Below are 72,089 nucleotides of genomic sequence, written 5' to 3'. Positions count from 1 at the left end.
CAAGTAGGAAACCAAACTTACATGATGCATTCTTCACTTTCTTTATTGCTCCAAGGTTCTCTGAAAATTGTTGTATTTGCACCTCGACAAGATCATAACTATAATCCATCTTCACAATTTTATATCTAAGGTCTACTATAATGCAAGACACACTATTTAGTTAGCTTGACTGATAGAATATGTGTACAATGATACACATTGAAAACTTGACAACTACATCTTTGATCTGATCAACTAACATTCAATGATGGTTCCACTTTACCTTCATTTGTCTCTTGAAAACATCCCTTATGGAAATTGTCATTGTCTTAGGTCTATCCAAAGTAGGATAACTAGTAACTTGACATATGATAGCCTTATTAATCTTGATTCATCCTCCTTCTAACCATATTTTCATGTCATGCATAATCTTTATCTACTAGACCTTGAAAACCTTCAAAAAAGTTAGAGCATGGGTCAGCCCTTTCTCAACAACAATCTTGTACTCATCCTTCAATACTCCATTATGACACAATTTCTTAAATGCTACATGAAGTTCACAATCTTCAATTTCTCCCATTTTAAACATATAACATGATCACACATCATGAATCATAAATACCTTTGGTGCAATTGATGATAGAGTGTCGAATTCATCACCAGTCAATGCAACATTTGGATATTCATTGAAGTTTGGTGGACACTAATCATTCCTCACAATTCATGCATTTCTCTCCCTCAACATTTCCTTTGAAGCCATAGATGCTAAAGAAGTCATCTTTTAACTATGGTTTTGAACAAATTTACTTCAATGAATTTTGAAAATAGCTTACTCGGCACTCAAGACTTAACTTATTGTGATTTTCCAATTTTCCAATGGCACACTATGATTTGCTTTCTATATTGCTAGAATTACCTTTGAATCAATTGTGCACTAAAAATTACTTGGTGAAATGAAAATGAATATCAAAATTTGATATATATCTTTAATCGATTCATTTAGGTCTATAATAAATGCATTTTTTCTTTAGTAGGTAGACAAGAGTTGTCTCAAGCCCCACAAGTTGTGTTCACACTTCTTTTCCTTCAAATACTGAGTTATTATTACCTGATCATTCAATACCAATTTGTTCGGCCAATAAATCAGCTTGGTTAATGTAAGTGTTTGATCTATAGTGTAATGCTTGGTCAATACAAGTTGTATTGCTAATGTTCGACACTTAATAGTTTAACCTATTCCATTTTCCAATACTTCTCTCATATTTGTCCTAATGTATCTTGAATCATGCTGATATGGACTTTTAATTAATTTTCTTGTTAGGAACTTATGTATGATATAATATTTAAGTATAGAGTCCCTCGGATATATCTTTTCTTAGTTGGATGTGTTGTGATCACCTGGTCCATTCGATTGGGCGATCTCAACTTTTCTTTCTCTAATACTTCCATCTTCTACTATCTTTTTTCATGTTTTTTTCATCTCAACTTTTTGTTTTCCTTTTTTTCTCTCACTATTTGGTGTTGGTGGTTGGGTCCTACAGTTCCTACTAACATGTCCAACCAAGAGACAACTAAAACATACTAGCTTTCTATTCAACCATCTTAAAGTTACCTAAGTTGAAATGTATTTTAATGAAATTATCTTGAATGTGCAAATGCTCTCCACAATAATGACAATTATACCATGTGTTGTAATCCCAATTGTAAGAGTTACCTTTCTTAGATGCATGTGTTTGTCATTCATATTTCTAGTTGGACTTTTCTTTGGATCTACATTCATGAGCTCCATGTCTATTTCTCTAGCACTTGTAACAAATTCCTTCAAATTTAGGTGTGTGAGGTGCATCACTTATCTTTGAATTGCATTCATATGCTTGGTGTCCTTATTTCTCATAATTATAAAAGTTACTAGTAAACTTAGGTTTAGGGTTTTGTTGGCTATTTTAGTTTTTACAAATTTTAGTAGTATGTCCAAGTCTACCATAATATGTCAAGTAGCTTTATCTGATTGAGATAGTGGTTGTTGCACAAATTGCATAATACTGTTATATTGAAATATTTTATTTTATTATGTAATATTGCACCTAGGAACTCCTAGATGGACATGCAACATGTAAAGATTCTCATGGGATATACATGATGAGTTGTATTGTAACATTGTGATAATATTTGATGTAATTATTTAAAATTGGGAAAAATAATTAACTACCTAATATTAAATGTGGGGTCAATGGGTTAGGTAGCACATAGTTTTATCATATGGTTTTTTTAATACCACTTGGCGATTTTGTGAGAATTTCTACTATATAAGCAACCACAAAGGTAGTTGTTGTATGAGAAAGGGAAAAGGGAAAAATGCAAGAGTTGAGTGGGACAAGGCTTGATAGGTTAGCCAAGGAAGCATTTGTGAAGGTTGGAAGCATGGCATGGGATGTGTAGATTCATGCTTGTTCACATGGATTTCTTGGTTGTGACTATGAATTTAAAGGCTTCCAATATTATATTGCAATGGTATTTTTGCTAAATAATATTTGGCAATGGATGCTTTTGGAGGTTGGGTTTTTTTCCCTCATGAGGATTTCCCATGGTATATCTTGTGTCACATTTTTTGTGGATATGTTAGCTATTCTCTTGCATGTGGATTTTAATTGCATATTTGTTTCAAATCTATTATGGTTTATGTAGAAATAATTATATTATTTGTTGAAAGTTTCCTTACAAATGGTATTAGAGCCATATTTTATTGTTGTAACCCTAGATTGAATCCATGTGAATGCTTGAGAGGATAAAAGATAGGGAAAGATAAATGAGTTGTTTATTATAGATCTAAGAGTTTTAGGTTTTCTATTATGCTGAGATCTTGGTAGTTTTTGGGCATGTAAAATTGTTGGAGAAAAGGATTTTTTTGGATATTTCATTTAAATGAGGGTTTTAGAGGTAGATTACAAAAATGATCTCCTAGGAAAAAATAGAACTCACTTTTGGATCTGAGTTGGTTTTTCCATAAATTTTGATATATAATGTGCAGGTATGTTTGGGATCATGGTGTGCCAAAAAGTGACAATCTAAAAAATATGTAGTTCTGAAATGCCTCAAAGCATTTCAAAATATATTCCAACTTTTTTTCCCACCCATCTTGATACCAAACAAAAAAAAATAGCTTTATAAGGCCTAGTATATCTTTGGATACCAACCCTACATGGTCAACTTTTAAAACATCCTGAAAATGTGTTTTTGGCCTATTCTTATATATTTTTAACTTCAAACATGTACCTAATAATTCTCTTTTAACCCAATTTTGATGAAAGGAAAAGGATTTCTTGAGAATGTTCTTAGCTTTCCATAAATGTAATTTAGGTCAAATTACAAGTTGACTAAGTAATTATTACTTATTTTCTAATCTTGTTATGCATAATGTGCTAATTGACACACTGATTAAAAATATCTACAACTTCCAAAGAGTACAACATTTTTGAAATCCAAAAGTTGCATCACATTCTATGACTCTCCTACTATAAGGAAAAAATAAGAAAAACAAAATTTTGCAGAGATTTGAATTAGTTAAGGTGATCAGACATGAGATTTTTTTTACTATGAAAATAGTATGATAAATAATTCATAATTTATTAACTATTTAGAATAAAAAAACTCAAAAATATATTTTCTATCTAGGCATGAGTCTACTTATTATATCTATAATATTATTAAAAAACATTATCATTTGATTTTGATTAAGGTGATCAGACATAAGTCCACTTTTTTTTTTTTTCTATTGCATTAAAATTGAAAATTTTGACCAATCAATTTTATTTCTTATATAAGGCCTAGTATTTTAGAAACAGAATTGCATTTCCTATATACTCTTTTCTCTCAATATTTCTATAAAAATTTCATTGAAAGTTAAAAATTGCACGTCAAGTTGACATAAGCCTGATTTGTTGATTTTTGATTACCACTTAAGGGCACAATTTGGTTGAGCATGATCCTACATATACCGATGCCCTACTTTGGCCATGTTAATAGAAAAATGAAAAAGGTTTTTAGTTTCATCTTGTGATGGCCATCAAATTTAATCCCATCAAAATTTTAGTCACAAAATAAAAATCGCACTGAAAATGGTAAAATGCTTGTCTTGGTAAAATGACCATAACTTTCTCTTAGGATATCAGATTTTAGAGTTCTTATAGTCATTGGAAAGCTAATTTAGAGCACTATAACTTAGTGCAAGTTTGATTTTATGATTTTGACATTTTGTTATGTTTTTGGAGCTCAAAAGTTAGATATATTTTTTATTTTAAGGACATATTAGGGCATAACTTGGGAAGATAGAGTTTGATTTGGGATTTTGAGTATTAAATGGAAAGTTGTTTGAGAGCTCTACACATTGGTTCATATTTGGTTCAAGTTTGGCATGGTTTATTATGTGACATATTGATCTAAATGGTTTATGATATATGTTGACTATGGTGACATTATGAGTTTATGGCATGGTATATTTTGGAGATTTAGATTTGATGTCATTGTATACTCAGATTATATTGTAGATTTGTCCCATGATTATATAGTTATCAATTTTTGGTTTGGATATGTATGGTGACTTGTTGGGTCTACAAGTTGTGTAATGTTGTAAGTGGTCTATACTTATAGGTTGCATTTATAGCTTGGTTATGAGTTATATTTTTCCATTGAACTTTCATTATTGATGTATATTTAGATCAGTGTCTTGTATTTGGGTTGTATATGCCCTAAGTCATATGATTTTCTGATTTTTCTTCATGTAAAAGAGATAAGATGTTCTTACCAGGTACAATAGTGGTGGAGGATTGTTGTGACTATTTTATTCTAACTTGTTGGACACATTGAGAGTTACTTGCTTAGTTCGTGGATGTGACCATGATGTCATAGATTTTGGCATGGCATGATTAGATATGCAGGTACTTTGTTGGTGCTCATTGGTTAGGATTCCCAATTTTTGTATGGTAGGATATCTTTTTATTCATGATCATGCTTATTCAATTTCTTTTGAGGAGCTCATGATGTGCACTTTGAGTTGTCTGATGATTTGATGGCTTTATTTATTCTCATAGTTAGAGGATAGTTTTTCATCATGATATCATTGATATCTTGAATGCACAATTTAGTGGGAGCTTGTGATAGTGATGAGGTGATAGTGGAGGGTTAGTTCCTAGTTTGGTTTATATCTTCTTGGTTTGGAGATCTTAGTTTCACTCAGTATTGACACTTTGGTATTGTGTTTAGACCTAGAGGATCTTCATGTAGGAGATGGATGTTATGATGCCATCGATGACTTGGTACCATGGTTGATTGGGAGTTGTTTTGTCATTGATATATTTATTGAGTATTTGTAGATGTTGGATGTTCGTCTTAGATCCTATTGTTGTAGAAGCATCTTTCACATTTGCATGGTACACTTTGTAATACTCATGTTGTGTGGAGATGGTTCTTCATGGTATGTAGAGATAGTTTTTTCTTCACAGGTGTGTAGAGATGGTTGCATCTTGAAGACTCATGGGGTTCTTGTTAAAGATGTGGTTCATGCTTTCATTTGACATGTTATCCTTGGTGTAAGTATGGTTTCATTATTATGTCATGGTATACTCTTGATGCACATTTAGAGTTTTGACATTTTATGCTATGTTCATATGGATCATGATGTTTCTTTGGTTGAGATGCTTTAGATCATGTTGTCTTGTTTATGTTCCTAAGGCCATGGTTGGAACTTTGACATTGATCTTGACTCATTTTCTTGGTATTGAGTATATTTATCATTTTTTGGACACTTCATGATATTTCTATGTTGCATTTGGAGTTGGCATGGATTGGTTAGATATAGGTTCTCATGGATACTTAGAGAAGATGGTGATGTAGATTTATCTTGGATTAGAAAAGCATTTCTTGTGATAGTTAATGACTTCAACAAAAGGTCTCAGGGGCATTCACTTGATATGGACTTGAGAAGAGATTTTTCTTTGATGAGTCTTGGTTGGAGACCTGGATATCTTGTTGACCATTCTCGTTCCCCACTCTTGTTCTACTCGAAGTTTTACTGCTTGAGAGGTATAGCCCATTGTTTCTCATAGGTGCATTATGTTTTTTCTTGTCTTTCATGGATATGGATCTTGAGCTATGGTACATGAGTTAGTTTTGTGGATCTCATTCGAAAGGTGGGTTAGCATTGATTATCTCCATGTGCATATGTTGTTTCTATGCTTGTTGAGTTTGGGAGATGGTTTTATATTGGGCATGTTCCTTAGATTAGGAATGGTTATTCCTTAGTTTAGGAATGGTTTATGAGTTTGATTTTCTTATGAGAGGCTTACATCCATGACAAGTTATATGGTATTTTTTGGGTGTTGTTTGGGATTCTTGGTTGGGTTTTTTTATGAAGGGGATCATACTTGCACAACTTACATCTAGAGGTATGTGTAGAAGGACATGATGCAGGTTATTATATTTGCATAGCTTTTTTCTAGTCTTGGATATCTTCCAAAATCTTCCAAAATGTTCAGTTTCACTTACATTGGTTTTAATATTGTTTGGAGATTAGAATCATTGGTTTGTGTTAATGTATGTCATTTGAGAGATGGAATGGGTATTCCTTTATCTCTTTCCTTTTTGGGTTGTGGAGAACTTGGGAGACTACTGGAGACTTGTTATAAGAGTTTTTATTATAGGTTATTGGTTTATGTGTTGTGGACTACTACATGGATTCACGTCTTTGAGATGTTGTGAGTGGATTGGTTACAAATTTGACATTATCTTTTGTAGTGGAAGATTCTTGGTGTATATGTGGTAGGAATTTATTTTAAGGCTTGTGATTATAGGTTATAGATTGGATATGTTGATTCTGTAAGATTCATTTGGTATACCTTTGAATGTATGGATAGTTGGATGGGTTTGGCACTTGTTGTGGGTTTTATTTTAGCAATGGATATTTGACAACTATAGGTACAGATGATTACCTTTGGATTAGGTTTTTGTGGTTAGTATTTTAGTTGGTACAATACTTTATGATCTTCTTATGTGACAAGTTGTGTGACTTTCTCTTTGGATGACTTCTATGTATGTCTAGTAGTAGTGACATAATAGGATGTGACATAATTCATATTAGAGATGATGGATACTTTGATTTTTTTGTAAGTACCAAGATGGAGCACTTGGTGTACTTTGATCCATAATGGTGGATGCGCTAGGAGGGATTATTTCCTTGTTCATTTATGTGGCTATAGATTGATCGTATGTAATGTATACAACAAGTGGGAGATTTTGGAGATAATGGGTGTTACACACATTGCATATTATTGTTATATTTTATTTTATTTTATTTTATTTTTTAATGTTATACCTAGGAGTACCTAGATTGACGTACACTATGTAAAGATTCTGATGGGATATACTTTATGAGTTTTATTGTAACATTTTGATAATATTTGATTTAATTATTTAATATTTGGGAAAAGAATTAAATGTCCAATATTAAATTTGGGGTCAATGGATTAGGTATCACATGGTTTATGTAATACCATTTGGTGGTTTTGTGGGACTTGCTACTATATAAGCATCCACAAGGGTATTTGTTGTATGAGAAAGACAAAAGGGATAAAGAGAAGAGTTGAGTGGGACAAGGCTTGACAGGTTAGCCAAGGGAGCATTTGTGAAGTCTGGAAGCATAGCTTGGATGTGTGGATTCATGCTTTTCCATGTGGATTGCTTGGTTGTGGCTATGGCTTTGAAGGCTTCCATGGTTGTATTGCTCTAGTATTTTTGATGAATAATACCTAGTGATGGATGCTTTTGGAGGCTGGGTTTTTTTCCCTCAACGAAGGTTTCCCATGGTATATCTTGTGTCATATGTTTTGTAAGTATGTTGTATACTATTTTCCATGTGGATTTCAATTGCATATTTCTTTTAGATCTATCATGGGTTATGTGGAAATGGTTATATTATTTGTTATAAGCTTCCGTACATGACTTTGTATTTCACATTTTTTTGTTCTCCACTCTTTGATGACTATCATTCCTCAATAGATATGAAGAATGCTTGACATGTCCTAGACCAAAAGTGTCACCAAATGAACATGGTGATCTCATTAGTTCTTCAAAGTATTATTTTGCTTCACTTCATTTGTTCTTTCTTAAATCTCAACTCATTTCTTAGTTGGCCACTCTATGATTTCATATTTGCGATCTCCATATCTTTTATGTTCAACTCCTAATTTGAAAGTAAAAATTTGTTCATCATGTCCAACTAATTATTAGTAAGCTTTTGCACATCAAATGATCTTTCTTCAAGTCTAGTAGCAATTTTTTTTTCATCTTCTTCTGCCATGATTCTATCTTCTTCAACTTTCTTCTTTTGTTTGATCACCTCACATAGTCTTACTAATTGAATTACTTGTTCTCTCTTGAGTTGTCTCACTTCTTTACTTAGAATGTTGTTCTTCTCTAGTAGATATTCTATTGTTGCATCACTATCAATCGTATTCTCATTGTTAAGCAATCCTTTGACATCAAGTTCCTTTTATAGTGTGTCATTCTATTGAATGGTCATATCTTTCCTTTTCTTTAAGGACTTGCTTATCTCGTATTTTTCTCCTTCAAGTTGCTACAGTATAATCAAGATTTCAATGATTTGGTTATCAATGTTTTTTCACATAATTTATTCCTCGATTTTAATATCTTTTCCTCTCAAGCTTTTCAACTTCATTAAGTATACCTATGCATTGATACCAATTGTTAGAAATATCAATGGGAAACAAGATACTGAGAGGGGAGAGGGGGTTGAATAAGAGTCTATTAAAAATTTCTTTGACAAAACAATTAACTATATTCATACCTAATCCATATGATATCTTAGTTCTCATACCTTGTAAACATAAACTTGTAATGTTGAAATGAAATCCATGTAAGCATAACATCCACAAAAATATCAACACATAACACAATGATTTTGGATATCTAGAAACACTTCATGTTGAAGGTAAAACTGGGGTGGTAATAAAACTCACAAATATTTACTATTGGAATACCAAAGTTTTCTTGTTAGGGCTAAAATTTGATCATATATGATGATCCAACTTGTGAGTTATTTTCTCTAGTAATTAGTTTAAAATTTTTAGGTCTTACCTTGTTAAAGTATTTTACACTTACAATAAAGTAAGAATTTTGTTAGGAGATTTAAATAAGGTCTATTAGAAACACTCTATTAAGGGATTTTCCCTTACTCACTCTATCAAAATGAATTCAGTTGTTGATCCTTAAGTTTTCTCTTAAAGTTGTTTATGGATCTCCTCTCTTCAACATCTAAATTTAATCTCCTTATTTGATATGCTTTATTATGTCCTTCATTGCTAGGTTGTTGTGTCTGATCTCCTATCTAACTTAGCCTCCTTGCTCTATTCTTAGCTTGTTCACTCCTTAACACTCACTTCCACACACTATTTTAATCTTTAAGGGTTGGAACCCTTCTTAAATATATAATCGTAGAAAGTTCAAATCTTCATCAATGATCAATATTTCATCGTTTTGCAATTTTACCCTTCTAATTTTTTGATTGATTAATCTTATTTTCTTATGATTAATTTCTTCTAACAAAATTTGTAATCCCCTCCTTCATTGTCTCTACAATTTTTAAATGTCATGTAGAAATTTGCTAAAATAATTTATACACTTTTGTTTATGAAATTAGAAACTCATATTTCAAAATTGGTTTATTTAGCACTTGAATGTTATGATTCTTGATTATAATGACATTCATGTTGTCACCTAGCTTATAGATGCTCGACATATACTAGCTTTCTCAAATACTTAGTCACTTATGTGGTACTCGGCATGTATGTTGACTTAGTCTCTAATAGGGTGCTCAAAAACCTTTGACTTTATAGACATATGATAAAATATAAAAATGTCCTTTATAGCTTGACCTTCTTTGGCTGGCTTGATCAGAGTGATGACCACCCAACAATGCCTTGGAAATGACTAAGTGTTAGAAACTAATAGTAAAGTTAGGCTTAGAGATCAAAAATTGTATCCTTATAGAGATTCATTAACCTCATTATTGTCCAAAAATTATTAGGAGGGTGAGTCCTCAAGAATAATAAATTAAGAGGTTCAAATTGGTTCTCCTAAGTGTGTTTATGGGCACATTGATTAAAGATAATGCTATCAAGTTTCTCCATAGTTGTATACTTAGTGAGATTGTTCAAAATGGATCTCAAAATCTTAGAAAAAGAAATTAATTTAATAGGAATAAAAGACATATGTCTCTTATTATAAGTTTTTTAAAGTACCATTGGCTAACTTTCTATCAAAAATGTCAATAAAAGAGAAGGAAGAAATTGCAAACTTGTTCTTCATGCATTTTATGATAACTTCCTTGGATTTAATACTAATATTCTTAGGTTGTAAAATATTTAGGTTCATCATAGGAATTTCTTTTGTTTGAAGTAGCCTTAAGTTTACTATTAATAATCATGGTAGGACTATTAATGCCCATACTAGGTTTTAGTTTCTTGCAAGAATAAAATAGGACTTTAAAAAGTGAAAAGTTAGGGGAGATGATAGATCAGGAGGGTTTTGACCATGATTATTATGGGATAATGTGGTAGAATAAAATTTACTACACATTTTTTTAAAATATTATAAATTGAACAAATTTAATTTTTATGTACTAAACAATAAAACCTCTTGGACAGATATATCATTTAAAGATAAAAGTGACAACATTGTAACTGATTTTTTTTGGGAACCTTAGATAATGAGCTTAATGAAATAAACCATGATCTTCTTCTCTAAAGATAATTAGAGTCTCATTATTCACATAAAGAGAAGATGTCCCTAGAAAGAGCCTCTTTATTCATTATACGCAAGAGTATTGTCTATGATTATTAGCTCTAGTTTTCAATTAATTTTTTAATGCATGTGTTATAGGAAATTTAAATATCTTATACCATTTACATAATGAAGATCTACTTCTTCAGTGTGGCAAAAGATTGTTGTGTTGCAAAAGAGGCTTTGGGCATCTGTGAAATAACAACAATGTCACATACTATCATGAGAGAATATAAATGGCTCATAAAGTAATGATGCCATTACTTCACTAGATGAGAGTGAGAAGGGCTATAGAGTAGAGACATGCCACCATTTCACCCAAGTGACACACATATAGTTACAAGATGGAAACATATCATTATTTTGTGAGCAAAGAAAATTTAAATTTTATAAAATTATTGTAAAAAATCCTCAAGATGTAATTCACTAGTTTGATTTGGATAGCAATTCAAATATTGTATTGAATTTCTAAATGTGTATATTAACAATGTCATGTTAGACTTCAAATAAGGATGCATGAATTAGGAAGAAAGATTGTATGCATGATGTATGATACTGAATAAAGGATTTCAAACATGCTTGATTTTTTGTTGGAGATCATAAAATGTAAAATTTTGAGGTGATATTTATAAGCTCAAATGTGCCAAAATTTTTTGTGAGCATGAAATTCATTTATATAAGTCTAGTTGTTATGAGAAAAATTCTAGCATGAATGTTGATGGTACTCTTTTGGGGGATTACCCTATCATTTCTAGACCATTAGGGAGATTGATAGTATTATCATATATTGCATTCATGTTAGGGCTTGTCATTGATGTTGACATATTGAAGATTAATAGAGAAACACATAGTGTTTAAGGTTGTAATGATCAAGGATTAAAGCTGAGGTCAAGTGTAGTTGAGGAAATGTTCTACTATGTGTCCCAATGTCATGAGTAAGAGAACACATAGAAAGAAAAAGACTAGTTTTAGTTATCCAAGATTTATAGAAGATAGTATATAGATAGAGTTCCTAGGAAATAGTTTCTAGTAATAAGATTATATCTCCTAAAATGGATAGAATCTAGTTGAGCATAGGTGGACAAAGATAGAAGACTTCACGATGATGACACCAATGAGCATGTAAAGTATGAGGTGGCATGTATGAATATCTGTAAAGATTCTGAGCTAATAGTGTTACATAGTTATGAAAAGATGTTATGTAGTATGTATTGTTTCATCTTAATGAGCTCCTATTGTAATTGTAAATTGTGAAAGCCTCAAGGATGACTCAATGTTTGAGGACTTAATATAAAGGAATTTTTTCCCCCTTGTGCTTAAGTATGGATGCATTAAATGAATTAAAACTAATGAAACAAATTGTAAGTTCAAAGTATATACAACTAAATGATCGAAGGAATTTGAGTGATGTAAGTTTATGATTTTCTATGGAGATTTGAGAAGTATTTTATGTAGCAGAGGCACAATGAATGAGTGTAGTGATTATATTTAGTAGAGTTTATTGGTGGATAGTTGATCTTTTAGTATGTTTTTAAAGGAATAATATAGAGGCCAGTTGGAAAGTTAGTTTGGTGGTCTTTCTATTGAAGCTATTTTTACAGTGGGTCATTATGTCTTGCACAACTTCTAACAGGGTTAAAATATCCTCACATGAATTCTAAGTCTCCTAATAGGGACTGATATGTACTAAATGTACTTCATTGGCTCCTATTAGATTCCATCCTCTTGCAAAAAAATTATATATTAGTACATATTTTTGGGCTATTATCCCCATTGTGGTTTTCCCTCTAATGAAGGGTTTCCCTAGTTAACAAGTTTGGTGTTATTGTGTATGATTATCTTGGTGTGGTTATTGCACTTGTTGATTACATGTTTCATATTTACTAAGGATGAGAAACTTGTTTTTATTACATAGCCAATTCAACCAGCCACCTCCCCCCACCCCAAAACCCCCACCCCACCCCTTTCTATTAGTTATCTTGGTAAACTTCACTTTTTACAAAAAATTTCATGCATGTAAAATTTATTATTAAATAAGGAACCAATTTTTTGGTCACAACAAAATAAAAAATAAGTCAATTGCAATAAACAAATTCTATAATGGGAGCCCCCACAAAAACTTATTCATGGAACAAGAATCTTGAACTCATTATGTAGCCTAAAATGAATGAATGATAAGAAGAATAGTTAGATACCATCACTAGCCTCTTGTCTATTGGATGGGTTCTGAAAACCAACTATGTTTCATACCAAAATGATATGCTAAAATTAGAGGCAAAGTAAGATAGAGTCAATTGTACCATCTTCAATTGGAAGCACTTCAATTTACTAATTGTTTAGCACCTATTTAATGAAAGATCGTCACTTGCTTCCATTTCTCTTCCTTTCTTCCTTTTTTTTTTCATTTCTCCTAGGTGGATTTGGGGTAAGACCTAATTGATCATCTTTAAAGATCCTATTTTTGTGGTGTTATGATCAAGAAAGGATCTAACCATTTAGGTCTTCTCTTTGTCTCATCCAATCACCTATAATATATTTTCTACATTACAACATCTATATCTAGAGTTCTACACTAGATTTCTAGGATTCGAGACCTATTTTAGGATTATAAATGAATCGTATAGGCTATGGTCCCTAGTTGACAAAGACATAGTGTGTGTCTACCCAATAAAGGATAAAGTTTTCCCCTTCTAGGCCAATTACCAACACAATGTGTCCCTTCTTGGGTTGTATTTTGGGTTTTCTTCATATGTCTTGTATCCAGATTGTTCTTAGGTGTTAACTTCTTGGTGGGTTGACCTATGAGAAAAATTTAGGTTTGATCCCTTTATAAAACCATCCATTTTTCATATCACACATACAAAATCTCCTAGTATATTCTTAATCACTATCGAGCATTCAAGTCTCGAAGCATCCTTCAAGAAATTTCTCCACTGAAGATCACAGATTTAAGAATTCAAAAAATTGGAGGAGTTCATCCTCAAGATCTCCCTCAATCTATGCAAGGTCCCTTTTTATATCCTCTACATCCATTTATCCACATTCATGATTGAATAAAATTGGTAAAGAGAGCTCATTGTATTTGATTTCAAAGATCCTACTATTGTAAGGTGAATTTGTAAATTTACTCTATATTTCTGTAATTTAATTGTTTCAATTCTAGGTTAATTGATAAATGGATATTTAACTAAGGAAAACCCCTAATCAACAACCTATTCTATTTTATTTTACAAATTTTAAATCTTAGATTGGCAAATAGATCACAAATTTAGATACCCTTTTCATCATTATGTAGAACACCCAAATTAGAATCAAGGTTGGACATAGTTGAGAAGGGTCTCATAGGTCAACCCTATGTCAATGAGGGTTGTAGTGGTTAATGCCAGAAAAAAGTTATGCCCTTTCCAGATCCGTGAAACATTTTTGGGTTTTGTGGACTTTAGTATTTGAGGCCTAAATTTGGCATCATTTATTAGTTTGGAATAGCTCAACAAGCATAGAATCAGATCCAAAAGGTGAGTCTTATATCCTCTTTTTTTCAACATATCTACTTATTACATTTACATATTTTATCCTATCTCTCATTATAACTAAGCATTTCCAAGGACTTTTGCATCTTTTCCTTTATTCTATTCATTAAGATCTAACTTTTATTGGTGCCCTTTTCTCACTTGGATAGAAGTAATATTTGTAGATTTAGTTTTTTAGAATTGGATAGAAACTATCAATTTTCTTGATTCCCTCTTTTAGTTGTATAATAGTGGTTATGTGATGAAATTAAGTTTTATTTACTTGCTTTATATTTTTCCCTTAACATCTTTGGTGAATTTGACTTTGAATACTTCCCCTTTTAATTTTGGAGTTATATTATTGTAGTTTATTGCATTATCTTGGGATCTATCTTTGCAATCTCATTAGATTATATTCTATGCTTTATGATTTACTTCATATCATAAGGTTACATTTCTTGTTTTTCTTCTTTCCTTGTTTAATTTATAAGATTTATAACCTTAATTCTTACTTATAGTATTCTTGTTAGGAGAATTCATAGACTGATGGCTTAGTTTGATCCAGATTTATCTTCTCCTATCTATAGGAACATTAGTGGTCATATGGTTTCCAATGATCTTAATCCCTATATTGAGTATGAATCTTCTCACCCATCTCATGATAGGGATGAGGCTTTAAGGGTTCCTCTTGAATAGGTTCATAAGCTCACAATTGAAATTGATAAAGTGAATGATTCTCTTAGTCAAGAGAATCATAATAGTGATACTTTTGCTACTTTCAATGCCCTTAAGAAAGTGATCTATAATAATGATCATGGAGTTAATCTTTTCCATTGTCTCATTCACCTTGTCCATTCGCATGTTAGGCCTTTAGCTCAAGTTGCATCTAAAATAGGAATGGCTCTACTTGTTACTACTCTTGAATCTATCTTACCTATTTTTGCACCTATCCCTAGAGATCCTACTTATGTTGCTCCTATCGTGACTACTTATGTTTAACTATCTAATCCTTCTATTAATATTCTTCCCATCCCTTCTTTTCTAGTGAGTTTTTTTTCTTGCCTGACTGCCTACTTTACAACCCTTATTCAATATTATTCCTTACACATATCCTAATCCTCCTACTATGCTTCCTAGTGTCTCATTTATAGCACCTTCTCCTCTATCTAACTCATACATTATTCCCAGTGTGTCAAATGTGTCAATGCTACCTATTTCCTCTAATGATTCCACTATTATAGTCTTTCCCAAATTATTTATTCTTTGAAGAAATAAAAAATCTTTTCTTACTCAATCTAAATTTGGTGTGCCTATATATAATATGGGTAGTTTATTTTCTCCACAAAAACCTAATATTCCTCTCCTTGGTACTTATAATGGTAAATGTGAACATGTTACACATATTAAAAAATTCCAAGTTCTATGTAGTTATTAATATTATGGCCATAGGATTTTAGCTAAGTTATATACTCGTATCTTTTGTGATAAATATTTGCAATGGCATTATTGTTTTTCACCATATTCTATTGTTTTCTTAAAAGAAAACAATATCATAAATGTTTTAATGCCTTTATACAACAATTTTAGAACAATATCAAATGCTTTAGTGTGTTTTCTAATTTCATGCATTGTAAACAAGGTCATACATAAAAAGTGATTGATTTTATTGTTAGATTTGAGAATTATTATGCTCAGATTACTTAAGCATATGTTTATTGTGAATTTTTAGGAAAAAAATAAAATAGAGATAAGATTCTACTTACTCAATTTACTTCCATTTCACAACTTTTTGCAATGCTTCATCATTATCAATTACAAGATAGACACTTTGAGAGCACCACTTAAAAGGATCCTTTACCTATCAATAAGAGTGGTGTTGCACCTACTCATAAAAACTTCAAAATATATTTAAAGGTTAAGAATGAAAAAATATAGTAGATGAATAAGTAGTTGTTGTATCCTTAGGTGGCATTACTTCTTCCTTATTTTTTGGATGAGTCTAATGTCTCTTCCTCTTTTTGAGTCCTTATAATATATTATGGGAAGGTTGAGTAGTGCTAATATTATTATACTCCCTCATATTAAACCACTTCTTCCTTCTATGACATCAAGTCTTCACTTTGATCTTAAAGCCTTTTTTCAATATCGTCATCACCTTGGACATGATAATGAGGTGGGTTATGCTTTGAAATATAAGATTCGAGATTTTATTAAACTTAATGCTTTATTTTTTCATAGTCATGATAATATAAATAAATTTTTGGAACCTCCTAATGAAAATTTTAAATCTATACTAATCATTTACCTCAACATGCTACTAATATACCATTGTTCAACCTTTTTCTTCTTCTTCTCACACTATGAATGTCACTAATGATACCTTGTCGGAAGAGAATGATCACACTATTACCATTATCTAGATCATGTACCTCAACATCCACTTTCACCTAAGAATAAAGTTCCATCTATATCTCCTAATCTACATAAGCCTAAACCTAAATGTAAGTGTACTAGAGCAGTTGCTATTTCATTTAATGAATCTATTATTTTCAAGGCTCTTAATTGTCTTCTTTATATTATTAGTTGAATTTATAAGTATCCTTCTTACAAATGTCATTTTTATCCTAATTATGTGGTTAATGTTATGACTGAGAAACATTTTTATGCTAAGAAAGTACCTCAGGAATCCTACGATTCAACTAATACGTGGATTATAACTTGTAATGATTCTTTGTATTCCTCTCAAGGTTCCATTTCCTTTCCCTTTTGGCTCTATAGTAAAGTAGTGAATAGTACCTTTTTTCATTCCTACTTCTGATTATTTCTAAGTTAAGTTCAACTTACTATAGTTGACTTCCATGCAAGCCATTTTTTCTCCTGTTCATCAGTGCATTTAGTTTCCTTATGATGGTGAGATTAAGATGATCAATCATAGTGTTTATCATCCTTCTAGGCTTTGAAATTGTGATACCCTTAATTTATTTTGGACTTATATTCCTGCTACACCTCCTATTCGTCTTAATTATCTTATTCAATCTTATCAATCTCATAAATCTCAAAAGATTTATGAACTAAGTATGTTTAGGGATGTCTAAAATAGGTCTTTTTTATAAACCTTCTACTCCTATTTCTTTTAATACTTCTATTTCTAATGGTTAATCACCTCTTTCATCTAGTATGATCCCTCTATCTAGTTTGTTTACCCCTTCTAGTGTAATCCATGCTTCTAGTGTGGTTCCTCTCACTAGCATGGTTCGTACTTCTAGCATGGTTCCTCCTTATATCTCTCAATCTACTTTTGTTCCTACTTTTATCCCATCTAAGAATGTTAAGGAACCTATTATTATTGACTCTTATTCTTCTCAAAATTTGTTTGGTAAGGTTAAGTGTAACCAACATGCATATGAATGTCAAAAGAATGACAAGGGTTGTTCTAATTCTTGTTTTCATGATTTTAATAAGTCCATGTCTATAGAAGAAGTTAATTATACTAGAGAGATAGATAAATGCGATATTCATATTTTAGATTCTATTTATATTAATATTGATGAAGATAATAAATTATATGATAATAAGCATGATATTATTGATGTTGATGTTGATGTTGATGTTGAATTGCCTAACATGATTCCTATATAGCTTATGCTTAATCCTAGTGTTGAGAATAGTAAGTGTCAAGTGAGTGCTTCTTTTGACTTAGCTATTATTCTTGCTATGTTGGATGTTGCTATTAGAAAGTAAAGTCCACAAAGATAGCTAAGAGGAAGGAGGTGGAGTGATGTAGTTATCAGATCAATAGAACTTTTTTCAACCTTATTAATTCTTAAATATGTGATCTATATAAACAACAACCATAAGAATATACACATACACAATAATGCAAGGTATGCTAACTAGGGAAACCCTTGATCAGAGGGTAAACCCCAATAGGGATGGTATCCACAAAAGGATGTACTAACATAAAAGTTCCTTTTAAGAGGGTGGAAATTGTGTAGAGAAAATGAAATGGGTAAAAACAAAAACCTATGTCACCCTTTTACAAAGCAAAAGGCTAACAAAACTATAATTGTTCACATTCAATGCCATAAAAATGGTATTATTATTTAGAATTTTAAAATGAATTAAACTAACGAAATGTGTAGAAATGGATGAAGTTAATGATTATAATTTTTAATAATTATTTGGAATAAGAAATGATATAATTTCCTATTTTTTAAAGATAACTTTTTGGTTGCTAAAAAACATTGGAAATTAGGGGTCTAGTTCCCACCACAAAAGTACATGGAAATAAATTTATTTCCCTTTGATCTCAAATTATGTTATAGATAACATATGTATCTAGTACAATCAAAAATAAAAAAATCCTTTAGACCTATATTTTCTCTTCTATAATGATTCAAATTTCAACTCACCTCAAATTGAGTTTTTTCACCTCCCACCACATTTTTCAAAATAAATATATTCCAACCAAAAGAAAAATTATACATTCTAGAAAAGGACTCTCTCCTCTAGAATGCCATATAATTTTTAATTTTTTTTATATGATTTAATAAATTTTCCTTTCTCAAAATTGACATCTTCTCGAGTGTTTAAATATGTACTTACAATTTTTTTTAATTACAATATACTATATCTAATTAAAACTCTATGAAATATATATGCGAATATTCTTGACTTTGAGCTCTATAATATGGGGTTTATATGTTACTTAAAAAATATCATAAAAAATAGTAACAGTTATTGAAATGTTAGTTTTCTAAAATAATTTTGTTTCTTTAGTAATTGGATACTAACTAGTATAAAACATGCATTTAATAGACATTTCCAATTGGAAAAGTGTGCGACCATATATAACTTGGCTAGAATAATTTTATCAAGATCATATGTTTGAAGAAAATATATTTTTAGATAGAAATATTGAAATTCACTCATTTTGATAAGTCAACTTGAAAAGTGACATAGCTTTGTACTTTCACCCAAATACATTTAGTACATATCAATCCATGTTAGGAGAGTTGAATACTTATTTCAAGATTCCAGCCTTGTCAGGAGTTGTGCCAACATTGTTATGAATTGTAAAATTAAGGATAGACTATACAAATAGCTTCATGGAAAAGACCATTGAACTCACTATCCAACTTGCCTCTATATTATTCCTTTAAGAATAATAGAAATGCAATTGGTCTAAGTAACAGAAACTCTTTCTACCCTATTACTCATCCAATATTGCACTAGATACTTCTTAGATCTCAATATCAAGTCTCCAACTTTGCATCACAATCATATTTACAATTCTTCTTATCTTATCACATACACAATCACATACCATAATGAAATCTCATAACAAGGAAAATGAATTTCCTTTACAACATGTTCTTAAAATAACTCATTGAGTTAGCCTTGAGGCTTTCCCAATTAATTACAATAAAGCCTCATTAAGATAATATAATTTATTACATCTTTTTATAATTGCAAAATTCTGGCATATCATAGTGTACACAACTTTTCACACTATTCATCTCATATTGGTTTTGACAAGTGAGTGGAAACACACTTAAACCATTTACTTAGTTCATATCAAACCAGTAATACATGCCATAACAACATGTAAATATTAGACCATGTCAAGTTGTAATGAGTGTCAAGCCATTCATGTGTCGAGTCACTCAAGTACCAAATAGATAGACTATGCCAAGTGATTCAAGAGGGTAGTAAATAGTGGATGTCCAGTAATGTAGGTGTCGAGTCACAATATAAAGAATAGTGCATGCTGAGCATTAGATACTTCATATGCTAAGTGACATAATTTTGACATATTTTTTTGTAATGGAACAAACAACTATGTAAACCATTCTAAAGCCAACTTAAGATTGTATTTCAATATTTTGGAGATAAGGATGAATCTCTATTTTGATTCCCTATGCAATTATATGCAGCCAATAAAAAAATGTGAAGGATTAAGTGGGAAAATGGATGAATCTCAACTATAGATTCATACCTAACCCTAAGCCACCAAAGTCTTCTTAAGAAGGATGAAACCCTAAACTCTTCAAGAGTGTAATGAATTGAATGAGCAAAGAAGATAGTTCAGATGTAGAAAATTCATGGTGACTTAGAATTGAGAGTGAATTGTAGAATTAGTTAGAGAAGAATAGAGGATAGAGAAAAGGATACAACATTCAAACATTTGATTGAGAAGGATCAAGAAAACATTCTTTAGAGGTGATCTGTTATCAGGCATGCAAGTGCCAACTATAAGATCTATACTAAGACAATTTGATAGCTTATTTTATTTTAAATCTCTTAGGAAAGTAGTCCGAATGGACTGTATGAAATGCTTTAACAAGGTTCTTACTTAGTTGTAAGTTAAAGTCCTCTAGCAAGGGACACTTCTAACAATTTGAGACCTAACAGTCTTTGTAAGCCTTTAATGACATAGACCTTTCATAGAGTACATCATGTTTCATGGTTAAAACATTGTAACCTTCATTGGATACACTTTATTACTATAGTAGTGAAGATTTTTGGGTGTCATCACCACCCCAATTTTACCATCTCACTTGGAGGGTTTCTAGGTAATCATATCCAGTGTTATGTGTGTGAATGTTTACATGTTTAAATAATTTAGATGTATGTGCTTTACATGTTATTTCAATTTACTTATTGAATGCATGAGGTGGATGTACAATGAAATTTTTTTGGGTCCAAGTTTAAACTACTGATTCACCCCCCCTCTAGAAGTTTACCTTTCTTATTGTAATTTCAGCAATTGATATTAGAGCCTTTCTCTCTAAAAGAGAAGCTTTGAAGCTTTGAGGAAAGATCTTGAAATAGAAGTCTACAAGTTGGGAAAGACTATTGAGAACTAAGAGATTGAAATACATCTCATACTACATCAATTGAGTGAAACAAGAGAGGAACTAAAGAAATCCTTGAAGAGAAGGAAAGAGATTGCTATTGTAGAGAATGCCACACAATACAAAGAGATAGACACTACTAAGCTATTTGAAAATGGAAACTCTAATGAATTTGATGTAGTAGCTGTAGATCTAATGGAAAAGAATAGAGTTCAAGCTAAGGAAATTAGAAATCTCAAGTTAGAGCAACAATTAGAAGCTATACTAGTATGTGAGGTAACTAAACAAAATAAGAAAGCTATAGAAGACAAAGCCATGATTGAAGAAAAAATAATAATTTTGGCCAACAAACTAGAAGAGAAGTCAATAGAGCTAACCAAGATCTCCAACATGAAATTGGATGCTCTAAGTCAAATGATGAATGCCAACTATGAACTAAATGTCAAGGACATTGAGATAACTAAATTGAAGTTGCAGAATGAATAATTGCAGAGTGACCTAAAGAGAGAAAAATAATTTGCTGAAAGTTTCAACAAACCAAATGAAGCCATCAAAGACTTTGAGCAATTATTGAGATCCCCTAAATCCAAGAATGATACATCAGGACTGGGTTACACAAGCAATGAAGAAGGAGAATCATCCAAAAGTGTAGAAGAAATAAATAACAAAGGTAAGAACTCCAAACCTACTTATCATAATTGTGGTAAGCAAGGACATACTGCTAATATGTGCAGGAGTAAAACTATAAATCAGAATGTCAAGCCTAAGAACATGATTCATTTTCATAAGTGCAATAAGAAAAGTCATTAGGCACAAGAATGAAGAACCATGATCATGCATACACAAAGATTTGAAGGATATTGCTACAATTTTTAGAAGTATGGACGTAGATATTTTGACTATGGATCCAAATCCATGTGGTAATCAAACAGAGAAACAAAGGTAAGGAACAATAATAACTCTTATAATTGGGATTATAATACAAGATATAGCTATCATTATTCTTAAGAACATGGACATGTTCTTGAGAATTGTATTAGGACACACTTCAGAGGTAACTACCAAAGATGGTTAAGTCAAACTACATCTTTTAGCTATTTAAAGATAGGTCATATTAGTAGGTATTGTCCAACTAGGTCAAAGGCACCAAGTTGAAAATTTGATAAAGGTAAAGGCAAGGCGAATGTTGAACACATTAGAGATGAGATGAATAAGACATGAAAACAGAAAGATGTTTGTAGCACATCAAATGGAGAAGGGATCACTCCACCCAATGGGTTAGGTGATCATATCTCATCAAACTAGGAAAACAAGAGGTATCTAGGGCTGATATTTAAAGGTTATATCATAAATCAATTCCAAAGGGAGATAGTACTAAAAAGACTACATTGGCATGAATAAATATGCAATATATTGTTATAAATTCATGACAAATCTTTAAGCTTTTCATGTTGTTGCCGAGCATGCAAAGTTTCCTATATGTACCGAGTGGAATGCTAGAAGATTTTGAGCTATCATACTAGGTAATTAATGTCAAAATCATAGTAGCTATCGAGTGATGGAAATGAAAAAGGATGCCTAGTGAACCTAAAATTGGTTAATGTCAAGCTTATAGCTAGGTAAGCACTTAGCATTAAATGCAAGCTTTTCAAAGGGTATATGATCGATTTTAGCTCATTATTCATCATTTCAGATTTGAGAAAGAGAGAGAAGAGTAGAAGAAAATTTGGAAATTTTTTCAAGGTAGTTTCAATAGATTTTAGGAGTGAGCTCATGCTAGTTCATTAGATCTCTAAGGTATTTATCAAGAGCCTAGCTACATAGTTTGAATTTTCATAAACCCTAGTTTGACATAATGGCATCGAGTTCAAAAATGTTAAAGCAAAGGAAGCTTTAAATGTTTAGTTAGTGAGTAATGAAGTTAAGAAGCCAACATTTAAAGCCATTTTGACATTTCTTATAAATAAGACCCTTTTGGCACATTATCAACAATATTGACAAATGTGATAATGGTACAAGATGTGAGGAAATGCTACAATTACGAGATAGGAAGCATTGGTGACATGGAAATAAGAGGTGCATATAATAGGTTGTGTGAAAATGGTGTTTTAAAAGAAGAATCCAAGATTGTTGAGAAAAAGGGTTTAACACAAGTGCTAGATTTTCCAAATGTATTTAAGAGAGTGGATACGAATAGTGCTCAGTCATATTCATGATGGTTCCTTATGGATGGAGAGTGGACCTATGATAATTACTAAGGGAATAATTCATAGGATTACTAGCTGTAGACACCTAAATTTGATTACACTATTTTAGTAATCCTATTTTAGTTATCTAAAAAGGCATTATTAATTAAATTTCTATTTAATTAATCCTTTGTCATCCCCTAGTTGATTAATTTAATTAATCATCTATAGTCCTAATTGATAAATCAAATAATCTATTATTTATCAATTAAATCCTATTCTTCTATCTAATTCCAAAAATCCCCATTTATTAAATAAATCTATTTGATAAATGAAATCCTCAAATTCAAAAAACCCTAACCTATCTCTAATCCTCCATTTAGCCTAATCCACCCCATCCACCCATACTAACCAAGCTTAGCCACTAACTCACCCACCCTCATTAATGCCATCCACTTGCACATCTCTAACATCCCTAATCTAATCCTAAACCCAAGCCTAATCCACCCCCTAATGTTGTCACATTCCTTAAACAAGTTTAAGACTTTCCTAATCCAAACCAAAGTCTCCCCTCAAAAAAAACCCAACCACTAAGTCATGAGTGCTCTTACAAAACATAAAGACTCTTACAAGCCCACTCATGACTCTTACACCCATCTTCCACACTCTTCCCTCTTCCACACTCATTCCTCTTACATCCCTCTTACATACTCAACCCCACTCATCAAGCCTTTAACCAACACCTTACCCTATCCTCTCACACTCATCCTCCTTGTGACAAGTGTCACCTTCCCATTGGTGCTAAACAAGCACAATCCATGTGCTCTCCTTTGAGTGCATCCTAGCCCTCCTTAAGCCTTCATCCATCCTTGCATCTAAGCCCTCCATCCCTCTACCCCTTAGCCTATAAATTGAATCTCATCCCAAGCCATTTAATCAACAATCTTTGAGCTAAAGTTACCATGCTATTTTGAGAACCAAAGCCATCAACCATACCCTTATAATGCCAAATTGAGAGCTCAAAAAGCTACCAGTTTGCCATTACCCATCTCCATTGAAGCAGCTTTTGAGCATCTTGAGCATACATCCACAGCAAAAGGACACTTCTACAGAATCAAGAAAGCATGGAGTGTTTTCTCTCATGAGGTTTGCACTTCTTATTTTCTTTCTTAGTCTAAGCATATATGTGAATTTAGTTTTTGGTTTGTGAATGTTTATTTTATTTGTTAATGTTCTTTGCATACTGATTCTGGTTCTACACTAGCTACCCAACCCTAGATCAGCCTAAGACACTAAGAAGTGACTTAAAATCAATGATTAAGATGAAAACTGGAGCATTCTAGAATAAGAGATGTATGACTATAGACACAATCACTGATCCTCTTATTAACTTTGTTATAAGGATAATAGCACATAAATTCTATCAATCTAGTAGATGCAATAGTCTACCCTGTATAGTTGTGGATGTTGGTTACAAGATTGTTAATATCATATGATCTAGCTAAACTTCAATTACAAGAACTGATGGAGAACCTTGGAGAAATTAGGAAAACCAAGAGTGCACAATGAAATTTTGGTTCAATATTGATTTGTATTTTCTTTTATGTACAAAACACATTCCCCTCATTTGTTACTATGGGATGGAAGACTAATAGATTAGATGTAGTACAGATTGGTGAGTACATTTAACAACTAGGAGAAAACTTTGAATCCTTAATGACTAGTTACATTGAAGTTTTTAAAAAGTCAATGAAGGAAAGATTCAGACTACTAGTTTCTTTAGTTGAGAAACATTATAATGATGTATGTTTTCTTGTTGATGTTGACTACACATTTGTACAAGTTGCCACACTAAGGGTAAGATGGTTGAGACCCGTAGGATATGAGGTAAATGTAGATGAAGCCTCAACAATCATAACAACTCTACTAGTAGAAGAAGTAGACAAAACTGATTTTTTTTTTGGAAATTATGAGATGGTAAAGTCCAAGATTACCATGGAATTGTAAACTACATCAGCTATTAAGAAGGACAAGCTTGTAAAGAAGCTGAAAGAAAAATTTGGAAAGGATATTGAGGAGGAAGAGGAAGAAGAAGAAGAGGATGAAGAGGAAGAAGAAATTCAAGCTCAATAACTTATAGCACTACCACAGGGCATGGGAGATGATAAAGAATAGGAAGAGACTAAAGATGTTAATGGAGAAGAAGTTGAGGAAGCACCTACTATTATATAGAAAAAGAAAAGGAAGACAAAGACATAGCCAATTGAAAGGACAAATAAACTTGTCAAACCAAGTCAGCCAAAGCCCACTGCACCTACAACTAGAGCTAGCATACATGCTACAACACAAAAATCTAAGGAAAAGACAAAGAAAACAAAGCAAGAAGGTTAGGAGTAGAAAATATAGAGAAGGATGTATATTGTACAGTGAAATTCTAATGAAGAGAAGATAGAATCAAATGACAACAACCAATTGAAGGTCATGAGTCACAATCCTCTCTTATATCTTGATAATTTATGTAAAAATGTTAAGAATTTATGCAGATTTATCAAGTTTTAGTAATGTTGATTTTGAAAAATTGGGTAATGTGAAGAAAAACCAAGTGGAAGTGGCACTATATGCCATAATGTCAAAGTTTAAGACAACACCACTAGAATTTTCCAATAAAGCACCTTAAAGTCTATATGACATAATTGAGAAAAAATGGCATTATTTTCTAAATTTGAAAAGACAAATTAGAGAGACAACACTAGCCCAAGTGATGCTTGAATTGACTAAGGGGCAAATTTCTAAGGTTGTAAAAAAATATGCAATTAGGTTCACACCTAAATACAAAGCCTTTAGCATTCTCCAGAATAATATTGAGGATGTTGTTAAGAAATCAACACAAATATGGAAATTCATTTATGGGTTAACCATAGTGAGGAAGGGAGAAACTAACCCTTCAGAGAATAAAGATGATGATAAGGAAGATGTTGACAAAGATAATATAGTTGGAGGAAAGACATAAGTGAAAGAAGATGACAAGGCAACAACTGATCCTAAGTAGGAAGAAGAATAGAGTGTGCATGACACACAATTTTCGAGTGTTAATCCTCCCCATGACACAACCAAGACAACTAAAACAATATAACTGTAAAGGATGTCTCTAATCCATTAGCTTAAAACATCAATCCTCTTACTATAGAAGACTTGAAGAAAATCCTAGATCAATCTACATTGCAAGCCAAACTAAGTGGCAATCCGAGTTTGGTAAGTGTAGATGAACTATAGAAGGTAATAATTGATATTACAAGGGAAAAGGTGAATCCAAAAGAACCACCTTCTATCATCCATTCAATTACTAATGTATAACCTTTGGTCCAAGTACTTGAAACTACATCTACCAAGGTTGATAGAATTGTTAAAGATGATACAATTGTGAAGAAAATAGTAGAAGACAAAGACACCATTTTAGAACATAAGGAAATAGGTCAGATACACTCATCTACACCTAGAACACAAGGACAAGTTGCAATTCAAGTCATATTAGTATACTAGAGAAAGCCTAAAGAGAGTGAGCTAACACCAAAGGTGAAGGAACAAGTTGCCATCCAAGCACTGGTAGCTTTACCAACATCTAGCACTCCTACACAAATTCTTTAAAATCCAAGCATAGATGCTACTCCATTACAAATCTTAGTGCCAAGCCCATGTTCATCAAAAGCTAAAAAAGTATTTCACTATGGGGATATCACTCTTGATGAAGATATTGTTATTCTAAAGTATGATTATGATAATATGAAACTAGAACAAATAGGCCTATTGCAGCAAGCCTTAGAGAGGAAAAAGCATCAAGAATTTTTTAGGAGAGATCATAGTAAGAAGCAAGTATTTCAAGATATTAAAAAAATCTTTCTAGATGCATTTAGTCTGCCAACTCCCAAAGAGACCAAGTCATTAATAAAACAACTGACAGACATAGTGGAGAAGGTCACTAATGAAGACCTTGATACAAATGCTAAACTATTAAAATGGTTAGAAAAGAAGTTTTAAAATAAGGTGAATGAAGAAATATCTGGTGACATAGCACTTACACAAGTTGCATTGGCAAGTAAGGTTGACAATGTGAAGAAGGTACTTGAGAATATATTCTCATTGTAATCAAAACTATGCAATCCTCCACTCTTCACCCAATAGACTAGAAGTCACATTTCAAGTTTGGAAAGTCAAATATGTATATTAGGTGCGAGATTACCTACAGATCTAGCTCAAAGTGAGAAGCACTTTAGGACATTTCTTCAATCATAGAGTTAGTTAGCTATATTAATAGCAGAAGAGGCTAACATAAGAGACAAATTGACAAGCATACAAGCAACCCTCTCCCACACATGGAGATATTGCACAAGGAGCTAGGCTATGCTGAAACTATATTAAAGAAAGACCCCAATCTTTCTAGTTTAGATGTTCTAGTCCACCTTGCTACTAAGCTTGCAATTGAAATTAAGTCATTGGATGTTGCATGTGATTTCTAGGATGCAACCCTCAAGATCATAATGGATGTCCATAAATAATTTTTGGGCAAACATATAATAATTGTATAGCCCATTTGACATAAGTGTTAGAAAGGGGGAGAATAAAATAGAGGAGAATAAAAGTAAGGGGAAGAATAAGACAGGAGAAAAATAATATGGGGGAGTATAAGCAAAGAGAGAATAAGAAAGGGGGAGCATGAGCATAGTAGTAGAGATATATCAAAGGGAGAGATATCAACTAAGGCAGAGCTTGTATACAAGAAGTATAAGAAAACAAAGCATTGAAGTCAAAGTGTATTAATAGAGACATGTTTACTTAGAAAGAAGCACAAAATTTTGGATACAAAACAAACATATCAACACAAGGGGGGGTTATCAAATTTTGAGGTATACAAGCTATTGCAAAATTTTGAAATTTTGAAGTTTTGTATATAAGTTGAGTCACGGATATGTTATGCTCAAGAGATTAAGGATAACATTATATATTCAATTTTTTTTGACACTCATGCCAAAGGAGGAGATTGTTGATCACAGATTGGTTTTGACAAGTGATGTTTACAAACTTAAGCCATTTACTTAGTTCATGTCAAACTAGTAATACATGTTGATTACAACATGTAAATATTAGACCATGTAGAGTTGCAATGAGTGCCAAGCCACTGATGTACTACATCACTTAAGTACCAAGCAGATAGATCATGTTAGGTGATTCAGGAGCCATGTAAATAGTGGATACCAAGTAATGCAGGTGTCGAGTCACAATATAAAGAATAGTGCATACTAAGCATTAGAGACTTCATATTCCAAGTGACATAGTTTGGACATATCTATTTTTGATGGCACAAACAACTATGTAAACCATTTTAAAGCCAACTTAAGGTTGTATTTTGATATTTTGGAGATACAGACAAATCTCTATTTTGATTCATTATGTAATTATATGCAACCAATCATAGAATAGGAAGGATTAAGCAAAAAAGTGGATGAATTTCAACCATAGATTCAAACCTAACCCTAAGCCACCAAAGTCTTCTTAAGGAGGATGAAGCCCTAAACTCTTTAAGAGTATAATGAATTGAATGAGCGAAGAAGATAGTTCACATGCATAGCATTCATGGTGACTTAGAATTGAGAGTGAATTGTAGAATTAGTTAGAGAATTATAGAGGATAGTGAAAAGCATATAGCATTGAGACATCTGATCAAGAAGGATCAAGAAAACATTCTTTAGAGGTGATATGTTATTAGGCAAAAAAGTACCAATTGCAAGATCTATACTAAGACATTTTAACAGGTGATTTTATTTCAAATCTCTTAACAAAGTAGTCCTAATAGACTATATGAAATCTGTTAATAAGGTGCTTACTTAGTTGTAAGCTAAATTCCTTTAATAGGAACACTTCTAATAGGGTGTTGAAATTCTATAACAAGGTGAGACCTAACAGCACTTGTAAGCCTTTAACAGGGCAGACCTTTCACAAGGTATGTCATGTTCCATGGTAAAAACATTGTAACCTTCATTGGATACACTATTACTATAGTAGTGAAGATTTGTGGGTGCTATTCCCACCCTACTTTTATCTTCTCACTTGGAGGGTTTCTTGGTAATCATACCTGACATTATTTGTGTGAATTCTTACATGTTTAAATGATTTAGATGTATATTCTTCACATGTTATTTTAGTTTACTCATTGAATGCATGCGATGGATGTATGGTGAAAGTTTAATGGGTCCAAGTTTAAACTACTGATTCACCCCTCCCTCCCCCCAACAAGAAGTTTACCTTTCCTATTGTAATTCCAACACACACGTGTAACCTATTGAAAAGAGATTATTTTTATGTGTATAAACTATAATGGAGCAATCATTATTTTATCAATGATGTCAAACCTTCTACCTATTGGTGAGACAATTCCTTTTTGATTTGAATTCTATGATTTGGTTGATTGATGAAGAGGATTTGAAAAGGGGAGGTAAAAAGAGGACCTAAAGAAATGTTGAGTTATTTGGTGTATAAATGGAGCACTAAGACCAAGTGAGACATTGATACTATAGTGTATTTTTTTATCTACTTAATGTCTAAAATGAAAGATTACTCAAGCAAATACTAGAATAAGATCAAGTAAGAAAATTGTCTTCCAAGCCTTGTCTAGCAATTAGTGCAAGCTGAGCAAAAAATAATACAAGTTGAGTGAATGTTAGTATGTGCCAAGAAAATTTTGGTTGGTGTCAATCATCATTAAACTTTAGTGTTTTTTGAGTGTTATAATAGTATAGATTTTGAGTGACAACAAACAATGTTAAATTAAAGATTTGATGAATTAGAGATGACTAATTTGATTTCTTGAATTATCTGAAGTTTATTGAAGATGATTATGATGAGTTGGTGGCACAAAATTCAAGATAAACTATTTTGAGGCAAATTCAAAGAATATTGTAGAGGAAGTTTCTAGAGGGACTAAAATGGAAAAGCGGGTAGAGTTGTTAAATCTTACCTAATCCTAAAATGGATGATTGTGGCTAGGTGACAAAAGATCTAAATTTCTATTTATAGAGATAGCTAGCGAGAAGAAAATCTTTTCATGTGTGAAAACCTAAGGAAGAAAAAGAGTCTAGAGTATTGCTTCATCTAGTGGCTGAACATAAGAGACTATAGTTGGCATACAAAGAAAGAGGGCTTAAGGGGATGAATGCTTGAAGGGTGAACAAGCTATGAGATCTAAAGAGTATGAATGTCAAGTAGAATGGAGGGCTAAACTAAAAATCTATAATCTACAAGTGAGTTGTAATTTTTAATCAAATCAAGTCCCTCTATTTCTTTCTAACAACTATGCTAGTGTGGATAAAAACCTTTGGATTAAGATTGACTCAAAATTCATTTATATTCCCTTTAACCAGGTAACATTCTAATGGAATGTTCTAAATTCCTCTAACAAGACTCACTCCTAGAATGATTTCTACATAGCATATGGTTAATCCTAGTCTTGAGAATAGTAAGTCTCAAGTGAGTCCTTTAGATGTAGCTATTATTCATGTTGTTTTTCATGTTGTTGTTACAAAGTAAAGTCCACAGAGATAGCTTTGGGGGGGGGGGAGGGGAGAATCAGTTATCAAATCAATACAACTTTTATCAACTTTATGAAACATTAGGTATGTGGTCAATATAAACAACAGCCATAAGAAGATACACATTCACGATAACACTAGTTATGTTAACTAGGGAAACCCTTGATTAGAGGGTAAACTTTGGTGGGGATGGAACCCAAAAAATATGTACTAACATAAAATTTCCTTGTAAGAGGATGGACTCTATTAGGAGCCAATGACATACATTTAGTGCATATCAGTCCATTATAGGAGACTTGAATGCCTATTTCAAGATTCCAACCCCATTAGGAGTCATGCCAACCTTGTTAGGAATTTTAAAATGAAGAAGGACCCACTACACAAATAGCTTCATGGGAAAGACCACCGAACTCACTATCCAACTTGCCTCTATATTATTCCTTTTAGAATAATATAAATGCAATTTATTTGAGTAACTCAAACTCTTTCTTTGTCCTCTTACTCTACCAATATTGCACAAAATACTTCTTAGATCTTAATACTAGATCTTCAACTTCACATCACAATGATCTAGTTTACTCACATTTATCTATCTTCTCTCTTATCACGTACACAATTATGTACCATAATGACAAATCATAACAAGGAAAAAAACTTTCCTTTACACCATGTCCTCAAAATAATTCATTGAGTCAAGCTTAAGGATTTCCCAATTAATTAGAATAGGACCTCATTAAGATAATATAATTCATTACATCCTTTTAGAATTACAAAATACAATCTTCTCATAGTCTTAACAAATTTTCACATGTGTAACTTTGGACTTTGTGCTATCACTAACATCATTATCAAGTTGTCTACTATCACTTTCTAACTTTAAACATCAAGATTCTCTTTGTGTTAGAAGATATAATCCAAATACCAAAATATACTTTTTAGGTACTATGTCTACACACTATCTTTTGTAAATCATAAAAAATTTACATGTATTTGACTTCCTCCACGTGCACTAGATATCGATCCATATGACCTCATTCTTCATTTTCTTCTCTAACAATCTTCATAATATGTTGACATCAATGACACACATAGTCATGAATGCAACACACAATCATTAGATAACTATCTCCTAACCACTTCAAGAATGCAAGAACAATCTCCCATGGGAATATCATTTTCATTCATGCTAACAATCTCCCCCTTTGTTACTAATTGCAACATAGATGAAAAACATCTAATCTCCAAGAATACCAAATTCAACTCTATTTTTGTTGTTTCTATCATCCTTTCAAATACTCTTCATCAATCAAAATCTAAAAATCTCAAGAACAATTGTTTCTTCCCCATTGATAAACTTATCTTCTCCTTATTGATCATATCAAATCTATCTTTTCTTGATAACTCTCCCCTAATCACAAAGTTTTCTCTCAAATGTGTTCACTTTTCCCCTATTCATAGGAGATGTTTTTCATGCTATACTTCTTACCATTAATACCAATATCAATGGTAACATTATGTCAATTAGATACTTCAATAATAGCTACCAAGAGTTCTTCATGACCCTGCTCAATATAGATACTCCCCTGTAAAGGAAGCATCAACATTTACTCCAGATAAATAATAGCACTACGCACCACTAGAACGATGCAATTCTACATTATCTATTTTGAAGTAGCTAGGGGCATAACCCCAAGCATACCTCTAAAATACTTAAATGTATAATTAGGAAATGGCTTTGTTAAAATATTTACAATCTGGTCCTTTGCATTAGCATACTCTAATACAATCTCTTTCTCAACAACTTTCTCTCTCAAAACATTATAGTTAATTGACATATACTTTGTATTATATTATAACACATGATTCTTACACATACTCACTATACTTGTGTTATCACAATATATGATAATAGGTTGTGAAAACTCTATCCCAATATCCTTTAGCATTTATTTCATCCACATGATTTGATTACAATTTTTTGTTACTGCTACATACTTTGCTTTAGCTATCCTATAAAAATACAATCTTATTTCTTTGATAGCCAAGAAACCAATCTTTCTCCAAGGAAAAATGTTCCACCACTTGTACTCTTTCTATCACCCATATTGCCTTCCCAGTTTATATCAGTATATCTACATAGAGTAAGGGCATTTGATCTATCATACAATAACCCAAAATTAGGTCTACCATTCAAATATCTAAATATCCTCTTCATTGCTACATAGTGTGATTCTTTAGGGTCTTCTTGAAATCTTGCTACTATTCCAATTGCATTTTCTATATTTGGTCTTATGTGAGTCAAATATTGCAAATGTCCAATAATGGATTTGTACTTCTTCTACTCAAGTGTAGGTGTCTCACCTTTGCTAGATTTCTTGTGACTAGCTATTATAGGTGTAAAAATATTCTTACAACTTTCCATGTCAAATCTCTTAAAGAAGTTTTTCAAATACCTAGTCTGTGATAGGAAAATAACATCACTATTTTGCACAATCTATAAATTGAAGAAATATTTTATCTCACCAGCCATGCTCATTTCAAATTTATTCTTTGTTTCTTAGTGAATTTGTCATCTTCTTCATCATTATCTTCAAATATTATGTCATCTACAAATATCACAATAATTGAAAAATATTTCTCAATTTCTTTCAAATATAAGTTACTATCTTTAGTACCTTTAAAAAATATAATTTTTTCCAAATACTTTTCCAACCTTGCATACTAGATTCTAGGTGCTTGCTTTAGTCCATACAAAGATTTCTTCAATTTTCATACCATATCTCCTTTTATCAATAGAAATACTTGAGGATTCTCAATGCATACTTCTTCTTCAAGTTCTCCATTCAAAAATAAATACTTCATATCCATTTGAAACACTTTGAACTTCTTATTTTCTACATAAGCCAAGAACGTCCTTACTACTTCAATTTTGGCAATAGGTGAAAATATCTTGTCATAGTCTATACCTTCTTACTATGAATATCCTTTACATAACAATGTTATTTGTTTATCACAACTTCACCTTGCTCATTCTTACTTCTTCTCTTGGTTCAAAGCTTGATTCCTCTCTTTGTTCCACAACTTTAATGTCATTCTACAAATCATTTTTAGTCTTGTAGAAAGTCTCCATATTTTCTTAGATAGGAGTAGGATTGGCTTCTTCATCATCATAAATTGTAGTCAAACATTCTTTCTTTAACTCCAAACTTTTCCTCCACTTTTACATTTATGCTATCAACAATAGTCTTAGTCCTTTAATTAAAACATATATAAGATTTTCCTTTTAATTAATAACAAAGGAACATTCTATTAGAGTGGTGTTTTTATTTCATGAAAAAACACATATTTGAATGCCCTATACAAGAACTCAACTTATAGTACATACGAGGTGGATAATACCTTATCATGAATCTCGAGGGGAACACTAAATAAATTTCCAACAATCTCCCCATTAGTCTTACTTGAGAATCTGAGCATTTAAACCTATGACCAAGCTCTAATACCACTTGTTAGAGTGGGGTTGTCATTGCACCAAAATAATAATCTATCAATTCTCAATACAATCACTCAAATTGTAGTACACAAGAAGTGGTTAATCCCTTGTCATGAATCTTGAGAGGAGTGCTATATAAATTTCCAACTTATACCTTCATCTCTTCTTACATCAACTTAACAATGTCAACATCTCTCTTGATATAACATTTTCTTCTTAAAATTTTGAAATACTTCACTAATGGTGCATGTCCCAACCATAGTTTATAAGGTGCCTTGTTTGTACCTTTTCAAATCTACAGTCCTTTCATTATATATACTACTGAATCAAATTCTTCTCTCCAAATTGTTAGGATTAAACCATAGACAGAAATAAAAATTACATGCAAATATAAACAATATCAAAAACTAATAGATCACATAGAAAACAACACAAGACACAAAGACTTAACATGGTTCACCCAATCCCTAGGCTATGTCCACCAAATGGAAAGTTTGATATTATTATGATCTAGTGATTACAACGTGATTACAATCTGTAATCCCTTACAACTCAATACTGCCACAAGAACCAATTTTTGCATCAGAAGTTAATGAAAAATACCAAACCCTAAGCCCTTTTATACAAGTAATTTTATGCCATTTTAGGGTTAAAACATGTCAACCATATGTTGGCCATATGTCAGTCATAATGTTGAATATGGCCCAAACATTTGTGAAGTATGTATAGTACTTTCCTAATTAGTCACCACAAACTAACAATCTCCCACTTAGGGGCTCATCAAACTCCACACTAGACAACAATCTCCCACTTGGAGACTAATTATATAGCGATACTGCTACCACATGGGGCTTCCATTGGACCAAACAACCCTAGATCCTACTATTCTTTTATGCATGTTCAATCTGGAAGACCAACCCAAGCTGAAGAAAAGTTTAGCTTCTCCCTTGTTGCTACCTTTGTAAACATATCTACTAGATTGTCATCTATATGTATCTTGTCTAGCTTGAATAGTCCATCCTCCAAAACTTATCAAATGAAATGGTATTGCAACTATATGTGCTTAGTCTTTGAATTCAAAGCTAAATTCTTCACAAGATGAATGGCACTTTGACTATTTGTAAAAAAATAATTAACTTTCTGAGGATGTCCCAATTCTTTCAAGAAGAAATAAATCCATATCATCTCCTTCTTTGCCACTATAGGAGAAACATACTCTACCTCAATAGTGGATAAAACATTAACTGTCTGTAACCTAGAAACTTAGCTTACAGCTACCCCACCAACAATAAAGACATAACCTATAGTACTCTCTGTGCTATCAATATCCGCTACCAAATCTAAATTGAAATAGCCTTGTAAATTAGTGGTAGAGCCTGCAATGTGTAAACACTTATTGGATGTTCCTCCAAATATCTGAGAATCCACTTGACATCATTCCAATGCTCAATTCCTAGATGACTCATATACTTGCTAATGACTCCCACTACATGTGCAATATCTGGCCTTGTACATACCATAGCATATATGTAGCTTCCTACAGCTAAAGCATAGAATACCTTGGACATTTTATCCTCCTCTTCTTGTGTATTGGGACAAATCTCCTTAGTCAACTTCAAATGACTAGGTAAAGGTGTGTTGATAGCATTAGCATTCTCCGTAGAGAAATATTGCAACACCTTCTCAACATAATCAACCTAAGATAGCATCAATTTTTTGTTCTTTCTATCTCTATAAATCTTCATACCAAGGATTTATTTTTCTACATCCAAATCCTTCATAGAAAATGCATGTGGTAACTGGCATTTCAACCCCTTAATGTGATCCATGTTAGAGCCAACTACAAGCATATCATCAACATATAAACATAAAATAATGTAGCTATCATCATACAACCTCTTAAAGTAGACACAATGATTTGAAGGACACCTACTATAACCATGCTCATGCATAAAATTATTAAATTTTAGATACCATTGGCAAGGTGCTTGCTTTAAGCCATATAACTTTTCTTCAATTTGCACACTAAGTTCTCCTTATCTTTGACCTCAATCCCTGTGGCTATGCCATATATATCTCTTCATCCAAAGAACCATGAAGGAAGACTATTTTAACATTGAGCTCTCCAAATGCAAATATTCAGTAGCCACAAGACTTAAACCAATATAGATAGAAGTCTTTTTAACAATAGGATAAAATATCTCATCAAAATTGATTCCTTTTTTCTAGGCAAATCCTTTTACAACTAACCTAGCTTTAAATCTTTTCTTACCTCCTTCCTCTTCTTTTAACCTATAAATGCACTTATTTTTTAAAGCTCTTTTACCTCTAAGAAACTTGCATAAATTTCATGTCTTATTCTTTAGCAAAGAGTCCATTTCATCTTTCATTGCTAACTCCCACTGAATCTTAGTATCCACCTGCACAACTTCATCACAACATTCAAGTTCACCAGTATTAGTAAGTAAAATAGAATACAAAGATAGAGAAAATATTCTTAGAAGCATAATTTTCCTTGTTGAGTGTCTAACATTCACTGATGTGCATGGTATTTTTTGTTGTGGTTGTTGCACATCATGAGGAATGACTAGAACATCATCATTTGGAGTATCATCCAGCACTACATAATCATCTTCTTTCTTCTCATGTTACTGAAATAGATCTTTGTACAACACTTTCACATTGAATATGACATACCTACTTCTTATAATTTTATGATTTTTTTAAATCCCAAAGCCTATAACCAAATTCATTAATGCCATATCCAACAAATAAACATTTCTTTGACTTAGCTTCTAGCTTGGTTCTATTTTTAGAATATATGTGAGGAAATGCTTCACAACCAAAGATTTTGAGAAAGGAATAATGGGTAAAAGCACAAACCTGTGTCACCTTTTATAAAGAAACGTGATATCAGAATGTGATAGTTCAACATTAATGACAAAAAAAATGGTATTTGTGTTTAAAATATGAAGATGATGTAAACTGATGAAAAGTGTAGAATTGTATGAATTTTATGCCTATAATTTTTATTATTTTTTTGACTAAGAATTTATTCATTTTATTTTATTTTGAAGTCCCTTTTTTAACTGTAAAAAATATAGGATGTAGTTCTCGTCAAACAATTATGTGCAAATCATCTTTTTTTGTTCTAATTTGAAAATATTTTATAGATGACATGTATAGCTAGTGAACAAAAAAAGAAATAATTATTTTTGATGTATATTTTCTTTGTTATAAGTACTCAAGTTTCACCTTGTCAGAATCCAACAATTTTTTTCTCCCGTCAAAACTTCCCTATCAAATCTATACCTTCTTGAAAAAAAATTACATATTCGTGAAGAGGATTCTCTCCTCTAGTGATAAATATAATTTTTTAATTTTTTTTATATGATTTACTATTTTTTTTCATTTTTTGAGAGAGCATCTTCTGAAATGTTGAAATATCAACTTATAATATTTTGAGATTATAACATATTATAACTAATCAAAACACTCAAAAATTTATATAATGATTATATTGAATCTGATATCTATAAAAGGGTATTTTTAGTTTTTGAAAAAAATTGAGTTTTGATAGAGAAATGAGATTTGACCAAAATAGGTTTTTGTATCACAAATGGTGACATAGATCTATGCTTTTACCCTAACTCACCTTCTTACTAGTCCATGCTTTCTCTAGAATACCACAATCAAAAGGACTAGAGGGACCTCTTTTAATCATATATATAGTAGTATTAATAGCCTCCACCGACATGTGTAAGGGAAACCCAACATGCAACCTCATGCTCCTTGCATGTTCCATTATAGTCATGTTCATGCATTCAGCCAATCCATTTTCCTGTGGAGTCCTTGGAATAGTTTTATGTCTATGAAAACCATTAGTGGAGAAATAATCTTCAAATTCATGACTACAATACTCACTATCATTATTAGATCCTAGACATTTTAATTTCATAACAATCTCATTTTCAACCAAGCATTTCCGTTTCTTAAAAGTTTGAAATACATAAGATTTCTGTCTAAGGAAATAAATTCATACCTTTTTATTTGCATCATCAATAAAGGTAACATAATAATGAGAGCCACCAAGAGAAGATACCTGAGCTAGTCTCCATACATCAATATGCACAAGCTCTAATTTCTCCTTTTTTCTTTCCTTCCCAATCCTTAAAAAATTAACTCTCTTTTGTTTTCCATACACACAACTTTCACAAAATTCCATATTAACACATTTTAGACTTGGTAGAAATTTCATTAAATGAAGTACTTTCATAAATTTCTCACTCATGTGCCCAAATATATTGTGCCATAGTACTATACTAGAATTTATAGTATCTATTTGTTCTCCCTACTCAACTGCGACAACTATTCCTAAACATTCATTTTTCTCTAAAACAATTAAAGTAGTAGAAACGATGTGACCTATACAAAGATATAGGGTGCCTACTTTCACAAATTTTTCTACTGGAAGGGAACATGTCTTACCTCATGTAGTAGCCAATGATTCCCATTCTGCAACTTAATCTTAACTTTTCCCTTTCCAACAATCTGATAGGGTTCATTATCCCCCAAATAAACAAGCCCAAAATCCTCTTGGACATAATCAATGAAATAACCTCTATGAGGTGTAGCATGAAATGAAGCACCATAATCTAAAATCCATGAATCATCAACACTTTCTAAAGACAGAAGTAAAGCATCTTCTTTGGATTTGTTACTTACCACATTTTCCTCCTTGTCTCCATCTAATTTATCTCCTTCATTTTTCTTTTGATTCCAATAATATTTCTTTTTATGCCATGGTTTCCCATAGTACCAATAATTATTTAGTCCTCTCCATTCATACCTTCTCCCTTTTGACTTTCCTCTAGATTTAGGTCCTCTCTTAGTCATTCTACCTCAACTTTGTGTGTTGAAAGCATGTCCTGATGTAGATCCACCTGAGGATTTCCTATGAGTTTCTTCACTCAAAATAACACCAATCACATCATCATATTTTAGGGTACTAGATCTAGGAACAAAATTACTCACAGCCATTACCAAGCCATTCCAACTTTTACGTAAAGAATACAAAATCAAGAGAGAAATAATTTTTTCATCAAAATTGATACTCACAGAAATTAACTAACTAGTAATAGTATTAAACTCATTTAAATGATCTGGAATATATCCACCTTCTACCATTTTCATATTAAATAAACACTTCATGAGAAATACCGTATTTGAAGTGGAGGGCTTTTCATACAATGTCGCTATGGTTTTCATCAACTCTTATGTTGTCTTCACTTTTGTAATATTAAATACCACCCATGGTGCCAAGTGTAATTGAATGCTTCCAAGTGCCTTTTTTTCCAAATGATCACACTTGTCATTGGACATAGATCCTTGATTCTTGGTTTTTCCTTCCAATGGCTTCCATAAATCTTTTTGATAAAGATAGTCTTCCATTTGCATCTTCCATAACTAAAAGTTCTACCCATTAAACCTATCAACCCTCAGATTACCTTCATCTACCATCACTCCCACTTGACTATGAGGCTCCCACTCAACTGTGAGACTTTTCTATAGAGGATAACTAAAAAACAACCTCACTCTAATACCACTTGTTAGGATTAAACCATAGACATAAATAACAATTACATTCAAATATACCAATATCAAAAAATAATCGATCACATAGAAAATAACACAAGACACTAAGATTTAATGTGGTTCACCCAATGCTTGGGCTACATCCACCAAACAACAAGTCTAATATTATTACGATCTAGTGATTACAACTTGATTACAATTTGTAATCCCTTACAGCTCAATACCACTGCAAGCACAAATTTGTGCTTCACAACTTAATGAAAAACACCTAATCCTAAGCCCTTTTATATAAGTAATTTTATGTTGCTTTAGGGTTACAGTACTTTCCATATCAATCACCACAAACTAACACAAATTATTTTTGATACATCATAGCTCTTGCTTCTTCTATTACATAGACCTATTTCTTCTCTCAAAAATTACATTTTTCTCAGGGGTCTTAAGGGTTGATAGTTGCCTCTTAATGTAATTTATTCTACAAAAGGTTTTACACTTATTAGATGTAAATTCTCCACCTTTATTAGATCTTAAATGTTTAATCTTCAATCCAGACTCATTCTTAACTCTATTATTATACAACTTAAATTTGTCAAATGCTTTAGACTATTCTTTAAGGAAAGATATGTTGTGATGTTGAGCTTAATCAAACTTGGAGATATATTTGGCATGATTTTCCCCTGGATTATTTCTATAGGGATCTTGGGGTAGTGCCCCCAAGACAAGGTCAAAGGGGAGCATCCTTGAGGGGTCCTTGGTTAGCCAAAAAATGACTCTACTATGGTAAAAGGCATCAGTTGTTATTATTTATATTCAATGACATATTTGTTGTGGTTTCATAATGCATGCCCCATTTCACCTAGAAATGGGGAACCCCTAATTTATTTTTTAGCTTCTCAAAGACCTAGTCTAGGCTTTGAGTCTTTTTTAGGGTTTCACCTAGTGGTTTTGCCTAATTTGGGTCATTTTCTGAAAACCTTATTTCCAAAAACCATGTTGCTAAAGGAGAAAACCAAATTTGCATATAAAAGGAACACTATGTAGCACACCTCACCAGGTACACTAGTGTGCTAGTCATAAGGTAAAGTACATTCCTCTTTGAAATGTACAGTTGCAGACATTGAAGAGAAATGTGCTTTACCTTATGACTAGTGCACCTAACCAAGTCCACTAGTGCACTAGTCATAAGGTAAAAAACATTCCTCTTGAAAATGCACAACTGCACACCTATGCAGCTGCGCACCTCCAAGAGGTGTGCTAAATCTCGAGACCCCCACCCCTCTTGTCATCATTCTTTCCTCCTTGCTCCACTTTCTTGCACCTCCATAGCTCCTGAGGTGTGCGACTCTACTCTCCCTCACCTACACACAACACCACCAAGACAAAGGTAAAGGTGCACACCTTACTCACCTCCCGAGGTGCACAAGGTATGCACCTTATTCATTAATTAAAATTAAAAGTAATAAAACCTAAAAACTAAGCCTTCACCTAGTGAAACATGCATAGGTGCACACCTATCCAAGGTGCACCACTGTGCACCTTCCAAATAGGCTAAATATCTCCTCAATGTTAAAGGATCCACACCTAACACACCTCATAAGGCGCGCTAGTTGTGCACCCTTAATGGAGTTTTTGTTTAGGTAAAATGCACCTAGAACACCTTTGAGGTGTGCAAGTTGCACCAAAGTTTTGTCTTATAGAGTGTAAAATAAGGGTTTTCGCCAGTTTTGACATAGTTTTGCATTTTTGGTTTATTTGTTAGCAATTACTTGGTTTTTTTTGGGTTATATTTTTAGCCCTTTGGCCTAATGTTTGATTGTTTGTGTAAGTAGAAAAAAGCATCTTTAACTTTTCAGGTTCATAACATTTGACCTAGAGCTTCAAAATCAAAACTATTTACACCATTGGAAAGAACTAAAAATCTAATTTCAATCCCTAAAATAGTGAGCCTTTGGTTGTCTAGTTTTAGAGACCAATGAAAGTTTTAACTTGAATTTTTGAGCCAAAGACCTCCAAAAAAGCCAGTTAAAAAGACTTATTAAATCTTATTAAAAAAGATATGGAAAATTTTCAAATATTTGATCATTCTAGATAATCTAGATCACCTGATCTTTGACCTGAAAGGATTGGACATTTGGAGAGAAGAAAAGATCAAAGATATAGAGGTTAGACACATGAACCAGAATAGGTTCCTCATCTTATGCAACTATTAATGACAAGATTCAACATAGGTGCCTTGAGATTTTAGATAGAAGAAGCAAAATTAGTTCAAATGTTTGAAAATGTTTGGCTATAAAGAGGGTATAAATCATTTTAAAAGGGAACAATAAGTATAGTAGAGTGCTCCCAGACCTTGTTTGAGAAAAACCCAGAAACCATTTCAAAAAAGGGAAATTTGATTTTTTCGTGAATTGAGCTTTCAAGATGTGCTTCTTATGAAAGTGTTTGGCTCTAAAGAAGGTATAAATCATCAAAAATGGGCAAAGTAAGTACACCAAAAGTTATCCTAGACCTCATTTGAGAAAAACCCAAAAACTATTTTCAAAATTGAGAACTTTGATTTTTTGGCAAATTAAGCTTATGAGATTCTGAGGTGCACAAATGCACCAAGTGCCCTAGGTGCACTTCTTATGAGATGCACTTCTTTTGAGGTGTGCTGAAAGTATTTAAAGAATTTAGATGTACACCAATAGTTAATTTCCAATTCCAAATTTAGAGCTTTTTATGCATCAAAAATGCATTCTAACAATAGTTTAACTCCTATAAACATCCAAAAAAAGTTGAGCTTTTATTTTTTGCATCTCTAGAGACTCCTACATCGTCTGATATATTTCTTCTTCTTATTTTCTCATGCTTTATTTTTCTTAGGACATGTAAAGACTCAAGCAACTAGCAAATGATATAAAGAAGGGTGGAGTCCTACTTAGCACTTGTCAGAGAGTTAGTTTGTACATAAATATATTTATTTTATTAGTTTAGAAGCATATATTTGCATAAAGAGATCTCTCACTCTCACCACAAATTGAGGAGATCATTTCCTATAAATTCAAGAATGTAATATGTATTCTAGGTGGCCATTATTTTGATGCAATAATATATGCTATTGGTGCTCACATTTGGAGTGTAGTGATTCTTTCCTAAGTGTGTTATATTTTGTGAATGCATGTTCATGAAGTGTAATTGAGCCAATAGTTTTATTGCATTTTTTTTGGTTGTGTGATCTTTTATTTCTAGTGTTTTCTATGGGTCTAAAAATTCTAGTGACATACTTGGTTCAAGAAGAAATCATTTATATTATTACTGCATAGCTTTTTGTCCTGCATGAGCATACTTTCTATGGCCTTGTGATCTAATAAAAAGTGAAACATCTTATGGTTATTGAATTCCCATTGATGATTGCATCAGTGGAATTAAGGAAGCGTTGCTCTTATCTTCATTGGTTACCTAGTAATCTTTTCAAAGGCTTAATTCATAGACGTGTTGTTTTTGTAGCTTATGTCTATTAGGAATTTCCCTTTCACATTATTTTCTTAAACTTCTTGTTACCTTATCTTTGTTATTTTCTTTGCTAACCACTGGTTAAATTAGGAATTCATATTGTTGCATTGTTAGATTGCATTCATTAAAATAAAATAGAAAATACAAGAAAACATATCTCTTTTGTGGTTAATTTTGAAACACAACAAGCAAATTGATCATTTGAACCAAAATTGGTTTGAACCAGCAAAGGCCTCCTCATGAAATTTTTTTTTTATCTTCAACTAAGTGGATTCCAATGGGTCCTCTAGAACCTTGGAGGTGATCCCAAATTATATTTTCAAGAGAGGAGTTTGAAATAATTTATTTCATTAAGCATTGTGCAAAACGAGAGCTCAACATTATTCTAGCCCTAATTTTGTAAGTGACAAAATCTTATATAAAATGGCTTAGGATTAGGAATTTCTTAATGTATGATGAGATTGTAGCTTCTTATGGTGGTATTCAGTTGTAAGGAATTGTAGATTACAATCACTAGATAATGATAATATGGACTTTTTGTTGGAAGATATAGCTTAGAGAATGGGTGAACCAAATTAAATCATTTTGTCTTATGTTATTTTCTATGTAATCTATTATTTTATGATATTGGTTATATTTTTGTTTAATTACTACTTATGTCAATGGTTAATTCATATAAGTGGTATCAGAGCCAGACTATCATCTTTTTTTTAAGCCTAGACTTTTTTCATTCTTTTTGAACTATCCTCTATAGGAAGGCCTCATGGTTGAGTAGGAGTCTAATCATTTAGTTGGAGTGATTAAACATGAGAGTAAGATGAGGTTTATAAGTTTAATGGAAAAAGTTGTTTTGTATGAAAAATACAAATGGAGAATTTGTTGGAAGTATGAATGATGATGCTTCCTATATGGGGGAGTATTTATGATGGACAAAGTAATCTAGGACTTTTATTGGATGTTATTTTGAATAGTATCTTTGGACACTTTAGTAATTCAGACATTGATTGCAGAGATTGATGGTTGCTAAAACCTTTGACATTGATGTCAATGGGGGAGAAATTATAGCATGAAAAATGGTTTAATATAGAGTATATTTAAGAGAGATAGTACAATTTGATACAAATTACATTGAGGCATATAAATGGGGAGGATGATTGATGAAGAGGATTTAAAAAGAAAGGGTAACATTCTTTTAGAGTTGGTATTTTTGGAACTAGATGTTTTTCATCTATGTTTCCATCAATGCTAAAGGGGGAGATTATTGAAAACATGAATGTTGATGATACTTCTATTGGGGAGTATTGTAGAAACATGATTAGATAATTATCATGATGATATGTTACATTCATGATTATGTTTGTCATTGATGTCAGCATAGTAATTTTCTATGGTATCTGACAGAAGAACAATGGTAAAGATCAAGTTGGTTCAAATAAATCATTGAGAATTTTCACTAAGAAAGGTTAAAGGTAGATACTCCTAAGTGTTTAGTATATGAAACTAACCTTAGAATCATAAGATATTAAGTCTGGAAGAAGTTAGGCCAGTCTTGGCAAAGACTATTCTGAGATAGATTTTATAGAACCATCTTTTGATAAATTTATTAGATCTCATAGTAGAATTGATATTCTAAGAAGTCGAAGTTAAAGATGTCTAGAGGACATTTTGGAACGAACATGGCTAAGCTTGCTCATCATGATGTCACACATATGGAAAGTTATTTAAGCTATAAGATGACTAATTGATGCTCTTTCTAAGTGTAACATGTTGATTAATGAGATCCTCTAATAATTAATTGAGAATGTGTAATAGCTAACTCAAGGAATTGTTTTATGGATTTGGTATAAAGGAAGGACATTTTCCTTAATCTTATATGGAATGTATAAATTATTTCAAGGAGAATGAAAATTGGAATGCAAAGATAAGAAGAGTAGAGTGAAGTTGGAGAGAACTTCATTGCCAAGGTTTTATTGTGAGATCTACGATTTTATATTTGGATCTGAGGTTAGTGACCTAGTCTACAAGGTCAAATAGTGATTGGTTCAATTGATGGGATAGAGGAAAGTGGTTAAAGTATAGTATAGACAATTATTCTATAATTAATAGTTGTGAGATTAGTTAGACAATGAGTTTAGTGATCTTTCCCTAGAAGTTGTTTGGATAGTAGGTCCTTTTGCCTTCTACAACTTCTAATAGCATTGGCACAACTCCTAATGGGGTTCAAATCTCCTAATAAGGATTCAAATTCTTAATAGGGACTCATATGTACTAAATGTTGTAATAGACTCCTAAAAGGGTCTATCCTCTAACATGGAATATTTATATTAGTACATCATCTTGTGGGCATCATTCCCACCTAGGTTTTCCCTCTAATGAAGGGTTTTCTTTATCAGAAAATCTAATGTAATTGTGTATGTGCATCTTGGTATTTTTTTTTTACTTTGATTAAATGGTTAAGATTAATTAAGTTTCATACTTGTTTTAATTGGATAAATGATTCATTCCCCCTTCTCAGTTATCTTGGTGGACTATTTTTTGTAACAATTGGTATATGACAATTATGACAATAAAAATTTGTAACATGATTAAATGACTTATTTGTACAACTTATTTTCATATGACCTATTTCGTTACATGAAAAATACTTACCTCTAAATTCATACCTAGTTTCCTTAGAAGATTCTACTTGCTTAGGTTCATACAATTTCTTTGTTTCCTTCTTCGGTCCAACTTCTTTAGATTTATCAAAAGATTGACTAGATTCAATCTTATCATTAGATTTATCTTTTTCCTTTAGATCTGATCAAATTTAAGGCTTCTTTCTATACATATCAAATAGGTAACCAAGACTAATCTTATCATGTGTAGATCTTTGTATCGACATAGATTCATCAAGCTTTTCTATTATCGAAGCCTCCATTCATGAGCCAAAGATGAATCCCATCTGTCTGGCTAAAGACCAATAGGCCCCTGCTTTCATTCATTAGTGTCGGTAACCCATCTATCTGTATCCACCTAGAATACTTTTTTTCCAAGTTGTACCTTAATTTAAGTTAGTTCAACTTTGACAATAGTGTTTTACTTATGAAGTTCTTCATGATCTACTCTTAATACTTCAAGCTTAGATGTCAACTTTTCTAGATTGGCTCTAAGATCTAAATTTTCAGTCTTCAATTTAAATTCAACTTTGTTAGGATCACTCTTCAAACTTAACTTCAGATTAGTAATCTTCAACTCATGCTTTAGGATCTTGTACTCTATTTCTAGCTATGAATATTCACGATCACCATTTTTAGATCAGTTAGATTCAGGCTTGGATTTGAGATGTTTAATATTGTCCTTCAATTGTCTGAAGTATACTTTGGAATCTCCATATATATCCTTCAACTTACCTCTTTCTTTTATAATGAGATTAGTTTTTTTCATTGCCTCTTCAAGGTTCTTCATCAACTATTCCATATCCATAGGGATCTTACTCAAGTTGTTAAATCTCTTTGGAGTAACTGTGCTCTAGTACCAATTGTTAGAAATAGGGAATACTAAGAGGGGGGTGTGGGGGGTGAATCAGTATTCTACAAACTTTCACCAATTGGATATTATTAATTACTTTGAACCATGCATAAGAATGTAAGAAAAAATGTTGAATAGTAAAAGTAACCATACACAAAGAGAACTCATAACACCATATTTTGTTAACTAAAGAAACCCTAGCTAGGGGAAAGCCCCTATGGGAATGATGCCTACAAAGATATACTAATATATATGCTCCTTTTTAGAGGATGGACCCTATTAGGATTCACTAAGAAAATTTATTATATAAAGTCCCTATTAGGAGATTCCTACCCTGTTAGGAGTTGTAGTATAATGTATGCAAGAAGAGCTCACTCCCCAAACATGCACTTTCAATTACAAGAATAGATCACTACCCAAATAGCTAATAGAACTTTAAGTTCTTGAAACATAGAAGTATAGATGCTCTAACTTCTTAGCTAATCTTTGACCTCATCTTGATCTTGGATCCCAAAATTAGGTTCTCAAAAACTTTGCATGTATTGCTTCATGGAAAACTTACATATCACTTTCACATCAAAAATAAACACTTAACCTCACATTATATCCTTTCCATAAATACCATTTCAAAAATTATTTTTAGGTTAGTTAAGACCTCAATATACTTTTCCAACTTAGAGTAAACATCTAGTATGTCGGCCCTAATTGGTCAAGTAATTATTTTGTAAATAAAATAATTTCATTACTTTTCACTCCAATCAATTATATATCTTAATTATCATTCTTTTGTACTATCTATATTGATGTCTGAGGTTATACACATCATCACTAACATGTACATTATCTCCATCTAACTTTTCTAGTCATAATATGATGTTAGAAACATTTTACATATAAAACAATGCACTATTGTAAACCATTTTCATACTTAGACAATTTTTAGAGTACCAAAAATCTAAGTACCTTTAATTCCAAGGTTTACTACAAGTATGCACATCATGTATTTCCATTAATGAAAACATTTGCATATCTGTATATAGCCAATTGTCAATAATCTCCCCCTTTGTCATTGATGGCAACAAAGTGAGAAGAATTGGCTAAGTAACAAAACTTTACTGAAATCTACATTACTTATCATCTATTACAAGTACTTCATATTAAAAATACTCCATATTACAAATGCTTCCCCTTTCAATACAATTACTCACTATCATTTTCTTCTACAACTTCTCCCCCTTTGACATCAATGAAAAAGGTTGAAAAGTCCAAAAACTACCAAAAAAGTTATGTCTACTATCCAAAACTGTCAAAACTTTATGTCTTGCTATTTTCAAGCTGATATTATCTTCATGCAATCATCAAAATTTATTTCAAACTATTCATACCTTTCTCTGATGTGTCCTTGTATCTGACTAGTTAGAACTTTCAACTCACTTAACTTCTCTTGAATCTTGTTATCCAACTCCATTGTCAACTTACTAGATAAAGTACATTTGATGTATAGTACCTTGTCAACTTGTTGACATTTTCAGAGTTCCTTGATACAAGTATCATGAATCATCAAATCATTCTAAATATTTTAACAAATGGTACTATAAAGATTAGCATCATGTGAAATTTGAGCGTTAGACTTAGAAACATTCAACAAATATGTAAACTTGTCATCAAATGATTTTACAACTACTTGAGCTCTTTGTTCAGGGTTTTCTTTTGTATGTTTGGCTAAGAGGGTGTTGTGCAACCTGTCAGTCACCCCGATTAATGCTATTTGTAAACTATTTACTTTTTTGTTCTTCTCAATTATTTTTGTCAAAGATGAGATCAAGTTAGTTTGGTCATCCTCATCACCTATAAAGTTAGTGAGAGATATAGGAGTGGATGATCTAGATTCTTTCACCACATCGTCCACTTATTTCTTCTCTACTTCCTTCTTTTATTTTCTCACTCCTTCTTTTTCATCTCTTTCTTTTTTTCTTTTTCTTTCTTTTCTTTTTAATTTTCTCTCTTGTTTTTTTCTTCTTTTTCCTTCTTCTCCTCCTCAAGCAATTCCAAGTTGGCATCTTCAACACTTTTCTTTTCTTCTTCAAGTTCTCTTTTATCTTGTTCAAATAGTCTCAACTGATCCTAAATATCTTCTGAATAAGGTTCAAGCTAATTGAAGAAATCTTCATCAATGTTAATAGTAGCATTTTTCTAATCAATCTACGTAGTACCACTACTTACTAACACTTCCAAATTTTTCATTGTAGTTGTAGGTTTTTCCTTTACCCCACTCATAATTTGATTGATGGTTTCTATGGTTGCTAAAGGTCCACTTCTTATAACATTATATTCTCCTCACATGAACGAAAATGGCCTCATCTTACTAGCAAGTTTCTTTATTTCATCTTCATCATCTATCTTACCCATAGTTCTTAGCATTGACTTCCAAAGTTCCATGTCTTCTTCATGAAGTGGTGCCTTCTTATCTATAAGTCTATTATAGACTTTTTGATTCATGATGCCTTTAATACTCTCAAGTTTCAAGTTATTAAGAATCATATATCTCACAGTAGAGATGTTTATTTGTTCCTTCTTGATGTCATTGTATGAATCATAGAACTTATTCATCTGCACAAAGTTTCCTTCATTATCAATGGCTGTGTTGATTTTCTCCACCTTTGGCTTCTATGGTTGCCTTGTCTTACCTACTAGCTTCTTGCAAACAACAACCTTTTCTAGCTATTTGACTTCTTCTTCTACTTCTTATTCACTAGAATCTTCAATTGTCAACAATTCCTTCTTCCTTTTACTAGGTCTAGTAGCTTGTTACTTGACTCTCTTTTCCTTATGAGTCTCTACTTCTACTAAACTCATATACTTCCTCTTAGGTTCACTAGGTTGCTCTACTATTACAATAATAGATGGAATGTCGTGTTCTATAGGAGTTTCTGCAATAGATACACCTAATGTTTCACCAATTGATAGGGGTGTCACATACATCACTCCTTGTTTTCCAATTTTTTTTATTCTAGAGATCATTTGTCTTACTATCTATATCTCACTTTCTATCATATTGGCCTTACTTAGTTCTTTCTTCACCATAGTCTGAACATTCTTATGAGATGATTTCTCTAATGATGCTTGGTAGGCTGACTGAGTTACCTCCTCATAAGTTCCAAATCTATATGAAGATGGATATATTTTGGATTTCAACATTAAATAAATGTAACCAATAGCTACATCATTAATCAACTCATAACCTAAGCAATCAAGAAATTTTTCCCTTGGTTCTACTGCATCAATATAGGTTAGACCTATATCCACCATAAAAAATATATCATACTTATATCTATCAAAAATTGAAAGTAAAATTTTGAATCTCTATTTCATCTCATTTTGAAATGTCCTCATAATCAAGTCTTTGTTTTCCAAGATTTTCTTTATGGGATGCCTTCTATACACATCTATTATCTTGTCCATAGTGCATCTTCCACTACTCATAATATTAGTAATTGATAGAAATGGAAATCTCTTAAGTACATGAAAGGAAAATTAATTAATCAAAGACTAAAATGTAAATACACCATTCCTTAGTCCTCTTAATCCTTTCCAAATTCTCAAGGAGTTATACTCTTATAATCTCACTCAAATTTAGTTGTTCTTTCTCAACACAAATCTTATATGATGCATAAATGAAACTTGCTAACAACTCATCACTTTTGGAACTTGCACAAATAGAATATACAATGATTCTATTCAAGAATCTCACATTATGTTGTCTAATGTGTTAATCACCATTTCCTTACCATTATAAACTACTTAGTTGTTAAGTTCCATCTTCTTCTTAACTAGTTTCTCTCCAATGGGTAGACTACCTTGCTTACTAAAACTAGTAACCTCATGTATAAGATTGGAAAAAATATCAACTACATCTTCTCCTATCTAATTCTTTCCACTATGAATTGTACTTAATATAATTTTAGTCCACTCTTTGGTATCTAGTTCATGCTAAAAGTAATATCTAACTAAGTCTAAATCCTTCAAATGCTCATATTTAGATTTTACAGTCATATCATAATTGAAAAAAAATTCCATATCCGTGTTCATGAATTCACTTCCAATAGTCTAAAATTTTATAGACAAGTAGCTTCTTACATCTTTCCAATATACTAAATTGTTTAGAGTAATAGATAAAGTTGAATTAGGGTTTTCCTCTAAGGTTTTCACAAGAACAACCTTTACTTTAGTTCTATCAACATTCTCAACATTTTGAACTACTAATTACTCCAAATAGAAATTTATCCAATAAATTATGTGTGAGGAATAAAAATACCTTTTTTTGAAGTAGGGTTTTTCTTGAAATCACCTTAAAAAATTTCTTATATATGATCTAATCTTCTAAAATTATTTGTAATGTGGAAATAATTACGTTTTGTATTCCTTTGTTCCAACTTGAACTTGTATTAATTGTGTACTTCACTAACTCAAAAAGTTGTTAATTACACTCCAAAATCAAATATCTTTGCAAGATCACTTGTCTGATCTTCAAATGCTACCTGAGGATAACTATAGCTTCCATCCATCATTAAAATGCTTCAAAAAACTTTTCTTCACAAATTCCACTATAAAAACATAGATTCCATCTACTATTATAGAATCAACCTTCTTTGCTTACAATAGTAACTTTTATTTCCTTCATAACTTGTTACTAAAAGCTCCAAATTCAAAGAGAGCTTAAGCAAAGTATAGACTCATCTAGATACACCTTTCCTAACCTTACTACTCAGAGTTCTATCTCTATGTAGAGTTCTAAGTTTTAGTGCAAGCTTAATTCAACTTAGTTGAATCAAACTCAATTCCTGACTTCAATCTTTTTTTCTCTGCATCATCTAACTTTTTCTCAAAAATATTTAATAATTTTACAAATGCCTCATCAAGTTCTTCTCCAAGTTCACTAACTACATTTGTTTGGTCTTCATTGTCTGTTTTAGTTATAGAGTTTCTTTTATGATTCCTTCTATTATTTTTGAAGTTTCTTCCATTGCTGCTTATGTTCCTAGAGTTTCTTTCATTAGTCCTTCTATCATTTCTTGATTTTCTTCCAGTGTTTCTTTTTTCCATTATACACTACTTTTCTATATGTTTGAAGTTGTTGCATAACTGACATATTGGGGTTTTTTCTTTCGGGTTTTTGTTGATCAATAGGTCCTTGACAATTTTGACCTACATCCAAAGTTGTTACACTTATAACACATGATTCTCTTTCTTTCATCAAAGGTCTTCTTTCTCTTGATGTCTTCACATTGGATCTTCCTCTATCTACAAGGTTAGTATTTCTAGACATTCTGCTATTCATTTTATCATTATCATATTTAGGCGTCTTATAATCAATTTCTGTATGACCCATACCATGAAAATTATGACAATAAAAATTCATAACATGATTAAATCGCTTATTTGTGCAATTTCTTTTCATATGACCTTTTTCGTTACATGAAAAACACTTACCTCTAAATTTATGCCTAGCTTCCTTAGGAGATTCTACTTTCTTAGGTTTTCTCTATTTCCTTCTCTGGTCCAACTTCTTTAGATTTATCATAAGATTGATTGGATTGAATATTATAATTAGATTTATCCATTTCTTTTAGATCTAATCCACTCTTAGGTTTCTTTGTGGACATATTAAATAGATAACCAAGACAAATCTTATCATAGGTAGATCTTTGTATCAACATAGATTCATCAAGCTTTTCCCTACTAGAATAAAGCTTCTCAAGTTGTACCTTACTTTGATTTAGTTCACCTTTCACAATAGTGTTGTACTTATGAAGTTCTTCATGATCTACTCTTAATACTTCAAGTTTAGATGTCAACTTTGCTAGATTGGCTCTAATATCCACATTTTTAGTCTTCAATTCCGATTCAGCTTTGTTAGGATCACTCTTTAAACTTAACTTCATATTAGTAATCTTTAATACATGCTTCAAGATATTGTACTTTAGTTTTAGCTTTGAATATTCACTATCACCATTTTTAGATCCCATAGATTCAAGCTTGGATTTGAGATGTTCAATCTTGTCCTTTAGTTGTCCAATGTAGACTTGAGAATCTCAATTTCTATGCTTCTACTAATCTCTTTGTTCATTAAGAAGATCAATTTGCTCAAGTGCCTCTTCAAGGTTCTTCACCAACTATTCCATATCCATAGGGATTTTACTCAAGATGTTATGCCTCTTCTAAGTAACTGTGCTTTGGTACCAATTATCAGAAATATGGAATATTAAGAGTGGGCGAGGAGAGAGGGGTGAATCAGTATTCCACAAACATTTGTTGCCAATTGGCTATTATTAATTACTTTTAACCATGCATAAGAAAGTAAAAAAACAATGTTGAATAGTAAAAGTAACCATACACAAAGAAAACTCATAACACCATATTTTGTTAACTAGGGAAACCCTGGCCAAGGGAAAACCCTAGTGGGAATGATGCCCACAAAAATACAATTATATATATGTTCCTTGTTAGAGGATGGACCCTATTAGGAGTCTGTGAGAAAATTTAGTATATAGAGTACTTGTTAGGAGACTTTGAATTCCTATTAGGAGATTCCAACCTTGTTAGAAGTTGTAGTATAATATATGAAAGAACAACTCATTTCCTAAACATGCACTTTGAATTACAAGAAGAGCTCATTGTCCAAACAGGTAATTTAACTTTAATTTCCTCAAATAAAAAACTATAAATGTTGTAACTTCTTCTTAGTTGATCTCAGACCTCAGATTGATCTTGGAGCACAAAATCAAGTTCTCAAAAACTTCACATATATTCATTCACGAAAATTTTGCATATCACTTTCAAATAAAAAATGCACACTTAACCTTGCAAGATGTCCTTTATGTAAATACCATTCCTTTTCAAAAAATCCTACTAGGGTGGCTAAGACCAAAATATAGTTTTCCAACTTAGAGTAAACATCTAGGATGTTGTCCCTAATTGGTCAAGTAATTATTTTGTAAACAAAATAATTTCTTTACCTTTCATTCCAATCTCTTGTACATCTTAATTATCATTCTTCTATATTATTCATATTGATGTTTGAGGTTATATAGGTCATCACGAACATGTATACAATCTCTATCTATCCTTGCTAGTCATGATATGATGTTCGAAACATTTTACATATAAAACAATGCACTGCTATAAACTATTTTCATACTTAGACAATCTTTTGAGTACCAAAAAGATAAGTCCCTTAATTTTTGAGGTTTACTAGAAGTATGTACATCATTTGTTGCCATTAATGACATTATTTACATATATTTATATCGCCAATTGTCAAAAAAAATATCTTTATTAGAAGGATTTATGGCAACCATAGGAAGGAAAAGCCATGAAACAGGGAAGTTTGATAGTTGAGGAGTGGAAATTTTGGATAGAAAGGAACTTGAAAGTATTCAATTATGCTAGGGGAAATCAATAACATTTAATATTACAAAACTAAAGAAGATAGAAGAGTTGATGCAAACCCAAGTGAAATTATATGAAAAACCCTCTGCTTCAAACAAGATATTTCTCAAGAAGCATTTATTGAAGATGAAGATGGAAGAAGGTAGAACTATTGCAGATCATTTAAACAAGTTTAATATAGTTACTAATCAATTTTCTTCTATATATGTTAATTATGATGATGAAATTAGGGCTCTCTTGATTTTGTGTTCATTGCTTGAAAGTTGGAATGGCTTGGTAATGGTTGCAAGTAATTCTATTTCTAGATCTAATACCGTAAAATTTGATGATGTGGTTGGTGTTATTCTTAGTGAGGAAACTTGTAGAAAAACATTTGGTGAATCTACATCAAGAATTGCTTTGAATGTTAAAATAAGAGGAAAATTGAATGATAGATGAAATAATTGTGGATATCATGTGAAATCAAGAGGAAAATAAAAAGCGGAGAGCTCTCAATCTAGAGGACCAAGAGATTGTTGCTACTACGGGAAACTAGGCTGTAAGAAGAAATATTGTTGGACTAGAAAGAACAATGAAGGAGATAAATTAGAAGGAAACTAAGAGGAAAATATGGTAAGAAAAAAATACAAAGAGGGTGATTTTCCTCTTTCTTTAGAAAGTGTTGATGATTCTTAGGTTTTAGATTTAGGGGTTTCCTTTCATGCTACACCCCATAGAGGTTATTTTATTGATTTTGGGATTGTTTGTTTGGGGTATAATGAACCCTATCATATTTTTGGAAAGGGAAAAATTTAAGATTTAGTTGTAGAATGGGAATCATTGGATACTACATGAGGTAAGACATGTTCTAGTGCTAAGTAGGAATTTAACTTTAGTAGAGCAATTGGGTGATGAGGGTTATGTAGATACTTTTAATGATCAAAATTGGAAGGTTTCAAAAGGTTCCCTTGTAGTAGAAAAATGTGTGAAAGTAGGGACCTTATATCTTTGTAAATTTCATAGTGTTCCTTCTACTTTGATTGTTTCAAAAAAATACGAATGTTTGGGAACAATTATTGCATTTGAGCAAGGAGAACAAACAATTTGTATAGATTTTGATACACCACTATGGCACAACAGACTTGGGAATGTGATTGAAAAAAGTATGGAATTAATTTATTCAAAAAAAAAATTTATGAGGTCCGAAATGTATCAATATAGATTTCAATGAAAGTTATGTGTATGAAAAACAAAAGAGAGATAGTTTTGTGAAGAGTGGGAAGGAAATGAAAAGTGAGAAATTGGAGCTTGTGCATACAGATATATGGCAACAAGCTCAAGTTGTTGGAAATATACGATAGGCTAAGTTACTAAGAGGGGAGGGGTGAATAAGTAACCAATAAACCTTAATCTTAACTAACCAATTAATCCTTCATATGTATTATGATCTAGTTGCACGCATGAAAAATTAAAACATTCATAACACTTTGACCCACAATATCATAACTTAGAAACCTTCCAAATAAAAATTAAAATAGGGGTGGGGATGATACCCACAAGCTTTACTACAAAAGTATAAAGTTAGCATGTTAAGGCTTACAATGATCACTTATGATGACCTGTCCTGTTAGGAGCAATAAGGACTAATATGTCCAAATTACAAAAGCTTTTACAAATATACAACAAAGTATGCACTTAGTAAAGAGATTTACAAAAGACTATTAAGTCTACCTTATGAAAGGATTTAACTATTCCACCTGTTAGGATGAACCAGTGGTTGATCTCTAATCTAACTTTGATTTTCTAAATGAGATTCCTTTTGAGTGTAATGATCACCTTGTGATAGATGAATCTTTGCTACTCCTTATATTACTAGTAGCCTTCTTACTTCACACTACTGCTCTTACTATGTCTTATTAATATTCCATTATTCATGCTTTAGATGTGGTATTTAATTCATTACATATATATCAATCCAATATATATTTCATCTACGTTGCCTGAAATATAAGATTTACCAAACTTGGCCCAATTGTAGGTACTCAAGTTCTAAAGACAAACTCGATGAGGTTCTGACACTCAAAAACCATTGTCAATGCTTGGCATTGTCATGCAATTTGTAGATGTAAAAGCTTAGCTTAGACTAATCACTTCCAAGTAGTTTGAATTCAATTTAAACTAGTGACTTAGTGAGTACTATGAAGCTTGACATATAAACACAATCACTTGATTGACATTGCATAGCTTGATCAACACTATCAATATGAGATCAGTATAAACTAAATCACTTGGTTGACACTGTATAGCTTGGTGAACATTAGATTTATGTTGTTGAAGCTATGAACTCGGTAAGCATTAGAAAACTCAATTTATATTGAGAAACTCAGTAAAAACTATGAAACTTGGTTTACACTGATAATCACCAATTTGGTAGATATTGCTTAGTGCAAATTCAATATTGTTCCTAGAACTCAATAGAAACTATAGAACTTAATATAGCTTGAGTTACTTGGTTAACACTATAGATTGCAAGATAAGCTTGCTAGTTTCTAGCCATCTAATTAAGTGTATGTTTCACTAATAAAAAAACTTGAATATAACATCAACAATCTCCCACTTTGGAATTAGTGACAAAAATACTTATCAATCAAAACTAGATTCAAAAAGTTCAAAACAATTTTTAGTCTCCATCCTATTTCTTCAACTCAGTAACATAATCTATTTTTTTTTTTAGATTTTTCAAAATTGCTTTTGTAAGAGATTTTTATCTTAATATTTGTACATGTATATGTATAATATTATGATTCTCCCCCATACATATATATTCAACATAATTTACATTTTATACATCTTCTCATTTTCTCCCCTTTTATTGCATCATCACATATTCTCCCCTTTTTACATATTCTCCCTCTTTTTGACATAAATTCCAAAGGTGTATGCCATACGTTTATTTCAAAATGTGATAAGAAGTCAAAATTTAGATTTAAAATTAGTGACATTGTCTTGACCTAATTTTCTTGTAACACCTTGCTTGCATGAAATGCAATTTGAACTTCTGCTAATAATTCCATCATTTGATCAGCTATGGAGAAGTTGTTGTCATGGATGAGAGTTTTGGCATGTACAATGTGTTTTTGTAATGCATCCATGTTTGGAAGAATTTTATCTTGTATATCTACAAGTGTGGCCCTTATCTTGGCTTCTTCCCTTAGTAATTCTATTTTCATATCAATCATAAATTTGATCCTTGTGTAATGAGTAGAACTATAGCTTGGGTCAATGATAGCTGGAGTACACTCACCTTCAAATATTCATCTATCTTGGAGAGTTTATCTTTTATTTCCAACATGAAGATAGATGTATCACATAGTTTACCAAATGGAGAGCTAAGAATAGTAGACAACTCTACTTGATATAGTGCAATCTTTTGTGCAACTAGCTCCAATACTTTATTTTCAAGTTTACTCTCTTCTATTTGCAACAACTTCTCTTGGCCATTTAGATATTCATTAAATTTCTAAAGCACTTCTGCTAATTGAGCCAAAATAGGTTGAGAAGTGTTAACCTCAGTGCTGAGTGCATCTACAATAATGTTCTTTGCATCTTCTAGCACTTGATTTTCTCAGTTTCTCTCCTCTCAAAGCCTTTATTTCTTAGATTTCTTCTATAAAAGCTCACCTACTATATGCATTTGATCAATATTTAGAGTAGAAATATCTAAATTTAGAATATTTATATCTTAATCAAGGTCAATGTCTTCTTCCTTGTCCTTTCCTTTGCTAGAAACTTTAGTACTCGGTTGAGGCTTGCTCTCAACTATATTTGTACTAATTATTTTCATACTTGGAATAGTAACAATGGTGAAAATGGAAGGACTGGTAACAAAAGCAAATATTGCACTAATTGAAGAAATATCTTATTTTTGAGTAGCCAAAATTGATGAAGGAGGAAGCACTAACTTCTCAATAGATGAAATGTTGATCATTTTAGTCAATGAAGTACTAAGCTAAATAGGTGTAGAGATTGGTTTAGTGCTTGGATTTGTAGTATTTGTCACAACCAAATTGGTAGTAGTTTTCTCTGAGCTTGATGGCATCATTGTTTTTCTTAGAGAGTGAGGAAATGAGGCCATATACTTCATCAATGCTCTAAATCTTAGGGAGATTCTCCTTGGTGGCTTCCTATTCTTGCTTCTCATCATATTTATCATCATCTTTTGTTTCTTCTTCATCATCATTGTCCTTTTGTTCCTTATCATCTTCACCATCATCTTTGACATGAACAACAAAATCACTCAATTGATGAAGATTGTAGATATTCTTCCATGTAGTGATGGCATTTCTTACCACAAGTTCAATTTCATTGACTTGTATTAAGCAAGTGTTAGATTTCAAGGTGATTTTTCTTCATTCTTCTTCATGGACTCTTTTATTTCTTTGTCATTAAATCTCGACATGAGTTTCCTCAGAGTCTACTCATATACATCCTTTTTAGTTTTCTTGGCATGTTCCCATCTTGGCTTAGTTCTCTCCATCAATTCCTTGGGAATCTATTATGCAAGTTGATCAGCTAAATATTTTCATTTCCCTAGATTAGACATAATCATTTCTTCAACTTGCTTCTTCTCTTCTACATTTCAAGTTTCATATCTTAATGATTTAAAATTTGCTATGCTAGCTCCAGAATCAATCTCATTCAAATTCTCTTGAAATGTAGCTAGAGGTAATTTTAAAATCACACCCTCTACTTCTTCACCTAATTTCAATTTCTTTCTACATGTTCTTCTTGAAAATATTGTAGTAGATGATTTGGTAGGTTTTGTAATAACAACCTTACCTTTCTTCTTGATTGGCTTCTCCTATTCTAATTTTGTTTCATGTACCTCATCTTTTGCATCATCTTCAATCACATCATCTCCTTTACCTTCTATTAATAGGAGAATATAACTAGTTTGTCTCAATTTTTCTATCCTTTCTATTTCCTTTGTTGACATCCTGAGGAAGTTTTATCTCTAGTTCAATTCTTCTTTGGATTTATCATATGTACCAAAATATGCAGCCTTGGGATCTACAGGTTAATTCAACAATGCCTCAATGATATCCTTGGTGCCATCAATATTAACCTCATAGCCTCTAGGTTTAACTACTTGTATGTATAATTTGTCACAATCTACCATAAAACAAACATCATCCCTGTAATCTTCAACATTTTTCTTTGGAATTATGAATTTTTTATTCATCTTATCTTTGAATGAATCAAAATAATTGTCCATGATACTAACATAATTTTCACACATCTCTGCTATATACTCATTCATTTGATATAGCACATGTACATCTTTTCTCCATACAACTATACCTTTTGAAGGAAAAAGCTTTTTGTACAAAGAAGAATAAATAGGTTAAAAGTGAACTAAACTTACATGGGTTATTTTTTGAAGTTTTGATGCTCTCCATGTTTTTTGTTGAATTGGTTCAACATCAACTTGGAAAGATCGAAGGACATGTTGTAATTTGCCACTTTGAAAGCGAGATCAACTACCCCACACGATACACTATTGAGATAACTAGAGCTATATATTTTATGAGCTATTACATGAATTGAAAACTTTATCTCCATGACAACTAAATAGCTCATCTTTATACCTCTTCCATCCCATTTGGCAAGAGTTTTATTTTCTAGTTCTACCCAACTTAGGGTTTTGGTGGTCTTTTCCTTGGTCAACATTGGGAGCCCTATGATCTATTGAATTATTTTCTTTGTTATTAGAATAGGTTGTTCCAACCATTACTACCTATTTTGCACATGGCTAAGGATAAATCTTATCCATTTTATCTAGAATTCTCAGGGCATGTGAAAAATGTGGGTTAAACCATTGGTTTCCAAGTGTTGATGCATAGGTTTTAATAGACCATTCATACAAAATTTTTCTAAATTTTCATCCATTTCTAAGGTTCTTATGTCTTGAATTGAACAATGAAAATGTGAGAAAATATCATTAACCAGTAGTACCTTAGGTGGAATCTATGGTAAGATCAAGAGTTTTCATAGTTGTCAGACTCAACTTGAAGTTAGGTGCTTTCCACTCAACTCCTCAAATTAACATCTCAAATCCTTTATTGGTTTTTCTATTGGAGGATGCCATTCTTGATAGGGTTTATGAAAACACCAAATAACTTCAACAATAAAATTTATAGATTGCTTGGATACACATAAGTCACTTTTCGCATAAGCTCTTGAAAATTCATGGTGATAAATGAATTTGATTTCACCTTTTTTAACAAATTATAGTTTACAATCACCATAAATGCTTGGTATGTTTTCTTTCTTGATGACATGCTATCTTCCACTTAGTTTGAATTAATTGGTTGGCAAAGCCATTCATGACTCAATGTCCACACAATGACTTAGTTACTTCAAACCTTTCTCAGCAAGGTCTTGCAACTTGACCTAGCTCGATAAGGTCCAAAATTTACTGAGCCACTCAATGATCCCTTTCTATCTTGAATGTTGATATGTATCTTTCCTTTTTGTTGATTGGGACTAATGTGATATGTCTACTTTAGAATCTCTAATTATCGTTAAGTGAGATCAAGTAGAAGTGTTTGATTCATCCAATTCTTGAGTGGCATGTGCTTTATTGGTCAAACTTACATTCTCAAAAGATTTCAAAATCCACTACTATCTCATTTGCTTTCTAATTTTATCAGCCTTGGCTTTCTTTTCATCTTCAATTCTTCTAGTTTTTATATAGTTCTTGGTGAGTTGTCCAAGTTCTGTACAAATGAAACATCTTCTAGTGGAGTATCTTGTCCTCATGTGATGTTTTACATAATTTATTCCAATGTGTCCAAATTTTCCACAATAATGACATCTACACCATGTGTTGTAGTCCCAACTAAATATAGTTTTTACAATCTATTTTTTTGGGTTAAATATCTTAGTTTTGCATTCAAAATATTTGTGCCCATGCTTCTTGCATTTATGACATTTGCCTTCGAATTTAGGTTTCTCTTTGCATTCATTAGCTCTATGACCATGCTCATTGTAGTTGTAGAATTTTCCATTGAGTTTAACTTTACCATTAATCAAACATTTGTTTGATGTATAACCTAGCTTACCATAGCGATTGCAAGTAGGTATTTCATTCTTTTGAGCTCCTTGCTTGGATGATTCACCTTCTTTTGTACATCCAATTCCTACTTTTCCTTTATTCCAGTATTGGATTTTATCATTTAACTGATCTATGTCTACTTGAGATTTCATCATCCTCTCATTGGTTTTCATTTTAATGTTTAGATCATTCTACAATCTTTCATTTTTTGATCTTAGATTTATGATTTCTTCATTTTCATTAATAAGTTGATCAATGAAGTCTGCATGTTGAAGGGATAGATGAAAAATTTCCTAATTCTTATTTTATCTTATTTTTCTCTTCCATGACTTCACACAATCTTAGTAACTAACTTTCTTGTTGTCTTTTCAGCTTCCTTACTTATTCGTGAAGTTTACCATTCTTTTCTAATAATTCTTTGATTTCTTCATTAGCTTCATTGGAATTACTTTCTGAATGGATATCTTCAATTCTTTCTTTAGTGTAGATTTTTTCATTCATTTGTACTACAATATATTTTCTTCCTTTTAGGGATTAAGAGAGTTGGTCCTTTTCTTTCTTAAGTTATCCAATAGCTAATTCCAAATCTACCTTTTAATTATCAATAGCCTTATCAAATCTAAATACTTCCATCGCCTTTGATCTTTGTTCAAGCTATTAAACTTCTTCTTTGAGAACCACAAAGCTCTGTTACCAATTGTTGGAAATATAAGATAGGCTAAGTTACTAAGAGGGGATGGATGAATTAGTAACTAATAAATTTTACTCTCAATTCACCAATTAATCCTTTATATGTATTCTGATTTAGTTGCATGCATGAAAAACTAAAATCTTCATAACACTATGACACACAATATGGTAATCTATAAACTTTCCAAATAGAAAGTAAAAATGGGGTGGGGATGATACCCACAAGTTTTAGTACTACAATATAAAGTTGGCCTATTAAGGCTAACAATGATCCTTTCTAATGATCTAACCTATTGGGAGTAATAAGGAGTTCTAGGTCCACCTTGCAAAAAAATTTACAAGCATTCAATGAAGTATGAACTCAGTAAAGAGATTTACAAAAGACTATTAAGTCTACCTTCTGAAAATATTTAGCTATTCTACCTATTAGGATGAACCAATGGCTGATCTCTAATCTGCAATTCTAATTTGTTGAATTAGATTCCTTTGGAGTGTGATGATCACCTTAATGCGATAAATAAATCTTTCCCGCTCCTTCTATTTCTTGTAGCCTTCTTACTTTGCACTACTACTCTTAGTGCATCTTATTAATATTACATTATTCATGCTTTAGATGTGATAGAATTCATTACATATATATGAATCCAAGATACAATTCATCTAAGTCAGCTACAATACAAGTTTTACCAAAATACACAAAGTCAGCCCAATTGTAGCTACTCAGGTTCTAAAGGAAAACTTGGAGAGGTTCTAACACTCAACAACCATTATAAATGCTCATCATCATCATGCACTTCATAGACATAGAATCTTGGCTCATACTAATCACTTCCAAGTAGTATGAACTTGGTCTATGCTAGTGACTTGGTGAATACTATGAAACTTGACATATAAACTAAATCACCTAGTTGACACTGCATAGCTTAGTCAACACTATCACTGTGAGCTCGATATAAATTGAATCACTTGTTTGGCACTGTATAGATCAGTCAACACTAGATTTATGTTACTAGAGCTATGAAATCAGTAAGCACAAGAAAACTTAGTTTAGACTGAGATACTTGGTAAACACTATGAAACTTGGTTTACACTCATAATCACCAACTTATAGATAATTCTTGGTGCAAACTAAATACTGTTCCTAGAACTTGGTATAGCCTGAGTTACTTGGTTAAGACTATAGACTGCAAGATAATAGCTAGTAACCATCTGATTAAGTGTGAGTGTAACTAATAAACAAACTTGAATGTAATGTCAACATAAGTATCTTCCCTTGGTGACTCTCATTATTATGTTACATTTATTGATGATGTAACTAGAAAAGTATGGATTTATTTTCTTAGACAGAAATCTAATGTATTTCATTTTTAAAAAAAATGGAAATTCTTGGTTGAAAATGAGACTAATAAGAGAATAAAATGTCTCATATATGATAACAGTAGTGAGTATTGTAGTTATGCATTTGAATATTATTGCTCCTATATGGTATTTGTAGACATAAAACTATCCCAAGAACTCTAGTGGATAATGGAGTGGTTGAATGCATGAATGAGAGAATAATGAAGTGTGTAAGGAGCATGAGGTTGTATGTTGGGTGGACCTTAAATATGGGACCATATGTTTTAAATACTATTGTATATTTGATTAATAGAGGCATCTCTAATCCATTGGGTTGTGGTATTCTAGAGGAAGCATGGACTAGTAAGCAGGTAAGTTATTCTTTTCTCAAAACCTTCAATTGTGAAACATTCACACTTATAGATTTTGAAAACAAAACCAAGTTAGAAACTAAGTCAAAGAAATGTGTATTTGTTACATATAGCATTGATGACTTCGGTCATAGACTTTGGGATTTTGAAAATTGTAAAATTCTAAGAAGCGGGGATGTGATATTCCATGAGAAGACATTGTACAAAGATCTATTATAGAAACATGAGAAAAAATAAATTTATTATATACTATTGGAGGATACTCAAAATGAAGATGTTCTAGTAACCCCTCATGCTCTACAAAAACTACTACAACAAATACCACACACCTCAGTGAATATTAGACAGCCAAAAAGGAAAAGTAGAGCTCTAGAATTTCTCCCTCTTTGTACTCTATTTTACTAACTGATATTGGTGAACCTGAATGTTATCATGAAGTTTTATAGGTGGATACTAAGATTTACTGGGCATCTGTAATGAGAAAAGGTCTTTATAGAATAAATGGTTATATAGCTTGAAATAACAAGATGGAAATAATAAAAGATTTGAAGTCAAGTTAGTAGTAAAAGGATTTGCATAGAAAAAGGGCATTGATTTTGATGAGGTATTTTCTCATATTGTTAAAATTATTTCTATTTGTATTATTTTAAGTATTGTAGCTACTTAAGATTTGGGTTTGGAGAAGCTTGATGTTAAAAAACTTTTCTTCATGGTATTTTGATAAAGAGATATATATGGCATAGCCACACAGATTTGAGGTCAAAGGTAAGGAGAACTTAGTGTGAAGACTAAAGAAAAGGTTATATGGATTGAAGCAAGCACCTTAGCAATGTTCTCTTAAATTTGATAGTTTTATGCATGAACATGGTTAAACTTGATGTCATTTTGACCATTGTGATTATTTTAAGAGGTTATATGATGATAGCTACATTATTTTATGTTTTTATGTTGATGATATGCTTGTATCTAGGTATAACATGGATCACATTAAGGTGTTGAAATGATATTTAACACATTCATTTACTACAAAGTATTTGGGGCTAGCAAATAAAATCCTTGGTATGAAAATTTGCAGAGATAGAAAGAATAGAAAATTGACATTATCTTTGGTTGATTATATTGAGAAGGTGTTGCAACATTTTTCTATGGAGAATGCTAAAGCTAACAATACCCCTTTACCTCATCATTTAAGATTGAGTAAGGAGATGTGTCCCAAGACACAAGAAGAGGACAAAACGTCCAAGCTACCTAATGCTTTGTTTGTAGGATATTTGATGTATATCATGGTATATGTTAGAAATATTTAGAATAACTAAGAATGGGGTGAATCAATTACTCAATATCTATATGTACCACTTGAACTATTAAACATTAAACACATCAATGTTTAGTTGATCCTATTTATTTGTTGTTGTTCAATCTATAAGTTATATAACTATTACAAACTTAAATTGTATTGCATAATGAAAAACATTATCACATGTAAAACATTAATAAGAAAATCATAACAATATGACACTAGGATTTTATGTGGAAACCCAATTTGTGAAAAACCACCTGCAACATGTTACTTTTTCTCACTCTTTTGAAATGAGTTTTGTTAGGAGCCAACCCTATTATTAAAACTTTACAATACACATTTTTAAATGTGACATGGTTAGAGGATTTAATAAACCTATTGGGAGTGGTATTGTAAGAGGACTTTGATCATTTCACTTACAACAACACCTAGTTAGAGTACCACCAAGTTGAAGGATTTACATAAATTGTTAAGTCTTCCAATCACTGTTAGGTCAACCTCTGTTAAAAGGACTTCAATACAAAGTATTTACAATGATAAGAAAAAAAATAGTAGGTTTTGACCTATGTGATTACAACTCACTTTTTTTTGTTTAGGTCTTTGTTCAGTCCTTATGCTAGTTTAATGATAAGCCTTTCATTGTCATATCTAATCTTGATCTTCCTTAACACCCTCCAAGAAATTAGTCTACTCTTGTCATCAACACTTAAGAATTGTACTCAAAATCACTTATAAATAATAGCATCACATCTTCAAGTTTTCTCCTTTATCTTCACATCAAAGTATTCTTTAGTGGCTAATATTCACAAATTGGCTAATTTTATAACTTTTTGGCTAGTATTTTGGCTAATAATTTAAGATTTGATACAACCTAAATCACCATAGTTTTATAAAATTTAGTTCTAGAATATTTAAAATTGCCTAATAATTTATTTTATTAAAAAATTTAAACTCAAATATTTTCCACAATATTCATTACATGATTAGATATGAGTCACCTAAATATAATATAAATTATTAGAGACATTAAATTAACTAAACAATAATTATCATAATTATTACTTATTTTAGTGATATATCACCAATATTTAGTTTTCACTATTGATTTAAAGTACATGTAACAATCCTCATAATCTTCAATGAGGTACAAAAATATTCAATTTTGATTTGTAATATTCCATGGTGATTAATGAACTTCCTATTATTGTTGAGATTCATCAATATTTTATACAAAAATTATGACTTGAAAATAATCATCAATAATAATCATATTTAGAATTAAAAATTGAGAGATTCACAGTATAAATAATTTTTCTTTTTCAAATTAATGAAAGATTCACCAATATATTATATCTTTTTTGGAGGTTCCTTTCTTAATGTTTACCCTACTTCATATTCACACTCTTGTGTGCTTCTGATCAAACTTCTTTGTATATGAGCTCACTTATAAATACTAGTTGGGCTAGGCTAGGCTTGACTAGATTGGACACCAAGATTTTAGTTTAGTATCCCTTTAAATAGCCAATTTGTTCTTTACCATTTTCTAGATCCACCATAGATCTTAAGGTTTATGATTAGCTTCAAATCAATTTAATAAACCTATACAACTTCTTGATCATCCTTTAGAAACTTCTCTAAAATCCTTATGTTAGGTCTTTACCTAATCACCATCTTGAATTTAATGATCTAACTCATTAATCTAATCTTCAACACATTTTACATCTCCCAAGAAATCAAATAAGTTGGTTTGATCTTATGATTCCTTTTAATTTGATCTTTTATTGTCACTTGACAATCACTAACTTCTAATATTTAGTCAACACTAAAATAATCATTCACTATTTAAGTTTTCTAGCTCAACATCAACTATCTTGTTTCATTGATTTTAGTGCTTGGTCAACACTAGATTTTCTTTGCACTAACTATGGCTCAGTTAACACTAACATTACTTAACACTCCTTAGTAATTTACTCTTTTTCTTGGCTTGGCATAGCTTTCTTAATATAAACCATTACTTTTCTTTATCAAAGTCTATCTAATCAAATATCCATTGTAACTTCCTTTTCATAACTTTGACCTTTCCTCTAGGTGCTATAGTTAAAAATGACTCTCAAATCCTCTTCATCAATGAAATAGATATGACATTTAGATTAGGTAGCAATGTGTCCCATCTATAGATTTGACATCAATGGAAAAGTATTATTTTTTTCAATTATATGTTTCCAACAATCTTCCTCTTTGGCGTTGATGGAAACATCTCAAATATCCAAAGTAATAGTAATAACTTAATTACAATACAATCCAAAATATTTCACTTCCATGAGTGACCATTTTGTAGGATCATGGTGTGCCAAAAAATGGTGATTGAAGAAAAAGAATTTGAAAATGTCTAAAAGAATTTCAAAATCTGCTCTAACTTTTTTGCACCAATCCTTGTACCAAACTCAGAAAGTAGGCCCCCAACCCTTATTGGGTGTCCAATTTGATATTGGATACCTAATATTATTGGATATCTAATATAAAATTAGATATCCAATAATATCAAGTATCCGATATCAAATCAGATACTCGATAACTATACTATTATTTTAAAAAACCCAACCTAAGGGTTGCTATTTTAATAGTGATATAGCATTTTTCGAGCTCAAATATCCATTTTGTAATTGGATATGTGATAATAGGTATTTCTAAAAATGTTTTTAATCAATTTTAGTATAAATTTATCAAATTTTATTATAAATTTGTTATTTTTAGTTGAATTTGTTAGAATTTAGGTTTTTCTTGATAGAAATTGTTAAAATTTAGGTTTTTCTTTATATAAATTATTTTTAGCAAATTAATAGGTGTGGTAGAGAAAAATGATGATACTGAGGCAAGGAATGTTGTTCCTTGTAATCCCCCACCAAATGATCTAGTGCCCCAACAAAATCATCCACCAAATGATCCTTTACCCCCTCTAAACCCTCCTCAAATCAAGGATTTGATATTTGAAAATCTCATCAAATTGAGGGCTTTGTGAATGACATATAATAATGTACCCACATTGGCTTCTATGTTATCTATGTTAAACACGATAGTGTATAACATTGAAACAATTATTAAGGAACAGAATGGCACTCTTTGTTGGCATGACGAAATGCATGAGATTCTTGATGATGGGTTGGACTATGATGAGGTTGCAGCCCTCAATATAAGTAAAGATGATTTGGTTACCCTTTTTGCAAACCCAAAAAATAGTTTACTAGTTGATCAAAAAAAGGTCAAACTATCGATTAATTTGTGCACAAATGATGCCATACGTGTGAACTTTTGGGATTTTTGGTGGATGGTTTTTGACATCCCTCCACATAGAAATTTAGAGGTGCCATTTTATTTCTTTAGAAAATTGTATGCAAAATTTGTGTTGAAACTCAAGGTGAACTATTGGAGCATGAAGTCCAACATGGGTGTAGGACTAGGATCTCCTTAGGATAGACCCTCTTCCTAGCAGAAGAAAGATGACACTTTTTTCCCCTCTACTAATGTCTCCCCCCTTCCTCAAGTGCATCATCCTAATATTATCACAAAGGCTAGCTCTTAGACCATTATAGCCATCCATAGACTGAGTAGCCTATTGATATCTTAGGCTAGGTTAGTCTTGCCTCCCTGTGTTGATGATGCTAGAGCGAGTTCATCATTGGCTAGATCATTACACATTTGTGTGCCTCATACTTGCATTGCATGCAAGAATATTTTTCTAGATCCCATACATGATCTTCTTGAGTACCACTTTGTATTAGATGAGGATGCACTAGACACACATGTAGAGGCTATAGACCCTGATGCAAGAGAGGAGGGGCATATAGAGGCATGGACTCCTTCTATGTCAGTACGTGTATACATTTTTTTATTATGGAATATGCAATTTTAAATTATTTTTTATAATAGAGCAATTTTAATTTTTATACCATACTAACTTATACATGTATGTGATCTTCATTCATTTTTAGTTGATGATTGACGAGGAGTTGAGATAGGTTGATGATGCCACATTCTGGGTTATTTCATTTGGTGTTGAGACATATGTGGTACATTATGTTGTGTTCTCATTATTTTTTTATTTTTGATATGTAGCATATATGGTTTCTAATCTTTTGTTTATCTTGCAAGTACCACCTGTCCCTAGGGGACAAAGTGTAGGGGATGAGTTGGGATCGATTAACAAAAGAATGGTAATTTGGTGCTTTCTATTTGATTAAATATTGATGCATTGTTGTAAAATGTTTGTGGTAATGAAATTTAATTACATTCTTTATTGTATGGGGCGTGGCTACTGTTGATGAGCCCATGCAGATTCTACATCATAGATGCTCAATCATTTCTATTTGCACTGAGAGCCACATTGTATGTAGAAGTATCATTTATTTCTTATTTTTCTTATATTCATAAATGAATTCAAAAATAATTTTTGTGTTATTCAGAAATACTATTTTGTATCTCATTGGAAACTCCTAGCGCACACAAGATTGGATAGGAGAGTTTTATATCTTTGATGATGCAACCACTATATCCTAAGGAGAAGCCTACACTAGTAAGTTGCAGTTTGAATTATTGATTAAACATGTTATAAATTTAGCATGCTATGAATTATAATGTTATAGTCTAAGTTGTAGATTCATCTGACAAACATATTTTAACATACACAGGCCACAATTAGTGAGGTACAAGCATTATCGAGGGCATACAGAGGACTCTTCATTGGTGTAGGAGGTTGATGAGAGAGGTATTTATTATGGAAGTTTAATAGTATAAAATATCATTAAAAAAAATATCATTATACATTTGATTAATTCAATGCTAGATACAAAGAATCATATAAATTTATTAGTTTAACTTTGAGTTTTCCTTTTTTGTTTATGTAGGGGGCATTTGATCCACCTAGTGTAGTAAAGAGGCTACATTTTGATCATCCACCAATAGCATAGGATAGTATAGTTATCATAGGATGTGTCATGAGACATTTTGAGATGGCATATGTCACATTGTTTATAGAAACATTGATATTATACACATTTTGATGGCATGATTAGCCACATTTTGTATATGGATGTATGTATTTTGTAATATCTGTGTTATTTGTCTATGGATACATGAACTTTCATATGTATGTATTTTGTAATATCTGTGTTATTTGTCTATTGTTCAATTTATCATGGATCATCTGTGTTATTCATGTTTATGGAATACCATTAATTTTGATCATATTTGTTATATTTGATTCAAATACAATAATTTATTAATAACATTTTAACAACCTTTATTATCAAATTTGGATGCAATGTTTAATTTGAAGTGCTATTATGACATAAACACACTTGTTAACCTCCTACACAAGGTTCACATAACCCCAAATCTGATTTTAAACTCCACCTTCAACCTTGAAACTAACTCTTGGCTTCAAATCTAATCTCAACTCACTTAAGGACTCGACTCATCAACCATGGATTCTATTCCCAACCACAAACTCATTCCTAGACTTATAATCTTTGATAACTAGCCCTTCACTTTGTTATTATCCTCATAAACCAACTTTTCAATTTTAAAATAACCTCAAAATATCCCAAATTAAGAGACTTGATTCAATCAAACCTTTTTAACTTGGTTCCCCAATGCCATATCCATATGAATAACATCTATACGTTTCTCACATTGATTAGATTACCCATACTCATCCACTTAACAAAACTAGATTTATTAATGCATGCTATCATTTTACACCCTATATAGGTGTTTCTAGCCTTGTATGGTCATGCTCAAACCCCTAACTAACTCTTTGCACTCATTTTCACTTTGCAAGAAAAAGTTGCAAAAGTTGTAAAATTGCAATTTTGCAGCTTTTGCAATTTTGCAAATTTTACAATTTTGAGAAAATTTTGCTATAACTTTAAATTATTAATTAGATGAGTTCACCAAACTTGGTAAGTGGTTATTGATAGCCCACATGAGCTTTGAGTTACGACCCTGGAAAGATTGATATCAAAATACACTTAAAGCACCTTGGAGTCTCCTTAGTATGGGGTGGCTGCGAATGATGGATGGTCTCCATGGCTAGAACAAGGGTGTCACTAGGGTTCAACCACCCATCTAGAGCTAATTTCATTGATTATTTGATGCTAGGATTAGTGGTTCAAAGTTATGCTATGGTGCACCTATAACCTAAGGTATATTGCAAGTTTTAGCATCAAGCAAGATCACTATGCCGAATCCAAACAACACACGATCTCTTTAAAATGAGATAGGTTTTTTTAGGCCTTAGCATCACCATCCTATAGCATTCAATATTTCATCAATAGCCTACATAAGCTTCGAGTTACAACCCTCAAAAGATCAACCTCAAAATGCACTTAGAGCACCTTGGAGACTCCTCAATATGAGGTGGTTGCAAACGATGGATGATCTCTGTGGTAGGAAAAAGGGTGTCACTAGGGTTCACCCACCCATATATAGCTAATGGTAGTGATGATTAGATTCCAAGATCAACAGTTTCAAAGTTACACTATGGTGCACCTATGAACTGATGCACACTGCGAGTTTTGGCATTGAGCGAGATTGCTATGCTGAATCCAAATAGAACATGATCTCTCAAAAATGAGATAGGTTAATTTATGCCTTAGCATCACTATACTATAGAATTTGATGTTTCAATGATAGCCCACATGAGTTGTGAGTTATGACCCTCAGAAGATCAACCTCAAAATGTACTTAGAGCACCTTGAAGACTCCTTAGTACGGGGTGGCTACGAACGATGGA

The sequence above is a fragment of the Cupressus sempervirens genome, chromosome 5 (assembly GCF_028749045.1).
Source record: "Cupressus sempervirens isolate cs-2001-9-10 chromosome 5, ASM2874904v1, whole genome shotgun sequence".
Classification (NCBI taxonomy): Eukaryota; Viridiplantae; Streptophyta; class Pinopsida; order Cupressales; family Cupressaceae; genus Cupressus; species Cupressus sempervirens.
Note: the sequence above shows the minus strand (reverse complement) of the source record.